Source organism: Mesoplodon mirus (genome assembly GCF_964341445.2).
Source record: "Mesoplodon mirus genome assembly, chromosome: 10".
NCBI lineage: Eukaryota > Metazoa > Chordata > Mammalia > Artiodactyla > Ziphiidae > Mesoplodon > Mesoplodon mirus.
In genome coordinates, this window is record NC_138986.1 from 23,761,242 (window position 1) to 23,833,330 (window position 72,089).

Here is a 72,089-nt window from a genome sequence, read left to right on the forward strand (position 1 = left end):
TTGAAGTTGTTTTTCTTTTTCTTTTTTTTTTTTTAATGTAGAGAGGTACATTTTGTTTTTCCAAAGGCCTTGGCCTTATAAATTGATTCTCAGTGAGTCTAGTACACAACAAACTTCATTTATATTGCCTTTCTCAGGCTTGAAAGATCCACAGTTTTTATGAGAAAATAGCTAAGATTTGTGGGGAAAAAAAGGTTACAGAATTTTCTGTAGGAATTCTGCAAATGGCAAGACATCACATATAAATTCTTCTTTAATATATATATGTTTTATGTTGGCTCCTACCAAAATAAAATAATGCTTTTGATAATTAAAAAAAAAAAAAAAACTAGAGTTACACTTTATGTCTGTGTATACCTGGCTACTCCGGGTAGTGGCAGAAGCCAGGAAGCTAAGGCCCGCAGATAACTTGACCACATCATACCTTGCCTAGGGCATGGCTATGAACCTGAACCTGAACCTGGCATCCTCCATCCCTCACACCCTTCCTTTATTCTGGACTATTCTCATCTCTGTGATTCTTACATTCACTATTTTCAAATTCCTGGTAACCAATATTTTCTCACTTCTTTTCTTTTTCCACAAATCACTCTTTTCTAAGATTTGATGTCATCTTATTTCCCTTTCTCCATTTTTTAAAATTTTAAAATATTTCCTGTGAAAACATGACTTAAATTACTAAAATAATATTTGGATAACAGCATATAAGTGGTAAATCGTTAATGAGTATTTCATATAAATATGTGTCCATGTTTGAGTTCTAATAGGTCAAGTCTCTCTCTCTCACACACACACACATACACACACATACTGAAAATCTCAACTGATTTGAAATGAAATGAAAAAATGCAAGCTGGGATGCTAGAAATATAGTTCCAAAACTTGCTGGTCTGTTTAGAGATGCTGAAGAAACAGAATTTGAAACTCTATTCTAAAATTGGAAAAAAAGATTGACTTAGCTTTTGCTTCTTTTGAAAAAACTGAGATAACACCACCTAACTGCCTCTATTTTTGGGTGGATTTAATGTAAAATCACTAAAAGCGTGTTAAAAACTTTTAAGTTGTAAAACTTTATGCAACTGAGACATTTTTTATTCCTCTTTTCAGGTAAAGAAAATAGTTTGTTATAAAGACATAGTTTTCATATTTACACATCAGTTATTTTCTAACTACTTTCTCTATTCATTATGAAAATTTCAAATATATTGAAATTTTAAAAATAGCATAATGAAAATCTACGTGGTCATCATTCAATATCTGCAGTTATCACTTTGTTGTCATTACTAGGATCAGAAAATCCCAACCATCAGAACGTGGTATCTGTAGATATTTTATTAGGTATTTTTTAAACATCTTTATTGCAGTATAATTGCTTTACAACGGTGTGTTAGTTTCTGATTTATAACAAAGTGAATCAGCTATACATATAAATATATCTCAATATCTCCTCCCTCTTGCATCTCCCTCGCACCCTCCCTATCCCACCCCTCTAGGTGGTCACAAAGTACCGAGCTAATCTCCCTGTGCTGTGTCTGCTTCCTACTAGCTATCTATTTTCCATTTGGTAGTGTATATATGTCCATACCACTCTCTAACTTCATCCCAGTTTACCCGACCCCCTCCCAGTGTCCTCAATTCCATTCTCTACATCTACGTCTTTATTCCTCTCCTGCCCCTAGGTTCTTCATAATCATTTTTTTTTAATTTCCATATATATGTGTTAGCAAATACTATTTGTTTTTCTCTTTATGACTTACTTCACTCTGTATAACAGGTCCATCCACCTCACTACAAATAACTCAGTTTCGTTTCTTTTTATGGCTGAATAACATTCCATTGTATATATGTGCCACATCTTCTTTATCCATTCATCTGTGATGGACACTTAGGTTGCTTCCATGTCCTGGCTATTGTAAATAGAGCTGCAATGAATATTGTGGCACATGACTCTTTTTGAATTATGGTTTTCTCAGGGTATATGCCCAGTAGTGGGATTGCTGGGCTGTATGGTAGTTCTATTTTTAGTTTTTTAAGGAACCTCCATACTGTTCTCCATAGTGGCTGTATCAATTTACATTCCCACCAACAGTGCAAGAAGGTGCCCTTTTCTCCACACCCTCTCCAGCATTTATTGTTTGTAGATATTTTGATGATGACCATTCTGACTGGTGTGAGGTGATACCTCACTGTAGTTTTGATTTGATTTTCTCTAATGATTAGTGATGTTGAGCATCCTCTCATGTGTCTGTTAGCAATTTGTATATTGTCTTTGGAGAAATGTCTATTTAGGTCATCTGCCCATTTTTGGATTGGGTTGTTTCTTTTTTTGATATTGACCTGCATGAGCTGCTTGTAAATTTTGGAGATTAATCCTTTGTCAGTTGCTTCATTTGCATATATTTTCTCCCATTCTGAGGGCTCTCCTTACGTCTTGTTTATGGTTTCCTTTGCTGTGCAAAAGCTTTTAAATTTCATTATATCGCATTTGTGTATTTTTGTTTCTATTTCCATTTCTCTAGGAAGCAGGTCAAAAAGGATCTTGCTGTGATTGATATCATAGAGTGTTCTGCTTATGTTTTCCTCTAAGAGTTTTATAGTGTCTGGTCTTACGTTTAGGTGTTTAATCCATTTTGAGTTTTTGTTTGTTTGTTTGTTTTTTCCACGGTACGTGGGCCTCTCACCGTCGCGGCCTCCCCTGTTGCAGAGCACTGGTTCCAGACACGCAGGCCCAGCAGTGACGGCCCACGGGTCCAGCTGCTCCGTGGCATGTGGGATCCTCCCGGACTGGGGCACGAACCCACATCCCCTGCAGCGGCAGGTGGACACCCAACCACTGTGCCACCAGGGAAACCCCCTTGAGTTTATTTATGTGTATGGTGTTAGGGAGTGTTCTAATTTCATTCTTTTACATGTAGCTGTCCAGCTTTCCCAGCACCACTTATTGAAGAGGCTGTCTTTTCTCCAATGGATATTCTAGCATCCTTTATCAAAGATAAAGTGACCATATGTGTGTGGGATTATCTTTGAGCTTTCTATCTTGTTCCATTGATCTATATTTGTTTTTGTGCCAGTACCACACTCTCTTGATGACTGTAGCTTTGTAGTATAGTCTGAAGTCCGGGAGCCAGATCCCTCCAGCTCCGATTCTCTTTCACAAGATTGCTTTGGCTATTCAGGGTCTTTTGTGTTTCCATACAAATTGTGAAGTTTTTGGTTCTTGTTCTGTGAAAAACGCCATTGGTAATTTGATAGTGATTGTATTGAATCTGTAGATTGCTTTAGGTAGTATAGTCATTTTCATAATGTTGATTCTTCCAATCCAAGAACGTGTTATTTCCCTCCATCTGTTTGTATCATCTTTCATTTTATTCATCAGTGTCTTATAGTTTTCTGTATATAGATCTTTTGTCTCCTTAGGTAGGTTTATTCCTAGGTATTTTATTCTTTTTGTTGCAGAGGTAAATGAAAGTATTTCCTTAATTTCTCTTTCAGATTTTTCATCACTAGTGTATAGGAATGCAAGATTGCTGTGTATTTATTCTGTATCCTGCTACTTTATCAAATTCATTGATTAGTTTTGGTAGTTTGCTGGTAACATCCTTAGGATTCTCTATGTATAGTACCATGTCTTCTGCAAACAGTGACAGCTTTACTTCCTCTTTTCTGATTTTGATTCCTTTTATTTCTTTTTCTTCTCTGGTTGCTGTGGCTAAAACTTCCAAAACTATGTTGAATAATAGTGGTGAGAGTAGACAGCCTTGTCTTGCTCCTCATCTTAGAGGAAGTGGTCTCAGTTTTCACCATTGAGAATGATGTTGGCTGTGGATTTGTCATATATGACCTTTATTATGTTGAGGTAATTTATCTCTATGCCTAACTTCTGGAAGGCTTTTGTCGTAAATGGGGTGTTGAATTTTATTGAAAGCTTTTTCTGCATCTACTGAGATGATCAAATGGGTTTTGTTCTTCAATTTGTTAATATGGTGTATCATATTGCTTGATTTGCATATATTGAAGAATCCTGCATTCCTGGGATAAACCCCACTTGATCATGGTGCATGATCCTTTTAATGAGCTGTTGGATTCTGTTTGCTAGTATTTTGTTGAGGATATTTGCATCTGTGTTCATCAGTGATATTGGCCTGCAGTTTTCATTTTTTGTGACATCTTTCTCTGCTTTTGGTATCATGGTGATGGTGGCCTTAGAATGATTTTTGGAGTATTCCTCCCTCTGCTGTATTTTGGAAGAGTTTGAGAAGGATAGGTGTTAGCTCTTCTCTAAATGTTTGATAGAATTCGCCTGTGAAGCCATCTGGTCCTGGACTTTTGTTTGTTGGAAGCTTTTTAATCACAGTCTCAATTTCAGTGTTTGTTATTGATCTGTTTATACTTTCTATTTCTTCCTGGTTCAGTCTCAGAAGGTTGTGCTTTTCTAAGAATATATCCATTTCTTCCAAGTTGTCCATTTTATTGACATATTGTTGCTTGTAGTAATCTCTGTTGATACTTTGTATTTCTGCAGGGTCAGTTTTTACTTCTCCTTTTTCATTTCTAATTGTACTGATTGGAGTCTTCTCCTTTTTTTTCTTGATGAGTCTGGCTAATGGTTTATCAATTTTGTTTATCTTCTCAAAGAACCTACTTTTAGTTTTATTAATCTTTGTTATTGTTTCCTTCATTTCTTTTTCATTTATTTCTGATCTGATCTTTATGATTTCTTTCCTTCTAACTTTGGGTTTTTCTTTTTTCTTCTTTCTCTAATTGCTTTAGGTTTAAGGTTAGGTTGTTTACTTGAGATGTTTCTTGTTTCTTGAGGTAGGATTGCATTGCTATAAACTTCCCTCTTAGAACTGCTTTTGCTGCATCGCATAGGTTTTGGGTTGTCATGTTTTCATTATCATTTGTTTCTAGGTATTTTTTTTTATTTCCTCTTTGATTTCTTCAGTGATCTCTTGGTTATTTAGTAGTGTATTGTTTAGCCTCCATGTGTTTGTATTTTTTACAGATTTTTTCCTGTAATTGATATCTAGTCTCATAGTGTTGTGGTCAGAAAAGATACTTGATATGATTTAAATTTTCTTAAATTTACCAAGACTTGATTTGTGACCCAGATATGATCTATCCTGCAGAATGTTCCATGAGTACTTGAGAAGAAAGTGTATTCTGTTGTTTTTGGGTGGAATGTCCTATAAATATCAATTAAGTCCATCTTTTTTAATGTATCATTTAAAGCTTATTTTTCTTTAGTTATTTTCATTTTGGATGATCTGTCCATTGGTGAAAGTGGGGTGTTAAAGTCCGCTACTATGATTGTGTTATTGTTGACTTCCCCTTTAATGGCTCTTAACATTTGCCCTATGTGTTCAGGTGCTTCTATGTTGGGTGCATAAATATTTACAATTGTTATATCTTCTTCTTGGATTGATCCCTTGATCATTATGTAGTGTCCTTCTTTTTCTCTTGTAATAGTCTTTATTTTAAAATCTATTTTGTATGATATGAGAATTGCTACTCCAGCTTTCTTTTGCTTTCCATTTGCAGGGAGTAACTTCTTCCATCCTCTCACTTTCAGTCTGTATGTGTCCCTAGGTCTGAAGTGGGTCTCTTGTAGACAGCATATATATGGGTCTTGTTTCTGGATCGATTAAGCCAGTGCATGTCTTTTGGTTGGAGCATTTAATCTATTTACATTTAAGGTAATTATCGATATGTATGTTCCTATTACTATTTTCTTAATTGTTTTGGGTTTGTTATTGTAGGTCTTTTCCTTCTCTTCTGTTTCCTGCCTAGAGAAGCTCCTTTAGTATTTGTTGTAAAGCTGGTTTGGTGGTGCTGAATTCTCTTAGCTTTTCCTTGTCTGTAAAGTTTTTAATTTCTCAGCTGAATCTGAATGAGATCCTTGCTGGGTAGAGTAATCTTGGTTGTAGGTTTTTCTCTTTCATCACTTTAGATATGTCCTGCTACTCCCTTCTGGCTTGCAGAGTTTCTGCTGAAAGTTTAGTTGTTAATCTTATGGGGATTCTCTTATATGTTATTTGTTGTTTTTCCCTTGCTGCTTTTAATATGTTTTCTTTGTATTTAATATTTGATAGTTTGAGTAATATGTGTCTTGGTGTGTTTCTCCTTGGATTTATCCTGTATGGGGCTCTCTGTGCTTCCTGGACTTGATTGACTATTTCCTTTCCCATATTAGCGAAGTTTTCATCTATAATCTGTTCAAACATTTTCTCATTCCCTTTCTTTTTCTCTTCTTGTTCTGGGACCCCTGTATTTCGAATGTTGGTCCATTTAATGTTGTCTCAGAGGTTTCTGAGACTGTCCTCAATTCTTTTCATTCTTTTTTCTTTATTCTGCTCTGCAGTAATTATTTCCATTATTTTATCTTCCAGGTCACTTATCTGTTCTTCTGCCTCAGTTATTCTGCTCTTGATTCCTTCTAGAGAATTTTTAATTTCATTTATTGTGTTGTTCATGGTTGTTTGTTTGCTCTTTAATTCTTGTAGGTCCTTGTTAAAAGTCTCTTGTATTTTCACAATTCTCTTTTCAAGATTTTGGATCATCTTTACTATCATTTTCTGAATTCTTTTTCAGGTACACTACCTATTTCCTCTTCATTTATTTGGTCTGGTGGTTATTGCCTTGCTACTGCATCTGCTGTGTGTTTCTCTGTCTTCTCATTTTGCTTAACTTACTGTGTTTGGTGTCTCCTTTTCACAGGCTGCAGTTTCATAGTTGCTGTTGTTTTTGGTGTCTGCCCCCAGTGGCTAAGGTTGGTTCACTGGCTGTGTAGGCTTCCTGATGGAGAGGACTAGTGCCCGTGTTCTGGTGGATGAGGCTGGATCTTGTCCTCTGGTGGCAGTACCACATCCGGTGGTGTGTTTTGGGGTATCTGTGATCTTATTATCATTTTAGGCAGCCTATGTGCTAATGGCTGAGGTTGTGTTCCTGTCTTGCTAGTTGTTTGGCATAGGGTGTCCAGCATTGTAGTTTGCTGGTCGTTGAGAGGACCTGGGTCTTAGCGTTGAGATGCAGATCTCTGGGAGAGCTTTTGCAGTTTGATATTGTGTGGAGCCAGGAGGTCTCTGGTGGACCAATGTCCTGAACTCATCTCTCCCACCTCAGAGGCATAGGCCTGACACCCAACCTGAGCACCTAGACCCTGTCAGCCACATGGCTCAGAAGAAATAGGAGAAAAAAAGAAAGGAATAAATTTAAAAATAAAAAATAAGAACATAAAATAAAGTTATTAAAATAAACACTTTTAATTGTTAAAAATAAAAAAAAATAAATAATAGAATAAATTTTAAAAAAGAAAGAAGAGAACAACCAAACCAAAAAACAAATCCATCAATGATAACAAGCAATAAAAACTATATTTAAAAAAAAGGACAGACAGAACTCTAGGACAAATGGTAAAAGCAATGTTATACGAAGTCACACAAAGAAGCATACCCAAACACACTCACAAAAGAGAAAAAGGAAAAATATATATATCTATATATAGGAAAAAAAGAAAGAGAGCAACCAAATCAATAAACAACTCTACCGGTGATAATAAACTCTAAATATTAGATTAAGATAAACATGAAACCAGAAACAAATTAGATGCAGAAAGCAAACCCCAAATCTATAGCTGCTCCCAACATCCACCACCTCCATATTGGTATGATTCATTGTCTATTCAGGTATTCCACAGATGTAGGGTACATCAAGTTGATTGTGGAGATTTAACCCACTGCTTCTGAGGCTGCTGGGAGAAATTTCCCTTTCTCTTCTTTGTTTTCACATCTCCTGGGGTTCAGCTTTGGATTTGGCCCCACCTCTGCATGTAGGTCGCCTGAGTGCATCTATTCTTTGCTCAGACGGGACGGGGTTAAAGTAGCAGCTGATTCGGGGACTCTGGCTCACTCAGGCCAGGGGGAGGGAGGGGTACGGATGTGGGGTGAACCTGTGGCAGCAGAGGCCAGCATGACGTTGCACCAGCCTGAGGCATGCCATGTGTTCTCCTGGGGAAGTTGTCCCTGGATCACGGGACCCTGGCAGTGGCAGGCTGCACAGACCCAGGAGGGGAGGTGTGGATAGTGACCTGTGCTTGCACACAGGCTTCTTGGTGGCTGCATCAGCTGCCATAGCGTCTCATTCCTGTCTCTGGGGTCTGCGCTGATAGCCGCAGCTTGAGCCTGTCTCCGGAGCTCGTTTTAGGTGGTGCCCTGAATGCCCTCTCCTCGTGCACTCTGAAACAATGGTCTCTGGCCTCTTAGGCAGTTCCAGACTTTTTCCAGGGCTCCCTCCCGGCTAGCTGTTGTGCACTAGCCCCCTTCAGGCTGTGTTCACGAAGCCAACCCCAGTCCTCTCCCTAGGATCCGACCTCCAAAGCCTGAGCCTCAGCTCCCAGGCCTCGCTCAGCCCGGTGGGGGAGCAGACAAGCCTTTCAGGCTGGTGAGAGCTGGTCGGCACCAATCCTCTGTGCGGGAATCTCTCTACTTTGCCCTCCACACCCCTGTTGCTGAGCTCTCCTCCGTGGCTCTGAAGCTTCCCCCCTGCCAACCCCTGTCTCCGCCAGTGAAGGGGCTTCCTAGTTTGTGGAAAATTTTCTTCCTTCACAGCTCCCTACCAGAGATGCAGGTCCCATCCCTATTCTTTTGTCTCTGTTTTTTTCTTTTTTCTTTTGCCCTACCCAGGTACATAGGGAGTTTCTGGTCTTTTGGAAAGTCTGAGGTTTTCTGTCAGCTTTCAGTAGGTGTTATGTAGGAGTTGTTCCACATCAGATATATTTCTGATGTATTTGTGGAGAGGAAGGCAATCTCCACATCTTACTCCTCTGCCATCTCAAAGGTCTTTTCTTTAGTAGGTATTTCTAAGAGACAAGAAAACTTTTTATAAAGATAACCTTTTAGTGTTATCATATCTAAATCAAATTAACAATAATTACTCTAATATCACCAAATATAAATTAATGTTCAATTTCCTCAGTTGAATCATAATTTTCTTTAGAGTTTGTTTTTTTGATCAGAATCCAAATAGTGTCCCTACAAAGAAACAGATGGATCTATCTCTTAGTCTCATCTCATCTTTAAATTCTCACTTCAACTTTATTTTTTATTTCAAGATTTGTGTTCTTGTTATTATTGGGGAAAAAAAGGTCATTTGATCTATTTCTCTACTTACATTTTATTTATTTGAGATTTATTTATAATATTTTATAGGAAGCTTTATTGGTTTAACAAATGTTAGATATATAAAGAATAGTTCTTGAAGGAGTTTAATATGTTGCCTGTCACATGGTAATGTCTCCATAATCATAAACAACTGTATATCCCTTATGACAAGTAAGCATGAATCTTGCTACTCTTATTCCAAAGGCAGATCCACAGATGACATCCTTGTCTGAAGTAGTTCCAGTCTTGTGGGTGGAATTGTTTCCCCAAAAATGATATGTTGAAATACTAACCTCTGGTACCTATGGATGTGACCTTTTTTGGAAACAGCATCTTTGAAGATATAAGCAAGTTTAGTTGAGTTTATATTCAATTAGGATGAGCCCTAATGAGATTCTGAAATTTCTATCCATATATAAAGTTTAAAATTGGAAACATTTTTAATTGATGCAGGAAAAAAAAAGAATTTGGTTAAGTTTTAGAAAATCCCTTTATTCTTCTTGTCTGATTAATTAACTAAGAATAGTAGTGTAAAAACAAGTGAAACTTTTATTATTATCTCATGAAGAAGTCTGAAGATAAGCAAACCAAAGTTGAGATAAGGCATCAACAGTGTTCAGAGTTGTGCTACTTCTGTCCTTCCCTTTCACGATTTTAACTTATGGTTATACCTTCTCATCACCTCAAGGGCCGTAATGGCTCAACATCAGCCATTACACTACAAATCAAGCTTAAAGAAAGAAAACTGGAAATGTAAAAAAGAACTTTCCACCTGAGTTACCAGTTATAAAGGCTTGCATTTTCAAATACATCTCATTGGACAGAATTTAGTCACTTGGTTACATCTAGCTAAACACTCATAAAATATGGGGAAAAAAACATCCAGAACTTCTTACTGATGTAGTGTCACACAGGACAAACTTATTTCTGAAGATAAATATTAGTAACCAAATTAAATTACTCAACATGTTGCTTAAAATCTAGTACTCAGGAGAACATTTGAAACTGTCCTATGACCAACTGGGTGAATTTGACTATGTCAGTTCTTTTTTCAAGTGTTCCTTGAACTATCCATTCTCCTCTCCTCAGCCCACTTTTGTATTAGCTTGAACATGATTTGCTTAGCATTTTTATAAATACACATCTTTTTTCTCTTCCCATCCCTCCCTTCCCTCTCCTACCAGTCCCACCACTCCCAGACACACCCCATTCCCCCCCCTCCCTCCTTCCCTTAGCATTTTGAAGATTTATTATTATTTCTTGCCCAAGATCTGGATTAGTTTGGTTCATAGTGGGAATTCAATAAATATTTGCTTAGTTAATGAGTTAATAATTTTAAAGGAAATATAAATATGCTCACATTCAAAGGGGAGCATATATTACATAGAGTCATCCCTCAGTTTCTGAGGGGAATTGGTTGCAGGACATGCAGCGGTAGCAAATTCCACAGATGCAGAAGTCTCATATAAAATGGCTAGTATTTACATATAACCTACACATATCCTCCCTACTTTAAATCATCTCTAGATTCCTTATAATACATAATACAGTGTAAATGCTATGTAAATAGTTGCAGGTGTACTGTAAATTCAAGTTTTGCTTTTTGAAACTTTATGGATTTTTTTCTGACATTTTCCATCAGTTGTTGGTTGAATCTGTTTCCACGATGCAGAACCCATGGATAGGAAGTGCCCGTTGTACTTCCACTTACAAAAATGTTGATATTATAAACACAATAATTCTTTCTGGTTCCATACTTAGTTGACATGCTTGGAGTTAAATTCTCTAAAAGGAAGCTTTTTTGTTCATTTGACTATAAAACAAAAAATAGACTTAATTGCTCTACACTTAAAGCAGAGCACTATAAGTCTCAGTTAGGTAGTCCCTGAAGGGCTACAAAAAAAATCCTCTCACAAGGAAAATGTCTACAATTAAATAGGGACTTCCTTCATCAAATCTTAAGTTAATTGTAAAAGTGAATGTAAAATATAAAATAGAATAGTACTTTACAAAACACACATATTGAATATAAATGGAAAAAAGGTGGTTCCTCCCACTCCCTTGTGAATTTATCTCTAAGGCTTATGCAAATCAATTCAACAACTTGAAAATATTTCAGCAAACTATTATGCTATTTTCTTCACTGAATTAGAGAGTGTGGTTAGTTCTAATTGTAGTCAGTTTTTCAAACAGAGAATCCTCATTCTAGAAATATCAGCTAAGGTTATAGCAGAATAAGGTTTTATTGGTAAACTGTTTGGTCTATTAACTAACATACTGAATAACAGAAATGGGCGTTATGTGAAATTAAAGATACTTGAGGTACATCGATTAGATAATATATTTTCAAGACACTACTAAAATTTAGATAAATAAGGTGTAAATCAAGAATCCATTCAGGCCTCCAAGTTTTACTCTTAGGAATGGTGGCCAAAGTTGTATTGCTAATAGTTCTATGTCCAAACATTGGGCAGGGGAACTTCTTCTTGCCTTATGTTGCCTAGAAGGATAATCTAAGCCAGTTTGTAGGATTTTGTCTTATCTCACTCAAGTGAACTTTTTGTGTAACTTGTTGTCAGAGCACAGGTAATTAGAGAGTTGGATTGTATCAAGATTAAAAAACAGGTTGTAGACTCTTTTACTGTGTTTTGTTAATATGTGATTATTAAATGATTATATCTGTGGTTGAAATAAGTCTGAGATTTGCTTATACTGGTAGTGAGATGAGTCTTAAGTGGTGTAGCTAATCTTCACCCCATCTTAGTGTATTATAATGTACTAAAAATAAACAATCAAACACTTAAGCATTGCACATAATCAAATTTTCTTGAGTCAGTTTGCAGTGTCAGTGCCCTTTTCTCTATATTATATAATCTTAAAGTGTAGCTTTTATATTTTTTGACATATGGTTCCAGGAAACTTGAATATTATTTAGACACGTGAAAAATCTATAAGCACTTCAAGAACATAGTTTTTCATTTGTTTATATTGAGTGTTATGGAACAATTATTTTCTTCTGAGACATATACAGGCACAACTTGTTTTATTGTGTTTCACTTCATTGTGTTTCACAGATATTGTACTTTTTACAAATTGAAGCTTTGTGGTAATCCTGCATCAAACAAATCTATTGGTGCCATTTTTTCAAACTGTACTTCTCACTTTGTGTCTCTGTGTCACATTTTGGTAATTCTCACAATATTTCAAACTTTCTTCATTCTTACAATCTTATGGTGATCTTTGATCAGTGAGCCTTGATTTGACTATTTTCATTGTTTTGGCATTATTTAGCAATAGGTATTTTTAAATAAGGTATGTACTTTTTTTAGACAGAATGCTGTTGTACATTTAATAGATTACAGTATAGTATAAACATAACTTCTGTATGCACTGGGAAAGAAAAAATTAGTGTGACTCATTTTATGACAATATTTGCTTCATTGTGGTGGTCTGGAACTGAACCTACAATATCTCAGAGGTATACCTGTATATGATATTCACTGAAACTTAGTCTCCTCATTTGAAAAGTGAACAGGCCAATATTTCATTTCAACATGATAAGGAGAATCACAAATTAGACTTCCTTCTCAACTGGTATACTCCATGCTTGAGGAACAAATTTGGGTAGAATTACTCAACCTCATTAGTAGTTGCTGTAGATTAAGCACAAGTACATATACACCAGAACAAATATGAAATGATGAGTAAGTTTTCTGAAATAAAGCCATCCCTTTGTTCAAATGTGTTCAGATATAAAGTCAAACTTGTTCACTTTTATTTATATAGCACATTTTGATGGAAATGAGTCTTTCTATTCACTGTGGTATCATGAAAATTTAAGAGACTCAACAATTTTGATGTCACCCTTTATTTAAGTCTACTTTTTCTTTATGTGCATTCTGCCCACTAACATTACTCATCAAGCCTTAGAGTAAGGGAAAAATAAGTAAATTTTGAGAATCTAATAATGGCTTTTGGAAGAAAACCATTTCATTTGGAAAATAAGAGTAATAAGTACAATTTTCAATATTTCATGTCTTTTATAAAAAGGGCAGTTGTATGAGCAAATAGAAAGAACATTCACCCATTCACATTCAGCAAATACATAGCATGTGCCTGGGACTGTGTTTAGGGTCTGGAAAAGAATACAATGGGTAGACACAGACCTTGACTTTCCACTGCTTATGATATTGTGATTAATATGTATAAATAATCAGGCAATACAACAGACACAAGTAATAATTGATTACCCAATGGGTTCTACAGAAACCTATGACAGAAGAGATAATGTAGCCTTTAAGGCATGGGTCCCCAACCCCCAGGGCCATGGGCTGGTACGGGTCCACGGCCTGTTAGAAACCAGGCCGCACAGCAGGAGGTGAGCAGCAGGTGAAGAGCGAAGCTCCTTCCGCATCTCCCAGTGGCTTCCCATCACTCGCATTACTGAACCACTGAACAACCAACCCCCCCATCCCTGGAAAAATTGTCTTCCACGAAACCAGTCCCTGGTGCCAAAAAGGTTGGGAACCGCTGCTTTAAGGGTCAAGGAAGGCTACTTAGAAAAAGTAACTTCTACACTGAATCATAGTGGTAGAAAAGGAGTTAGCCAGTTAAGGTGACATAATGGCTGGGAGAAGATGGATTAATTTAGATGGAGAGTAATGCATTTGTGAAAGTCCAGGCAAAAGAAGGAACAGGGTTCATTTTGGGAACTAAAATAAGGTCAGTATGACAGGAGTGTGAAACATAATGAGGGAAATGAAAAGAGATAACACTGGACAGATAAGCAGACCTGGGCCTGTTTAGGGTCTTAAAACTTATGTTAAGGAGATTTGCCTTTGTTCTGAGAGAAATGAGGAATTACTTAAGATTAGAAGCAAGTATATGATAGCATCATATTTTTATTTATAAATATCACTCTGGCAGCACATACGAAATAGAATGGTATGTGATTAATAGCATTAAATAAAAGTACATACATAAATCATAATATTGCTATAATTTTTATTTTCTCTGAGACAAAGGCTAGGGCAATTTTCTGAATGTTGTAATTTATTTCTATTGCTTTTGATTTCTTTTCAGCCAAGTTGTTTTCCTGTTTTAATAGCTTTATCTTATAAGTAAAATACTATTCCAAGGTCAAATAAATGGCTTCTTAACTAGTTGGTTAATATTTGATGTGAATTTCCATTGTTTGTACTTCAGGTTACAGTAAATATCAAGTAATTAAAAAGTTATTGGACTTCTCCTATGACTTAGGATGTAGAAAGACACAAGAGACACCATTAAAATGAAAGGGATAGCCTACAAAACATAATTTATTTTAAACCTTTCAGAGAGCTGAGGTCACAAGACCACCATGATAACTAAATTCCAAATGGTAACAAGTCTTTCCAAAGATGAATGAGATATGTTATCTCTTTTACTTTGGGCGAACATGGAAAAGGGAAAGAAAAAAAAGATGGCCTTCATAAAAATGGGTAAAATGAAATCAACTAAAATTAAAGCTAAATCTTAAAGGCTGAGTGTGGGCTAATATAATTAGAATAATTAGGAGCCCTGTACAAAAAGAGATTTTGCATGCACATTCAACCTTCTTTCAATGGGTTTCTTCTGCATGTGATGAGAAAGATCTGAGGCAGGGCTGCAGACTTGAAGGAACCCCTATTAGGGGCATGGGTATAAAGAAAGTGATTGTCTACCAGTAGGGTTCAGGTATAACACATTACCTGCTTTTTGGACCATTTGACATATAAAGCAAGATCCTCAAACCACAAGGTGGGAGGTAACAAAACTTCCTTGTTCTAGGTCTCAAACAAAGATATACTGCTTCTGGAGGAGATGTGGAAGCAAAATCCATCTGCCACTGTGGATGAGTAGGAAGAACTGCTGGACCCATTATCCTTCCCCAGTGCAAAACAGGAGTCTGCTATCACTGGGGAATAGTCAGAAAACTCTATCTTCTACAAAGCCCACTGGACATAGAAGTGATGTTTGGATGCCATAGTGGGAAAAGGCAATAATGCTAAGAAGGCCCACACTGAAGCTGGGACAGGATAACTGCCCCTATCATAAACCTAGCTATTCATAGCAAGCAACAGCAGGCTACTGATAAGTAGGGTAAGAGTGTGGAGAAAGATCCTGTCTGTGGCACAAAAGGTGGAGGAACTGCTGAAAGCTGAGATTGGAACACAAACAGTAAGAGAAACCCAGCCAGAAGTAATTTGAAGCCTATAGTATACCAAAGACAAAAATTGTCACCACAAATCACAAACTTATCTGAACCACATATTAGATTGCCAACTCCCCACACAAGTGGCTGTGCAGAAGAAATGAGGTGCCCATTATTGGATATAAATACTCTTTCTTTTTTTTGGTATAAATACTCTTGATCTCAGTTTCTATTGTCCTTCTACATTTTATGTCTAGCATGTAATAAAGTTATGAGATACACACACACACACGCACACACATGCACACACACACATAAGCCTTAATCAAAAAATAATGCAATCCATAGAATCAAACTCAGAGAAAACCCAAATATAGTATCTATTAGACTGAGTCTTGAAAATAACAATGATTAGTATGTTAAAAGATTTAATGGAAAAAGCAAAAAACATGTATAAACAGATTTAGAATTATAGAAATAGAATTATAGTGCTTTGTGGCCATTGATTAATATTAATTAGTGTAGCTCATAGAACTACATGCAAGATAAATACAAAGAGAAAAAAAAGAAGAAAAAAGACAAATAAAAGTCACTTAGACATAACAGCAAAATGGAAACCAAAGATAAAGTCTTGAAGGCAATCAAGAAAATAATAAAAATACAGCAGAATTCTCAACAGAAATGAAGACATCCAGAAGAAAATGGAGCAGTATTTTTCAAATACTAAATGAAAAAGTAAACTGTCATGTATTGATACCAAAGGGGAAAGGGGGGGGTGGGTGGAATGAATTGGGAGATTTGGGATTGACATATATACAGTACTATGTATAAAATAGATAAGTAATTAGAACCTACTCAGTGCTCTGTGGTGACTTAAATGAGAAGGAAATCCAAAAAAGAGGGGATATATGTATACATAGAGCTGATTCACTTTGCTGTACAGTAGAAACTAACACAGTATTGTAAAACAACTATATTCCAATAAAAAACCAAATGTCAACTGAAAATTCTATACCCAGTAATAATATCTTTCAAAAAATAAATCTTTAAATGTGAAATAAAGACTTTTTTTCAGATATTTTTAAAAAGCAGATGGAATTCATTGCCAGCAGACTTATAGTATAAGCAATATTTAAGTTAGATATTCAAGGGTAAGGAATATAATATCAAATGGAAATTTGTATCTATAAGAATGAATAAATAAAGAATGAATAAAGAGCACTAGAAATGGCAAACATAAGAATAAACATACTTTTTTTCTCTTATTTCAAATCACATTAAAATATAATTAACTGTCTCTATTAGTTTTCTAGCACTGCCATAACAAACTACTACAAACTGAGTGACCTATTATAAAGTACCAGAAATCTATTCTCTCACATTTCTGGGGCCAACAAGTCCAAAATCAAAGTGTAGGCAGGGCCATGTTTTCTCTGAAACTTCTAGCAGAGGACCCTTCCTTGACTCTTTTAGATTCTGATGGTGGCTGGCACTTCTCAGTGTTCTTGGCTTATACATGCATCACTCCAACCACTACCTCCATCTTCACATAGACTTCTTTCCTACATGTTATAATCAATTCAGAAAGTACCAAGTCTAACGTTCTAAAACATCAAAATCAGGTATGGGTGAGACTTTGTGTCTGGTCCACCCTGGGACAAAATTTCTCCCCATCTGTGTATCTGTGAAACCTAAGAAAGACGTTATCAGCTTCAAAAATGCAATGGTGGGGCAAGCATAAGGTAGGCATTCTCATTCTAAATGTGTTAAATTGGAAGAAAAATATGTCACAAGCAAGTCTAAAACCCAGAAAAGAAAATTCCATTAGATTTCAATGCCTGAGAATAATCTCTGTGATTATATGCTCTGTCTTCTGAGCTTAATATGGAAGTGGCTCCACTCTCTCATCCCATGGGGTCAGGGACCTCACCCTGTGAACCCCCAGAGTAGTGGTCTCATTGGCTTTCATACCAAAGAGTGGAGGAAGGGAAATGGGGAGCAATTGTTGATGGATACATGGTTTCTTTTTGAGGTGATGAAAATTTTCTATAATTAAGTAGTGGTGATGATTGCACAAAATTATGAATTGAATTATATCACTTTAAAATTGAGATTTTCATGATATGTGAATTATATTTCAATTGAAAGAAAAGGAAAGCTAGAGAACTCATGCTAGCTTATTTTAAAACTTAATTTTAAGTAACACTAATTAAAACAGTGGGGATTTTGTGTAACAATAAACATATAGAACAATAGAACAGAATGTGTTTCTGGAAAGGGACCCACAAATATGTGATTGATTGATTTTCAACAAACTTGCCAAAGTAACTTAATGGAAAAATACAATTTTTTCAACAAATGTTACTGGAACATTTGAATACCCAAAATCAAAACTAAATTAAAAAATGAAGAAACATTACCCTTAATCCAAACCATATTAAAATTAGTTGAAATTGATTCAAAATCACAATATAATTCTAAAATTATAAAAATTCTAGTAGAACACATAAAAGAAAATCTTTGGCAATTTTTTAGACAGGACACAGAAACAAAAAACATAAAAGACAAATTTTAATAAATTTGACTTCATCAAAATTAAAATATTTTCCTCTTTGAAGAACACAATAAAAGAAATAGAAAATAACCATAACTTGGAAATATATTCACAAAAGGTATATATGATAAGCGATTTAGTACAGAAAGTAAAAAGAACTCTTACAACTCAATAATAAGAGGACAAACAGCACAATAAAAAATGAGTGAAAAATTTTCAAAGACACTTCTTTGCAACAGGGAAAATGCAACTGACAAATAAACACATGAAATAATGTCCAACATTATTAGTCATTGGGGAAATTTAAATTAGAGCCATAGTTAGACACCAGAACAAATCTACTAATGTGGCAAAAATTATCAAATAAACAAAACACGGACTATATAAATTGCTGTTGAAAATGCAAAACAATTAACACATCCATATTTGCTGTTGAGTATGCCAAGTGGCAGAACAATTTTAGAAAACAGTATGGTGGTTTCTTATAAAATGATATATACACTTACCATATAACTGAGGGACCTAACCGAAAAGGATTAATAAAACTGAACATTTCCACATAATGACCTATATAAAAATATTTAGAAAGCTTTATTTAGAATATCCAAAAACCTGGAAACAATCAAAACGTCCACTAATAAATGAATGGATAAACAAATTGTGGTACATCTGTGCAATAGAATACTGATTAGCAATAGAAATGAATGATCTACTGATTCATGCAGCTATATGGATGATTCCCTAAAACGTTATGCTTAGTGAAAGAAGCTAGATACTAATGACTATATATGTATAATTTTATTTTCATGACAAATGTATAGGACGGAAAACAAATCAGTGGTTGCCAGGCACTGGCATTATAGGAAGGGTTGACTTCCAAAACTGTCACAAAAATATTTTAGAGTGATGAAACTATTTTATATCTTTATTGTGGTGGTGAATACATTTGCACATACCTAAAACTATTTCATTTTACTTTATGTAAATTATACCTCAATAAATTGGTAATGGGTTGAATTGTGTCCCTCCAAAAATCATATGTTGAAGTCTGAATTCCTGGTATCTCATATAGTGACCTTATTTGGAGATAAGGTTTTTACAAGAGGCTGTCAAGTTAAAATGAGATCATTAAGATGGAGCCTAATCCAATATGACTGGTGTTCTTATAAAAAGGGGAAATTTGTACACAAGGACACACATATAGGGAAGATGATGTGAAGAGACATATGGAGGAGGTGACCTTCTGTAAGCCAAGGAGAGAGGCATAGAACAGATCCTTCCTTCACAACCCTCAGAAGGGACCAACACTGCCAACACCTTGATTTTGGATTTCTAGTCTCCAGAACTGAGACAATACATTTATCTTGTTTATGTGATACTTTGTGATGGCAGCCCAAGAAAACTGACACACTTGACTCTCAAAAAATAAATTTATTTGTATTCCCACAATTCAAAAATTAAAATAATGACCATAATAATACCATCATTTCAATGAGGGCACAGAACTTAGGCTATTTGTTTAAATATTTTTTATATCTACTTCACCAGTTTCAATAATTTGAATACACTGTTTCTAGAGTACCATAAAAATTTCCTTTAGTAATATGTTCTCCAGGTCTACCTTTGTTGTTTTGTTCAAAGCTCTGTATTTATGTATTACCTAAATTATTAAATTTTACTTTTACAGTTAATGCTCTGAGTCTATTATGCAAATATCCAAATATATCTCATCTTACATTTTCTCTATGAAGAGATCAGCTATACCACATGTGTAGTATTCCACAATGGTTTCAAATCCTCTTATAAGAAAGATTCTGGAAATGTATAGGAAGGAGATTGTGACAGCAAGGGTCATGGATCATATGCATGTACATACTTGCAAGGTAGGTCCTTTGATATGCAGTTTCCTAGTGAAGAGAAGGGTGTCCTCAAACCTAGTGTGTGAATGAACTTTAAATGAAAAAATGGCACACCACATTCTTAATTTGGCAATTGACCATTATACATGGGGATGACTCTCAAAAAGAATGTTGATTACTTGATGTGGTGAAATATATGTTGCACAAATATGGAAGTCAAAATTCACTGTAATTTTAAAAAGCACTAAATTATGCCCTTGTCCTCGTATAGCTTTAGGATATAAAGCCAGTTAGGATACACTCAGGAAAAAAAATTTTCTTCCTCTCACAATTGAGAAGTTCAAACACATCAGTCATGAATCTACATCTTGGAGTCAGGCCCAGGGGAGGAGGTTGGTGAATAGTGAAGATTAGTTATCCATCAACAGAGCAACCTTTAAATGAATGTCTGCAGACTTGTTAAAGAAGTGTGTTGTGTGTCCAGTGCTTATAATAATAAATGCACCAGAGGTTTTTATTTATTTATACTAATGTAACCTTATTCAACTATAATCCTCTACATTGCTGTTGCCGTCTAATCTCTTTAATGAATGGTATTTCATTAAGTACCTTCTTTATCAATTTTATATTAAGTATATCTGAAGGTTAGGTGCTATAACATTTAATATTTAACTTCATTTTTGAAAGTATATTACATCAATAATCTAAATAAAACTGATTTTCACATATCCTAGTACAATTTCATAAATAAGTATATAAAGAAACTTGGATGGCTTAGCAGATTGGTACTACAGTATACAGGTTTCTGCTTTTAGGTCTCAAGTTCAAAACCAACCTCATATTATGAATTAAGAAAAAGAAATAAATAGCTGTGGTAATGAAATTTCATGTGGTGAATCAATGCTTTTGTTTACATGGGTCTTCTAAAAGAATTAAACACAGTAGAAAGAAGTACAAAACCTGTTCAACTCTTAGAAATATTTCCCCCAAAGCAGTATTTTAGTTGCAATCCTGGATGAAAGAGGAGGAAGAGGAAGGAGGCGAGGGAGAGGGAGAAAGAGAAATTTACATCCACTTCCATGTAGAAATGCTCTTATATTAATAAACTTGCATATGTTTGCCTTTTGGGATAATACAAACATGAAGTAGAAAAAACCCTCAATATTTCTTTTTTTTCCCCTATATATCCCTCCTAAGCTTATTTAACATTCCTTCTGATGTGTCCCTTTTGCACACACCAAACATACTTCCTTACAATCCTTTGTGACCCCCAGACTCCACTCCTACTTTTGTATAGAATGAGTTATGGGGGTAACAGAGGACTGTCTTCTCTTCAGGCACATTTTTAAATTAAAACCAGGGTATCAGTCAAAAGGTATATATTCTCCTCTCTTTTATTTCCAGGAAAATCTGATGCTAAATTCCCCTTAGCTATTTACAAAATAGGTACTCACTATGTGCCCATCCTGGGCTCACATAAATCTTGTGTTTAAGAAGTTTATATTCTAGGAAAATTAGGAAAGGATTTAAGTTAAACAATTGGTGTCGCCAATGCCAATAATTCAGACAGGATCTCAATGCTGTTTTGGTCACATGATGGGCCCAGAAAACAGTTAAGTACTAAAAAAAAGTTGCTATATGACAACGTGGAATAGGGCAAATAATCCTATCAAATGTTGGAAGAAGAAAGCGTTCTGGGAGACACTGGAGTGAGCTTGAATCAATATTAATACCTGGGAAATGACAGCGGCAGATGAGCTACTCTAGTGTGAAACAATTAAGGTTGACAGGGCTCAGTTCGAACAATGTGTTTCACTGGTCGTAAAGCTTAGAGACAGATCTGCAAACAATGACAAGTCCTGTATACAGTAACTGCCATCATCATGGACTCAGTGGTCAGGACGTTTAATTGATGACCTTAGAATCACTAATTGGGCATTAATCTTTCAATCAACTATGTTTGCTTAAAGAAATGACTCTTTGGTAAGTTTCTTTTTTTCTTTTCCTTTTTTTTTTTTTTTCAGAAAGCCAGGTCAGCTTTGACTTTTACATTAGAAGACAAGCCTACTTAAACAGCTGATTGGGCTTTCCAGGGGACAAAGCCACTGATTCCACAATTAGAAAGATGGCTTAAAATGTCAAGAACCCTGGTAAAGTAATATCTTTCCATAAATTGACAGTGAAGGAGGAACAAGTGAGACTGAACCCTTTGTTGAGAACAGATTTAATTGGCAGGGGTCAGGGAATTTCACAAAGATGGAATTCCTTAAGGATGCAAAGAAAAGTACCATGAAGAGGAGGGGAAAACTGCCTAAAGTAGGTCTGGTGATGTCAAGGCCAATTTTTTCCTTCACAATCTTGCCTGGGGCTTGTTCTGCCAAGACTAAAGAAATGATGACATCTGCATGGCATATTTGTAGTACTGTAGCATTTCATTTTACACCTTGGGAAAAAAATAAAGAAATTTTGGGAAATTGAGGGAAGAACTAAATTATGTGTTAGTTTTTCTAATATGCATATTACTCTATATTCAGTAGGTACAAATAAATGCTCATTAACTGAAATCCATTCTGAATTTTATTACTAATTCTCATCTGTTGAAAAATAAATGTGGGTTCAGACCCAGTTAGCAAAGTTCCAATAGTTCTTTAAATAGACTAAATTATTTTTGCTCTTAATAGCAGATAGTGCTAAATTTTAGTAAACAGCTTTACTTGGATGAAAAAAGATTTCAATTCCTGTGTCAGGGAGGGATGTGTTGATTTATATGCATATTTCAAGTTCTCTCATTAACAAATATTTCTAAATTTCTACTCTGTATTATGAACTGTGTCATGTGTGAATTGTTTTAAGAATGCTTGCAAATGCAAATTAAAATAAAATGTTCTAATCTGGACAAAATAACTGCCTTGAAACCGACTCCAGTCTACAATATTATACATGTAGCTAGTAAACATGATGTTTGGTATAATCGTATTTTCCATCTTGACTTGAATCAGCTGCAATTATCTTAATAGACTCAACATTGGAAAAATGGGAAGACTCCAACTTAAAGTACTTTGTTATTTGGCAAAGACACTTAGTTCTTTCATATCACCTATACTAAAAATCCCATGGTATACTATTATCAAATACGATTTTCAATTTTCTATTCCAACTGATAAGTCAATTAGCAATTATCGATATTTCACTTATAATGAAAGCCAGGAATTTGAAACCAAAGACGTGCTCAGATTTGTTTTTCAGGCTTTTTTGTCTTTTGGCTATCCAGTCTTTTGTGTCATTTGTTTACTTAATTTCTGTAAAGCAGTTCAAAAAAAGTTTTATTGAGAGTTTGTTTGTTGCTAAGATTCATTCATGTTATGGCACATTGTTATAGTTTATTTATTTTGACTACTGTAGTATATGTCAATGTGTGAATAACACATGGTTTATTCATCCAGTCTGCCATGGTGGGTGTTTGGATTATTTCCAGTTTTTTGCTGTTATGATATTCTCACACAGGTCTCTGGCATTCCTGGGCAAGGTTGTCTCTTGGGAGCATACCTAGGAATAAAATTCTGAAACATAGGGCATATGAATGTTCAAATTTAGAAGGACATAGACAGTGCCAAAATTCTTCTTAGGTGATTTCATCATGTTAAATCCCTACTTTCCTAAACATATCAAATCACCATTTAATTAAGCCTATTATTCTTTTGCCTTATAAATACTTTGATTAACCTAAGATTCTCAGAACTGGTTGATTGGGAGCACAAATACTATAACATCTTTAACGATGCAATCTGATGAAATATTTTTATTTTTTCATGTGCTTTAAACTTTTTGTTTGTTTGTTTTGCCAAACTTAAGAGTTTCCAGATTTAGTTCATTTCAGGGACTTGTCTTTGATATTATAACTTTAGAAATAATGTTTGTTCTTACTGGCATACCAATTAGTCAAACCAGACACTTCGTATGAGAAAAAGTTTCACTTTATATTTTCCAATTCAAATGCATCTGTTAATATACATTTGAGGAATATCAAAAAAAGAGACAGAGGGGCTTCCCTGGTGGAGCAGTGCTTGAGAGTCTGCCTGCCGATGCAGGGGACACGGGTTTGTGCCCCGGTCTGGGAAGATCCCATATCCATGGCTGGGCCCATGAGCCATGGCCGCTGAGCCTGTGCGTCCAGAGCCTGTGCTCCGCAATGGGAAAGGCCACAACAGTGAGAGGTCCGTGTACCGCAAAAAAAAAAAAAAAAAAAAGAGAGAGAGAGAGAGAGAAACAAAGTCCAGAGAGTATCTTGTAAGATAAATGATAAAAATAGTGAAATAAAATTAAAATATGAATTTAATCTAAGTAATTTAAGTTGGATAAATTTTATGCTATATCTCATTACTTAACTTACAATAATTTAGTGTAATGAAAAGCAAAAATTATAGATTATTTAAACAACAGTGGATTAATAAATACATTATGTTCTTTCAGAAAATATGTTCATTCATGGGTTCAACTCTGACATTCAGCTTCTGGGAAAAATTAACTGAGAATAACTGCATTATTTTAATTAGGCATCACAATTAAAATTTTTCTGTGTATTTAATGGAGGAAACAGAATATGCTACTGAAGAATAATCAGTCCAACATTAGCATTATAATTTTATTTGTTAGTAGAAAGTAGAAAATATTTTAACATGTAATAATTAAAATGAGGTAAGATGATTTACTATAACTAATAAATATTTCATGATAGTATTTGATAAGATTTAACTACATTATTGAATAAGGCAAATCCACCTAAAATAAATAATTCTTTATCTGCAAATTGTACCCATTAAAACTGAAAAAATAAGGTGTACTCCACAGCACTCTGGTTACATTTAAAGATATTAGAGTGAGTAATCTGTATTACATTGGATATTTCTAGATTCTTTTCTTTACACCTAATGATGCATTTTAGGAATAGGGATTGCAAATAACTTTTAAAATTTGCTTACATTAAATATGTGAATGAAAGCTATTTTAAAGAGTTTATTATTTCCTACTGAAGCTCACTGCTTTACTCTAACCATATATTTTCTCAAGAGCAATACCTTCTTTGAAGATAGTAGGGTTTTGGCAGAGATGAGGCCACTAAATGCAAATTGTCATCAATCGCACCACCAATAATCTACCATATATCTAATTTAAGAACATTCTACAGTGACGGAAGTGTACCATTTTGATTCCCTATTTCTGTCTTAACAGAAATATGCATAAGATGGGGAAAAACAAAAGCTTACATAATGGGATCAAGGTGCCTTATTGAAGGCATCCATGACAGCAATAGTAATTTACAATATCTGAAGGGATCAATGAGTGCAAAAATTTCTCTTTTTCTGTGTATAGTTTTTAAATTAAGAAAAGGAATTAAAAAAAAATAAAAAACCTATGCCATGCTAGGAAAGAGTAGGTGAAGAGCTACTTCATTAAAACTGTATACATGATTATTCTTTGAAAGAATCCCAATTTGAAGACCACTATTCAATGATACCTTGGGGAGGGGTGGGAGGGGGAAATAATCTTAACTTCTATCAAAAGAGAAATGAGCACTCAACACTTCCAGTCAAGCTCTAATCAAGGCTTTATATAAACATTAGAAAGGCAAAAGTTAGGAAACCAACTAGGAATCAACTGGGAGGAAGGCAGAGTTGTTCACTGGATCATTTCTTCACTCCAGGGTGGCCTGATGCTTTGCTTTGGTTTCTTGATGAAAGTCTGTTATGCCTATGGTCCCAGCATCCTGCCCAGTTTTCCTTCCTTCCTTCTTTCATTCCTTCCTTCCCTCTTTCATTCCTTCCTTCCTTCCTTTCTCTTTCTTTCTTTCTCTGTTTTTCTCTCCTTCTCCTCCTCCTCCTCCCCCCTTCTCCTCCTCCTTCTTCCTCCCCTTCTTCTTCTTCTTCTTCTTCTTCTTCTTCTTCTTCTTCTTCTTCTTCTTTTTCTTCTTCTTCCTCCTTCTCTTCTGTCCCCATCCCCTTCTGCTTCCCCTACACCTCTTTCCTCCTCCTCTTTTTTTTTGTAGATAAAACGGTCCAAATCTAGATGATAAATTCTATAATCACTCTACTGCTACCCCAACTCCCTCTAGCTCATATGACTGTTTCAGAAAATGTAAGTAAAGGTCAAACAAAAGTTATGTGGAAATGGCCAGAGTCACATAGTTCTAATGTAAGGGGAGGGTGTTCTTACCACTAACATCAAACACCCAGAGGCTGAAGTGGTCTACTTTTTAACTGAAGTTTTATGCCCAGGTCTAAATAATGAGATAACCAACCTGGGACCATTTTTCAATGAGGAAAAACATGGGGAAATTTCATAAAACTGGGTGTTGAATTTACAGTGTTAAAGCTGATGATTAGCTTCATAGAAAGATGAGCTGTGTATTGAATTCTTACATTGTTGCTTCTTGAGGGCATAAGATAGAGTGAAAATGTCTGAACAATTTATGTCTCAGTTTAACACAGAGTATATGAGTTTGTTACACTTATTTTCATTCAATATTCATGCTATAATCATTTATTAATTGTTTACAGGTGTTCTGATACCTGTTTTCAAGGAGTTCTAAATTAAGTAAGACTATCAGACAAGCAAAGAAAGAAATGCAGTGTAAGATGGTAGGTGCTGCCAAGTGGGAAAACTAAAGGAAAATTCTGGCCATGTCAAAATGTTTTAGGAAAAATGTTTGATCCTTTTTGACTTTAGAGCAGTAAATAAAGGTCTATACTTTTGGTTCATGAATGGGACTTTCTTAATTCTAACAAAGGGGAGACATGAGTCCCCATTCTCCTCCCCCCAAAGTTTGAATCTTAAAGCTAAATGTAATTGGCATCTATTTTTGATCTTTTATAACTATTTGTGGAGAAAAGTTTTGCTTCTTGATGTAAAGCCATGGGCAACTGCAATTCAACTGCTCTCCCTGTTGCCTGAATTCTTTTAATAAGGCATTGTGTGAAATTCCAACCTCATTAAATCTGTTGTTTAGCTGTGCTCTGTACAGCCACTGCGAATCTGCTCTGGGTCAACCCTCCTGCCTGTGAAACCATTTAAGGCAAACAAGATGCCTGAACCGTGAGGTGTAACATAATACCAAAGTCAGACAGCCACATTCTTTACTACTTAAGTAAATTTCTACATTCTTTGCTGATCAAACTAAATTCTTTTTCCATTTTTATTTGGTAGAATCATTCAGACAAAATGTTGCTTCCTTCAAATAATAAATAGCATTGAAGGACCATACAGTAAAAGAACAAAGAAACTTACTTCAGTTCACTATAGCCTACAAAGTGGTAAAAATCAGAGTTTAGATTTCCCCTGGTCAAGTGCACCACTTTAATTCTGGAAGAGAAATTTCCTGATGATACTGCTTGGACAAATTAAGCACAATATTTTCTGTTCTGCCTTACAATTTCAGAGTGGAAGAATCACCCCAGAATAATTTTATAATTTTATTCTGCTCTGAAGCATGAAGTGTCTCTGTATGTGTATGTGTGTATGTTGAGCCTTGCATATATGAATGTATGTTAGATAGGTAAATGGAAAATAATGTCTACTAGAATTGAGACAGTATTCTTATTTCACATTATTCGACATTTCTTAAATGGCAGCAATCATTGTTTTTCTGCCTACCTTCGTGACAGTCTCAATTCAATCAGTGACCTAGATGGAAACGATTTTATAGCCCATTACCCAAGCCTTCAGTCGTGCCACTTGTGTTGTGACCGAACTAGTTTTTAACTCCAAAAATAGACTCTGTTACTGAAGGTATGAGATTTTCCAAACAGAGACAAGAGTATGGTCATTTTGTATCTGATCTGCAGATTTTTCACAGTTATTTATAACTTTATTTATTCATAATGTTTCAAATATGTACACATTTTAAGTTTAAAGTTATATATCTGAACTATGTTACTAGGATGTATTTATAAACCACATGAAAGCAAATCAAGATTTCTCAGAAAATACATTTTTAAATACCTTAAATTACATAATTTTTTTAATATTAGGTTTTTTAAGATTTTATTTTTTTATACAGCAGGTTCTTACTAGTCATCAATTTTATACACATCAGTGTATACATGTCAATCCCAATCGCCAAATTCATCACACCACCATCCCCACCCCAACCACCCCCCACAGCTTTCACCCCTTGGTGTCCATACATTTGTTTTCTACATCTGTGTCTCAACTTCTGCCCTGCAAACGAGTTCATCTGTACCATTTTTCTAGGTTCCACATACATGCGTTAATATACGATATTTGTTTTTCTCTTTCTGACTTACTTCACTCTGTATGAAAGTCTCTAGATCCATCCACGTCTCAACAAATGACCCAATTTTGTTCCTTTTTATGGCTGAGTAATATTCCATTGTATATATGTACCATGATTTCTTTATCCATTCATCTGTCGATGGGCATTTAAGTTGCTTCCATGACCTGGCTATTGTAAATAGTGCTGCAATGAATATTGGGATGCATGCATCTTTTTGAATTATGGTTTTCTTGGGTATATGCCCAGCAGTGGGATTGCTGGGTCATACGGTAACTCTATGTTTACTTTTTTAAGGAACAGCCATACTGTTCTCCATAGTGGCTGTATCAATTTACATCCCCACCAACAGTGCAAGAGGGTTCTGTTTTCTCCACACCCTCTCCAGCATTTGTCGTTTGTAGATTTTCTGATGATGCCCATTCTAACTGCTGTGAGGTGATACCTCATTGTAGTTTTGATTTGCATTTCTCTAATAGTTAGTGATGTTGAGCAGCTTTTCATGTGCTTCTTGGCCATCTGTATGTCTTCTTTGGAGAAATGTCTATTTAGGTCTTCTTTCCATTTTTGGATTGGGTTGTTTGTTTATTTAATATTCAGCTGCATGAGCTGTTTATATATTTTGGAGATTAATCCTTTGTCCATAGATTCGTTTGAAAATATTTTCTCCCATTCTGTGGGTTGTCTTGTTTATGGTTTCCTTTGCTGTGCAAAAGCTTTTCTGTTTCATTAGGTCCCAATTGTTTATTTTTGTTCTTATTTCCATTACTCTAAGGGTGGATCAAAAAAGATCTTGCTGTGATTTGTGTCAAACAGTGTTCTTCCTATGTTTTCCTCTAAGAGTTTTATAGTGTCCAATCTTACATTTAGGTATCTAATCTATTTTGAGTTTATTTTTGTGTATGGTGTTAGGGAGTGTTCTAATTTCATTCTTTTACATGTAGCTGTCCAGTTTTTCCATCACCACTTATTGAAGAGACTGCCTTTCCTCCATTGTATATCCTTGCCTCCTTTGTCATAGATTAGTTGACCATAGGTGCGTGGGTTTATCTCTGGGCTTTCTATCTTGTTTCATTGACCTATGCTTCTGTTTTTGTGCCAGTACCATATTGTCTTGATTACTGTAGATTTGTAGTATAGTCTGAAGTCAGGGAGTCTGATTCCTCAGTCTAAAATCCTGTTTAGATTTTTAAAAAGCTAATATTGGCAATGTTTGAGATGGTTTAGTGGAATAACTGGAATAACAGCTATGTATGTTTTTGCTTATTTATATTTTCACATAAAAGCTGTGGTAAATTTGGATGTGTCAAATGAAGAAAGGAGCAAATAAATTCAATATGTCCACGCACACACCCATTTGAATGCATTATAAAATATGTCATTATAAAATATGTCATTTAATAAGACACTATAAAATATACAAGATATGTTAATTTGAAAAAACAGAAGAAACATGATTAGAAAACTAATAAAAATTGAAAGGTTACTTAATTTTATCTAGATTTAGAATGAGGAAATAATTTCCACACATTTTTATCTTTAATAAGTTCTTATTTAATTTGTATTCTTTATTTTTATATGGTAAAATGTGAATTTTAGAAAATTTGACACTTTAAATAATAATAGAAAGCTAATAAATATTACATATAGAAAATTTTATATTTTAATATATGTGAATTTGGTTTTCTGAGTGATGAAGATATCTTCACACAACTTAGAATGCATGAACTGAGATAGATATTAATGAACTTCAGAGAAATACAAATAACACCCTTATGAATAAATATCAGTTACTGAGAAGATATTTGCAAAATGTTATATTTTGGTTCATGTTGAATGAGATCTACATGGCATTGTTTTAATTATATGATGAATTTTTCTACCTTCAAATTATACCTTTGCATTAAGAAGTTTCAAGGAATTGCATTCTTTCTTTATCATTTCATGAAAATATGAACACTAGACAGCCAATGTTTTATTTAAAAAACCAAGTAGAAAAGATTTGGATTTTTTTTTATTACATTTGTCTTATAGTTAAAACCAGATAGACTAATCATACAGGCACAAACAATATTCAACAAACATTGATTTAATGTCTATTCCATCTGTACCACTATTCCATGTACTAGAGTTAATAGATCATTAACTCTGTCATTGTCTACCAGTAGCTCATGATCCAGTTTGGGGTTTTTATAAACAAACCAGTAATCATTATTCAAATGAGTAACTGCAGAATAGAGTTCTACTGGGTGTAATTGTTGTAAATAAAATAAAGAGATCAACTTTGTGCAGCAGAAACAAAAAATGACTTTAAAAAGAGGTTCCTGAGAAAATAAAATTCTAAACACTTCAGAAAAGGCTGTGTAGAGATGTCAACACTGGTATTTTAGCATAAGTAGCGATGAGAGTTAGATAATTATTTTATTCCATTTTTTTCTGGTTCAAACTCATAAATATCAACTTCATAATACCTAAGGTGACAAGATTCAAAGATACAATTCTAACTTCTAGATACAATTCTAACATCTTTAAAGATACAATTCTAACATCTTTAAAAAAAATCACAGATTGTAGACATCTTCATAAGACTTGTAAAACATGCATTGATAATAGCTTTGGTTTACTTCCGCAAGTTATGATATCTCAGAAAAAAGTGGATGGATAATAGATTGATAGATCAATGGATGGATCAATAGATATATGCATGCATGAAACATGGATAGGTAGCTTACATTGCAGCTCTGAGTTCATAAGTTTTAAGCAGCCTCTACAGGGGTTAAGGTAAAAGCCACGGTGACCACATTCTATAAACAAAGAGAGCTAATAAAGGGTTGGCTTTAGCATGAAGGTTCTCCTGCCATTGAGTAATTTTCCTATGCCATATACTTAGCCCTTGTTATGATCTAATTATGCATAATTATTTTGGAATAGGATCATTACAACTATGCTATTACAAGCTCAGCAACCATTTAAAGATTTGGCCAAAGACATACATGGGGCAAAGCAGGAACATGGAGTCTGCATCCAATTTGATATCTACAGAGAAAAATAAGAATGGAAACATCTTTTGAAAACAATATTTTGGTTTACCCTAGGCTGAACCAAGATTGATACAAACACTGCACTTTTCAGATATTTAAAGAAAAAACAATTAGTTGACTTTAAAGGCATGATGCCCAGAAATTATAAGAGCTAATACAACACAAAGAATCATTCAAGAGAGAGTCAGTTTTATTGGATCCTTAGCTCTATCAAATATACCTCAAGAAATGGAAGAGACAAAGAGCCTCCCCCACATGGGTCTGGAGGACTATCTGGCAACTCAGCAGTGAAAGAATCCTATTATGAGAGTTTACAACACATTTGAAAAGTAAGCACATGTTGAAGATTGCCTATTCTAGTATCTTTGTTTCTAGTATACTTTGTTATACTATGATAGTGTAACTAGGTCAATATGTAGGGAAAAAAAGCTGAATAGAAGGGGAAAACTATTCAACAACTACAGCATATGAACTTTAATCCCACTCAGCCATTTAACAAGTGAGGGCAGTTGAACATTAGTGGGACATCTCATTAAATGCCATAAGTTTAGTTTGTCTATCACTAAAGATTGAAGAGTGAATGAATGAATGATGCTTTCATTATTTATTTTATTTTACAGATAAGACCCTCATATACAAGTGTCTAACCTGTCAGCCAATATACTAATTTCTATTAATGCAAAGCCATTGGCACTTGTAAAAAGATATGATTTTCTGTATTGTGCTTGTTAATTTCATTTATTTTGTTTCCATTTCTGATTTAATTTTGGCAATTGTAATGAATGGTAGAGGTTAATGTTAACAGCTGAAGATTTGGGGCTAAGACTTAAGACACCGTAATGTTTGAGAAATCTACACATTTGATTCCCTTGACTCATGAATATATATTAAAATGTTATAAAGGAAAAATAAATGTGTGTTTTAATTAAGAGTGCAACTGAGCACTAGGATAATTTTCCACATCATTAGATTCAAACAAGTTTTTGCACAGACTCCACAACTTAGTAGTTTAAAAAAAATTGGCAAAGGGACCTTCTTTTCAATAAAAATATAAATATAAAGTAAATATTTTATTAGATATGTTTATTTTATATGATCAAATTATAATGGTTTCATTTTCTAAGTCAATTAATAGAACTTTCAGTTGAAGGTGTGCCAGAACTTTTGAATTTATGTCCTTTCCTTCCACAAACCCAATAAAATGGTCAGAAAGAAAATTTTCTAAAGGCTTCAACAATTGGGGAGATAATAAGTACAAAATTTGTAAGTAGAGAATATCAAGTAAAAAGACAAATTATAACTGATTTATCAGACCTATGAAAGCATTATCAATACTAGAGAAATCACATAACTCAGTTTGAGCCATAAAACCTTCAAAATACTAAGAAATTGGCAACACCAGTTACCACTGAATGTAAAGATATGGTTGAAGATCGAAAGTGGTCTGATTGAAAAACTGTGTAAAAAGTTTTGTATATTGGTTGGCTAGAGCTGTTGTAACTAAATACAGCAAACTTGGTGGCTTCCACAACAGAAGTGTATTGTCTCTAGCTCTGGAGGCTGTAAGTCTAAGACCAAGGCATAGGCAGGGTAAGTTCCTTCTGCTGTCTTGAGGGAGAATCTTTTCCATTACTCTCTCCTAGCTTCTGGTGATTTGCTGACCATCTTAAGTGTTCCTTGGCTTGTAGATGTATCACCCTGATCTCTGCCTTGATATTCATATGACATCTTTCCTGTGTGCATGATTATCTCCAAATTCCCCCTTTTTCTGTGGACATAATTAATACTGGATTAGGGACTTGTCCTAATGATATCATCTTAACTTGATTATAACTGTAAAGACACTGTCTCCAAATCGGGTCATATTCTGAGGTGGTAGGGGTTAGATTTCAACCTAGAAATTTTGTGGGGACACAATTCAACACATAACATTGTGTATTCCATATTTCCTCCCCCCCTCCATGCAGCTGGGATGCCATCTCTCCCACCTCATCAAAAGAGAGCAGTCTGATACTCTGGATAATATCACAATTCATCAATCTAATGAACTGTTCTTATTAGACATATTTTGAGGCTGTGTGCAGCAGTTTTGGTTCTATGAGCTTTCACCTCACCAGGTAACTTATTAAAAGGTACTCTCTTTTTCTGAGAGTGTGGTGGTATAATAGTCATAAAACTGGACTCAGACATGTCAGTTGCGATGATGTCTTGAGTTGCAATCTTAGAATAATTTTCAATGCGTGATGACTTAAGAAATTTTATTAATCAGCACACAGTAATGTGTTGATTGATGCAAATTATTAAAATTTGGTATGCAACACATTTGTGTGTCAATTTTGTGTTATTTCAGCTTTTGAGTTAAAAATAACTATCCAAAGTGAAATTCAAAGAAAACCACTAAATCAGCCTCTCAGTAAAACCATAAGTCTACAAGAATTTGAAAACCCCTTCTACATAAATTTAGAAGCACTTGTTTGTTTGTTTCTATTGAGATTCTTCATTAGTGCCTAAAAAATTTATTACCCAAAAGCCTGTTTTTGGTTCACAGACCTATTTCAGAATCTTGTGGTCCATCTCTCTAGGAAAATACAATTATGCTTTTTATCTAAGATTCTCAAGTTTTTGCATACAGTGTTTTTAAATTGGAGGACAGAAATAATTGAATTCCCTAAATTTTTTGATTGAAAATAGAGCTGAGTTTGCACCAGTATTCTGCCCTTAAATGATAGTCATATATGCCACTTAAATGATATGATAGCTTAACTTTCAGTTTTCTATATCTATAAAGCTAGAAAGGTAATTATGCCTGTAATACCTAAATGATGATACCTAAATGATGCAGTATACATAAATATTGGAAACAGTATTTTCTGTCTCTATATTTCTTTCAGGTGTACCTGGAATTTGGGTTTCTTTTAACATTGTAGTCAACTCTGGGATAACCCAAATACATATTTCTGGACATATCATGATCAATTATTTCTCCAACATTCCTCATATTGTAGGATATTCCATTTTTTGTGTCATAGATTACCTCTCTTAAATATTATATAACCTTGCTTGTCAATGTATTTCTTATATAATAGTTCACTAAAGAGATATTGCAGATGAGTACTAATCAGTGAAAATTCTAGAAACTAAGTTAGTTTCTTTGGAAATTAAATTAATTAATTAAACTAAATTAGCTCATTTGGAAAGTTTCAGCCAACAAAATTATATTTTCTATTTCTATTGAGTTTACTGTCCACTAGAAACTGGTAGGCATTCTCAGAAACTCACTGATCAGTCATATTCAGAGAAACTGATAAGTTTCAATAAAGATAACCTCAAGAAACTATAGAATTTTATAATAGATATTTTCTTTTAAAAATAATAAAATTGTCCTCATCTGATCCTCCCCAACTCAACCATACTTCAGTAACAGCATGCTTTTACAAGATGGTTCCCTTAATGGTAGTGATTCCATCTGTCCATGAATGGAGTTAACTCATTTTGTAGGCAACACCAGCAAAGCAATAAAACTGCTTTTTCTTTAATGCTATTGAGAAACTTCAACAGAGTTATTGTTTGAAAAGCAATTCAATACCTTCTGATACTCATTTTCTATGGTAAAGCTTGCAAATATTATGCCTGTGTACCAAATGACTTTCAAAAGAAATATGTGTAAATTTGAGTCAACAGAGTAAGATGGATTATATTACAAATTGACCAACAGCTTTACAATAAAAACAACTGAATGAAAACAGAAGTCATAAAGAATAAAACACTTACATTAAAATTATCTCAAAAAAATTAAATTTCAACCAAAGTTTGGATAGCCTTTTGTAAATTAAATTATCATCTGATAGGAATGATATACAAATGGGTTAAAAAAGAGTTTGCTTTCCTTTTTAACAAAGAGAAGAAAGCACATGAAAGAATTTGAAATATTTCTTAAATTTTGAAAATTTTTACCGTTCAAATTGAGTCAAGAAGAACTTGCACTGTATTTGACATACTATAAAAATGTTTCCCACCCCCAATTTATTTTAAGTGGAAACAATTGGATCAATGTCTACATCTTCAAATTACATTAGTGCTTGTTGTTATAGGTGGAATTGTGTCCATGCAAAAGGATACCTTGAAGTCCTAACCCCCCAGTGCCACAAATTGTTACCTTATTTGGAAATCGGGTCTTTACAGACAGAGCTAATCAACTTAAAATAAGGATAATATAGTGGACCCTAAGCCAATGTAACTGGCGTCCTTATAAAAAGGGGAATTTTTTAAATAAAATAAGTAAGTCATGGGGTTATAATGTACAAAATCTGTAACTATGTGTGGTGAAGGATGTTAACTAGATATTTTGTGGTGATCATTTCAAAATATGTACAAATATCAAATCATTATGTTGTATACCTAAAACTAATATAATGTTGTATGTCAATTATACCTCAATTTTTTTTAAAAAGGGTGGGGAAATTTGGATATAGAGACAGACATACACAGAGAGCAGCCAAGTGAAGACACAGGGAGAAGGCCCTTTGAAGGCAGAGGGACAGCTGTAAACCAAATAATGCTAAGGATTGCCCATGACCACCAGAAACTAGGAAGAGTGAAGAACAGAGGGACAGCTGTAAACCAAGGAATGCTAAGGATTTCCCATGACCACCAGAAACTAGGAAGAGGCAAGGACAGTTCTACCTAGAGGGAGCATGTCTCTGCCCTATGGATACCAGAACTTCTAGCCTCTAGAACTGTGAGATAGTAAACTTCTATCATTTTAAGCCAACTAGTTTGTGGTACTTTGTTTCAGAAGCCCTAGAAAACAAATACGCCTATATTATAAAATAACATTTAGCAATGAGTGAAGTTATAGTATGCCTTCCATCTCTAAAATTGAATCATACAATCCTACAATTAATTCTATCAGTAACAGAAATGAAAATTAACCACTGGACAAAATATATTGATAATTAATTGTAGTGTGTGGTGTAAAAGGAATAGATTGTCCAAAACATAATCTTTTGTCCTAGGAGAGTACTAATAAATATTGGTCATTTGGGAGCATTTTTAATAAAAACGAATTTTATCCAGTCAGTAATACAAAGCCACATGGCATTAAACTTACTCATTTTATTTATTTTATTTGGTAGAGTAAATATCATTTTACTGCAAATTGGAAGCTGAATGAAAATTAACTAGTACTTTTTTGGAGATGAAACCACAATATTATGTATAAATAAGACTTGTGGTGCAATGGTTTATATAATTCATAACCAATATTTTTTGAATTAAAGATTCTTAATGTATGCTGTGCTAAAAGGGTCTGCAGAACATTTACAAAAGAATAGAAAGGTCCCTTTTAAGAGTTCTTTGATGTAGATAATATCAGACTCCCTGTTTTTTGGAGAAAGTTGTTTGCTTGCATATAATACTTCCCAACTAATTTGCACCCTTTAGGATGACCCCAAGGCTATGACAAAAGCTGCATATTTCAAAGTTTTCAGAGATATTGGCCCCTTTTAATCTTTCATCTTAAAATAGAGCCATTTCAACCTTAGAACTCTATGATTTATTATTCTCACTCATATTTACCAGCAATCAATGACACCTGAGCTTTGTAACAGAGTTCATCACAACCATGGCAGGGAATATAAGAGGAGATGGGAGAGGCATTGTGGAATAAGTCATATCCATTCCAGCTTGTCAGTCACACATAAACTCCTGTACCCATGATCACAATGACAATAAGAAGAGATTCATATTAATTTAAGGTTCATTGTTCATTTCTCACTGAGATCATTTTAGCACTGAAGCAAAATTTATTATCTAATTCTTGTTCATTTCAATATAGCATCCACTTGCACACACAAATATATGTCAAGTGCTTTTATCCTTCTTTAAAGTTGTTTCCATAATAGCAAAAAGATAATACTCTAGCTATACCATACAAAAAATAACAGTTAACATTTACTTAAACTTTATTATGTGTCAGGCACTGTTCTAAGCTCTTCACATGTATTAAATCAGTTAATCTTCATAATAATCCTGAGGGCATATCGAATACAGAGCAGGAAAAAAACAGCCATCTCATCTCTCATTGGTGTGCTTCTTTATAGCTAAGCATATTTCATATTCATGTGCTGATCAAGCATTTCAGACAAAAGCACAGACACATAGAAAATGTGTAATTCCTTATCTGTGGGGAAATCTGCAGCTGGAGATATTTTCTACCATTGCCAATGAAAAGCTGCATCAAGTTTGAAATGAAGTGAATGTCTCAATGTGATCAAATGCTCTGTATTGCTTTCTACAAAAATGTTGAAGATGAACATGCAATGGCTTGGGTCCTGCATATCTGAATTTTGATACTGAGTCTCTCTAGTTATATGGTTGCCTAATGGAAAAGTCACAACACCTAGGACAGACCTCCATTTCCCCACTTTACAAGTGAGGAGAAAAGTTAAAATTTCTTTCATTTCTAAAATGTAATAAATTCACACATTTCATATTGATTGTGTATGAACTGTGATAAATGTTTCAGATACAAAGATGAATGAGATATTTTCATGATGCTCATATGCTAATTTTCAACTCAATATCATAAGTGCTATGAGAGAGTGAGGTCATGCTACTGTAGGAGGCAAAAAAAGAACTTTTAAGAAAGACTAAGTGAATTATGATAGTCTTTCTGAAGATGACAACAATTTGAGTCTTGAAATCACCTAGGGCTTAACTATGTTATTGATAGAACGATATTTCAGACAGAAAAATCACTTGTATCGTAAGGTATGGAGGAAAGAGATAACTAAGTTGATTTGAAGAACACATGTAATCAAATGTGGTTTACATATGGGGAATAACCCAGAAATAGAGAAAACAAAGATTGAGAAAATTAGTAGAAATGAGACCATAAAGAAGTCGATAAGCCATGCCAAATAATTTTGCACATAAATGAGTATTTCCAAATATGCAGGTTCTAGAAGCAACTTGAGAAATGGTACACAATATGCTACATTTTTAGAGAGAAAATACAAATTACTATATTAAAGGCTTACAAAAATTCTGAAACATATTAAATTTTGACACATTTCTCAAAAGTAATTCTCAAATGCATTAAATGATGAAAATAGTCTGAATAAATTTTTATTGCAAAATATCATGCCCACAAAGAATTTCACAATTGAAAATCGAATACCTTGATGAATTGTATAACCCAATAAAGGGAAAAGAAGAAAAAGCAGGCGAAAAAGAGGCTAAAAACACCTTCTGCCCCCTCCTAATGACTACCCTACCATACTCCCAAAAGATTACTCCTATTCTGATTTCAAATGTCATATTAGTTTTTCCAGTTTTAAAACTTTATATAAATGAAGTTTTGCAATTGATTTGGTTGTGGCCAGTTTCCTTTGGTTCAAAATTATATTTAGCATTTAATTCATTCTCTTATGGATAGAGATAATTCATTTTTATTACTGTATAGTATTCATTTTATAAAACTATCAAAATTCATCTGTTCAACTCTTGCTGCCAGTCTGGGGCTATTAGAAATAATTCTATTCATATTTTTCCAAATGTGTTGTGTTGGACACGTGTACAAAATTTTGTTTGGTATTAACTTTGGAGTCTAATTGCTACATCAAATAGTATGAAATGTCCAATATTAGTAGGTACCAGATTATTTTCCCAAGTAGTTTTCCAATTTATGCTCCCACCAGGAATAAGTTAGAGGGGATATTGCTGCACATTTGTGCCAACAATTGATATTCTTCATCTTTTTAATCTAAACCATTGTTGTCGTTGTTTTGTGGTAACTCAAAGTGTTTAATTTTCATTTCCCTGACTTGAGAATCATTTTACATAATTTGGCCATTTTGATATTTTCCTTGGCAAATGCATGTTTATATCTCTTGTCCATTTTATTATTGGGTTGGAGATTTGTTTTTTTGGTAGAGTAATTGTTTATTTCCTCACCTTTCTTATTGATTTGTAGGAGTTCTTTAAATATTCTGAAGACTTGTACTTTGTCATATTAATAATATTTTTGCCCAGTATATGATTTAGCATTATATTTTCTTAATGTTATCATTTTAAAACTAGAAATCTCCATGTTAATAGAGGATGAGGTAGGAGTCAAGATATTTCTAAATAGATAAATTCAACAAATGCAACATTATTTTATTGAAAAGGTTATTTTCTTTCTTTGCTGTAGTACATTTTTGTTGGAAATGGACAGTCCATGTATGTACGTCTCTGTTCTATTAGTCGATTTTTCCATCTCTATGCCAATACCACACTGTTTTAATCTCTGTATTAAAAACAAAATGCTAGGTATATTAAATTTGTATTTATTTATAAAGCCAATAAAAATTAAGGTGAACATAATTTCGAAATTGGTTCAAATTTATTTGATTTCTTACAGGAAACTACAAAGTTACATTTTAGAGAATTATTTGAATGGTAATAATCTTCTACAAAAGTAGTTAAACCATCTAGTAGGCCAGAGCATCAAAGTTCTGTCACTAATGCAAATTTGAGTTACACAAAGCAACACATTTTCTATGTGAATGCCTCAGTGAGGTGCCATTTTGAGATAAGACCAGAGGCAGAAGAAGTCTAAAATAACTCCCAATATCCATAAAAATAAGTCTTTCCACTCTGCTCCTTTTCAAGATCAGCTAGGCTATGTGTGGCCCTTTGCATTATGCATACACAAACACACACACAAACACATACACCTGCACATCCTGCATAAAATCTTGCTGGAATCTGATTAAGATGGTAATTAATGTAGAAAATAGTTTGAGACAAATGTACATCTTTACAATATCAGGTCCTCAAATTCATAACTATACTGTATTCTTTCATTTTTTTCTATTGATTACATTTATAGATTGGTTTGTAGAGGTCTTGAATCTCTTTTGTTAGATTTATCCTATGTATTTGAGGTACTTGATACCATATTAATTTATATATTGTAAATATCTCTTTTTATTAAATTTTGTTGCTAGTATATAGAGCCATAATTGCTTTTGCATATTGATCTTGTAGCCAGTGACTTTGTTAAATGCATTAACTAATTTTTACAATGTATATGTTGGTTCTTTTGGGTTTTCTACATCAGAATCATATAATCTGTGAGCAAGAATATTTTTATGTATTCTTTTTAATTCTTATATATTTTTTCTATCACCTTAAAGAATTAGATAAGGCCTTTTATAAAGTATTTTTTTGTATACCTTAGTGTTAACTCTTGGTGTTGTACATTACATGGGTTTTGATAAATGTATAATGACATATATCCATTATGACAGTCCCACACAGGGTACTTTCACAGCCTTAAAAATTCTCTGTGCTCCATCTATTCATCTTTCCTCCCACCCCTCAACCTCTGGAAACCACAATTGGTTTTCTATAGTTCTGGCCTTTCCAGAATGTCATACAGTTGGAATTATATAGTACATAACATTTTCAGATTGGCTTCTTTCATTTATTATGTTATTAATACTAATACTTATTAATATTATTAATATTTAAGTTTCCTCCATGTCTTTTCATTATCTGCTAGCGTATTTCTTTTCAGTGCTGAATAACATCCCATTGTCTGGATGTACCACAAAAATATACTTTGGTTTATTGTTCAATAACTTATATGGATAAAAATATGTGGAATAACATTATTTTATGCCTTATGTAGCCTGTAAGAACTAATAATGATAATTTAATTCACATTTTAAATGAAAATGAGCTCTAACAGAAAAATGTGAATATAACCTTAAATTCTTATTCCTCAAGAATAAAAATTTTGATATCCTAAAGACTAACTCACTAAAATAATAAATACCTGGAATTGGATTATAATTAATTAAAACTAAAAAGGATGAAAAGTAACTGAGATATTATAACTAACCTTTTTAGCCATTACGTATTTTTTGCTTATCGACAATTTTATTCACTTGGTGTTTAAGTTTTGTGTTAAGTAAGTAGCAGGTCACATCAGAAGACAGAAAAAAAATAATGTTTAACAAAAATGTCTACTTCTTTTTGTATACTTGAGATCATTATTTCGCTATGACCTGTGTTTTTGTAACAATTTAGGGAGTCTTTTTTATACTAAAATATATGTAAGGTGCATGCTAATTTTAAAGCTAAGAATAGAAATTGAAGATGTCTTTTCCTAATGGCTGAAAATTGCATAAAGTTAATTTGACTGATGTGAGTATACCCTAATAATAATTCATCAATTCATGTGACTAATGCTTCTAAATAATTTACATTAACTTTATTCTTATCTATAAATAACTGATCCTACTTACCAAATCTATTATTTTTATTAGCACAATATATGTTACACATTTGTTGCAGATAAGTTTGCTTGGTGATGTAGGACTGGAGACATTTAAGAAAAATATCACGCCCTCAAGAAATTATCATAATATATAATTATCATATAAGTTGTAAGGAAACAATGTGGATAGAGGGGAAACCTGAAAATTAAAAGACATTTAACATTAAAAAGTGAAGGGAACAACTAAACTAACAAGTCTAGGGATACTCACTTGCCTAATAAACCTATAAAGAAATGCATGTTAGTGCTTTAAATACATAAATACAGAATCTAATATTTTTCTACACCACGAGAGATGATCAAAAGCACATTCTGAATGTGAACACCCCACACAAATATTCTTGGTGAGTTCCCCTTAGTGCCAACAGCCATATCCAGGAAATCTTCATCTCTAATGGGACACACTGCCCAGAATTTACAACCTGCCAACTCTCCTCTCTTAAAACTTATTATTGACATATTCTCATCTTACACTACATACAAACTGTGTTTATCCAAAAAGTCCCTAAGGACTCAGAAGAATTGTCATAGGACTTGGTTCAGATACTTAGAAAGACCCTGAACATGTCTGCCTGTCCTACCATCTTGAAATAGCTGTCATACCATTTGTCATCTGATTCTGGGGTGATCCCAGAATATCTTATTCAGAATGTGACAATCTCATTTTTCCTTCATTCTCAATCGAACACACAAGAATGGTTTAATTATTTTAGTGATTTAACTTAAAGGTATATCTAAGTTTTAAAAAGTAATGAATTTATTTTGAGTAAGACATTTAAAATCATTCATAGCTGGGACCCATTCTACCATCCCAGCCTCCAGTGTCATTCTCCTCTTATCCCATGGAGCCAGAATTGTAGTCACATTTGGTCTCTCAACAGTTCCTAAATATTCCATATATTTTTATGTCTCCACATCTTTAAATGTACGTATTCATTACATAAAATGTTTTTTTCTCACCCTCAAATCTCTGCCAGGCAAATGTCTCTTTAAACAAAGTCAACACAAATATCATCGCTACTCTAGAGCTACTATCTCAGATCCATTTCTTTCCACCTACCCAACAGAACTTATCACATTTATATCCACTGTCTGATGGCACTTTGTATCCTCTTGTCTTTGAGATGGTGCTTTAACACATTGAGTAAGAGCACTGGCTCCAGAGTCAGACGCCCTTGACTTTGAGTCACGACTTCATCATTGATGAGCTGTGCAACCTTGAGCAAGTTCCTCAAATCTCCATGTCTCAGTTTCCTATTTTTAAAAATGGATATGAGAATATGTTATGGACTGTTGTAAGTATTATACAAGGTAACATGAATAAAACTTAGAATTGTGCCTAGCACATCCTCAGTAATTTACCTGTTATCTTAGTTATTTGTAAATATGCTTGACTCTTCTTTCTAAAAACTTCTGGGAAAAGGAATGTTTTAAATCTTTCTATCACAAATGATTATTGCCTAGGTAAGAGAAGAACATCAGTACAGGGTGATTTTAATTGTTCTGTGTATCAGTCTGTGTTCTGTCAGAAAGATAGAAGCCACTTCAGGTATCGAAAGCACAAGCCAATTTAATGTAGTGAGTTGAATCATAAATCCAGTGGGATGGCCAGAGGAGCTGAAGTCAGAGCAGGTTTCTCTTAGGTTTCAGATCTACTACTGTAGATATGGCCCAGGTAGTCAGGAACATGCTGCTGCTGCCCAGGTCAGAAGCTTCCAGGAATGGTCAAGCTGCCATACAGGATCAAGGTGAGAGGCTGTCAGGAGTATGCCCATGGAAGTACCCTCATCTACCTGTCTCTTCTGTCAATATGTTCCAAAATGCATATGAGTGCAATGCAGGGGAGACAAGGGGTTTTGGTGAGTGTTAATTGCCTATTTACATGTGTTATTTTGAATTATAGAATTTTACCTTTTAAATACATAAAAATGGTTGAATATCAACAATTTCATACAGTTCAACCATCAACATATGCCCAAATAAGTAGAGACAGTAAATTTTTTAAAATTATTAATTATGGTAATAACTGCTAGGCCCTTTTTGCTCCATTGCCACCAAAATGGTAACAATCATCAACCAAATTTAAGACTGGTCCTGACTATTTTTAAATCCTATAAGAACACAATTTCCCAAAGTCGATGGCTAAGTGTCAAAAGGACATGGGAGTCGTAGGTACATGTGAGAGCATTTTTGTTTTCATATTTTCATCATCATGGTCTTAATTTGTTTAGTGGAGTCCTCACTCTAGAGTCTTGATATCAGAATTCACTGTCCATCCCTCCCCACCATGGGATCACCAGCTGACAACCCGCAGTTCTACCTTTACACAATTTTCAAGTCTCTATTTTGCCTGAGGTTGGAACTTACTTCAGATATCAACTTTGGATCTGTTGGTTAGTACAACCATAAAATCTACTATAAAATCTGAAATCAAGCAGAATTCTTGAGGTTTCTGACTTTCCTTCACATTGGACCTCTAGGATATTGACAGTTGCTTATATATGTTTTCTGCTCTCTATCTCAAATGCATGTACTTGTTAATGTAAAAAAGACAAAAACTATTATCAGTATGTGAGAATTTACACACCGCTTTGTTAGAGTAAATTGAGTTATAAGTGAAGAGGAGAATAGAAAGCATATTAGAAAGTTTAGACTAATTTACCTCAAAAGACAGAGGGAGAGCTATAAAAATAAACACAAGAGAAGGGAAAATGACCAATGTGGGTAAGATAGTTTAGGAATAGAAAAGGAGAAAAGAAACTGAATGCCAAGAACAGAAGCCGTGCCGTGCTGTGTAAGACTGAGGACGTGCCTATCTAGAGGAGTTTTCATATAGAGGTTGTAAGTATCATGGCATCCCATCTCACCCTTTCAGGAGTTTCATTAATGATTTTAATTGATTTTCAGTTTTTTCAGTGTTAATGTTCACTTGAATGTGGAATGTTGCTGAGACAGTATAAAATGGCTTACTTTTATAACATTTACATTAGATTTTTATCTGACATACCTATCAACATTACCAGATCAGGCCAGTAAATCTGCCTCTTTTAGTTTCCCTCAGTCCTCTTTGCTCTGGGAATGGTTTGCTGCATGTCATGCCACTGAAGTTCCCTTAGCTATGGAGCCAAATCTGTACCATTTATATCAGTGATTGGCTGCTCATATTGTAATTGTAACACAGTCTTTTCATGGATATATTATGCAGAATGTTGATCAATACAGGCATTTTGAGCATCTTCTCATCTTCAAGCAAGTATTACTATGTATATATTAGATTATGCATGATAATCATCCATCTATCTCTGTATATCTGTTCATCTAGCTATCATCTATTATCTATCTAATGAGTATCTAAGATATAAAGATCTATTTAAGTCTATATAGAGATACAAGTTTTGTTGCTTACAACCACAGAAGAGACAGAGTTTGGTCTAAAGAAAGTGAAAGGATGCTTTCTATAATCCTTCCTGAACTCCTTCATGAACGAAGGTAAAACTCCTCAAATTCCCGGAACCATTATTTGGCATCATAACAAGCAAAGCATAATTTGAAGTCATTCCCAGCAGGATACATGCTTGAAACATATTCGCAAGAGAAAATATCTTTATTTAAGCGTGTTTTCTATAACTATTAAAGATTATGTGATGAAAATAAAGGGAAAGCTTTCAGCAGCTATCTAGACAAGAAGCATTTACATTTATAGAATTGAAAGGGATGAAAATAGGCTCTTTATAATAAACTTATAGAATCTGAGGCTTAGAAAGTTTGTCATCTTCTCTAGGTCATGAATAGATTTGGGGACTAGAAACCAGGACAAGTGAACTCCTATTTAGTGACCTTTCACTACTTAATATTTGGTCTAAAGTAGTGATATATATTGAGTCAAAAATATCAAAATATTAAAAATATTGGTATTTTTTTGTTCTAAGTGATGTAGTTTAATATCTAGATTCTCTATTTTTTAAGTATAGAATTATGTTTAATTTGACAGTCTTTGGAGAAGGGTTACTAAAACAGCAAATAGCATGATTCATTTCATCAGTATTATAAGAACATACTTAATTTGATTTAATTTAATTTAGTGTGTTTTTGAATTCTTAATCTAAAAGAACCTTTAAAAATAAACTGAAAGTATATTAGTTGTATCTTAAGTTCAAACTGTTCAACTTGGAACTTCACTAATTTATTTAGTTTTTTTCTTTTTTTCAAAAACTGGGAAATCCTACTGCAATTGCAAGCAATATCCACTCACAGAAAATCATTGTATAATATACAATATGACTTTTTAAGTTGTCATAATCCAAAAAATAAAGGATTTATACTTATGAGTCATTAATATGTTTAAAGAAAAATTAATACCCATAATTTTGGAACTACATGCAAACGAATTATTAATGTAGATGGTTAATTATGAACATTTTACCCAGGCTTTCTTTTGTCATAAGTCACAGGATATCAAAGCTCTTAAGTAAAATATTTCATATTTGACATTTTGATGAACACTTTTGTTAAGACTGTTATGTATAATCCAATATTGAATGATAGAGTTTACTGAGATCTCACAAAAATGTTTTTGCTTATTAAAGGGGTCAACTGTATCAATAAAGAGCTCAAAACTCAAACAAACAGCTCTATGATGTAATTTCATATACTGGAAGTCATTGACATTTTTTTCTAGTCAGGGCAGATGCTAGGCTAATTGTGTGTAATTTTACATTTATGACTCCATTTCCCCTTTTGTATCCCATACTGCCCTACCAAGATCACCACATCAGCCACCCCATCTCTTTCTGTTTACCCTGTTTCCACTAAAAACCTGAATATGTCTTCCCTCCTCTGTGACTTGCTGCTCTCTTAAGCTATATGGGTTCTCGATAAGGATTTGTTCAGTATGAAAAGGAATAGGAAAAGAAATGAAGACTCAATTATTTCTACTTTTCAACAATCCCCCATACCTGACCTGTATCATGCCACATTTTTTTGAATTTTATTTAATTTATTTTTTTATATAACAGGTTCATATTAGTTATCTATTTTATACATATTAGTGTATATACATCCATCCCAATCTCCCATTTTTATCAGTAAATAGTCTTCAATCAAAATGATATGAGAAAACACAAAGCTGATAAAAGTGGAACAGCTGGTGTTAATATAGGTAAGAGGTCTAAGGTTAGCAATTGATCTCTCCCTTGCCCACAATGTCCCTGTGCCACCTCAAGAGCTCTGTAGAATATGGTTTGAAAAATCACTCAGCTATAAAATTTCAAAAATAATGCACAATTGGAAGTAAATTTTAAATGTCCTGCTCTCAAGCCACAACAGGGCTATAATAGTAACCTTCTCAAAAAATCAGCCTCATGTTTTTTGACAATCATATGTTGAAGGGTAGAAGAGGCAGACCAGAGGGAGCAACTTTGAGGATATCCTTGTAAATGACTATCTGGAAAATGCCTGTTTAACCTCTTGTCATATATAGCTATGTTCTTGCTGAATGAAAATAAATGAGGAGCTTTGGGTGAATTCTCGATTCTCCTACCTAGTTATATGTCCCCCAGTCCATGAAGTATCATATTCCACTGCACCAGAAGAGAACACAGGATTTCTTTTTATCAAATTCATCCAGATAAGATCTGTTATTTTCTACTTTCCCAGCCTCAAGTAGGAAATAGCATTTTCTATGACCCAGTGACCAATGAGTACCAGTGAGTACATGTAAATGCTAGCAATCTTGTCCCTGTCCTTCCCAACACCACCCTCCATTCTAAAAATAGACAAGAATAATACAAAAATAAGTTTTATTTTACAGTGAAAGGGTTGACAATAGTCTGAATAGCTCAACCAGGATTATAAGTGAATTAAGAAGGTAGTTAATTTTGTGCATTGATTTGTATTTTGGAGAAGACAGCCTTGGCTGTTACTTCTTTTTGACCTGTCCAGACCCTCTCAGTTCAATGGCATTTTTCACTAATTACAGTTTACAGCAGGGGTCAGATTCCTAAAACAGTGCTGTGTACAGCATAGTCTGACAAGAAAAGAAAAAATAACAACTCTGTGTAGTTATAACTTGGGTTGTTTCTGCACATTCCCACTTATCACAGGAGTAATATCTCAGCCTTCTTTCATCCCTTTACGAACGTCAAACATGTAATCAACTCAACACTGAGATATTGATTTAAGGGCAGAGCAACTTCATTTCAGGTGAAATCAAAAGATTGAACACACAGATATACTTTCTTGTCTTGCGGGCTACTGTTACATTGAGGAAGAATACAGAATAAAGCTATTACCAAGAGAGCTAGCTAAAACAATTCCATCCTATTTATTTCTTTAAGTAAAATTCATTCAATATCAACAAACATTTTCTAGTCCAGAAAATTCTGAAGACTGAATTTAGGATTTGGAGACCTTATCAGTGGTTCATTTTGAAATCATTCTTACTGTTTGGAAAGATGGGCATATTTTTTTTCTAGAAGAATAATGCCACATATCTGATAAAGTGTCAACCTTTCCATTTCTGCTTTGCTTAAAGTTTATGTACTGTAGTTCTTTCAAATGTACAGATACAATAAAATTCAGTGACTTTGGTTCTGGCCCCAGAGTAGGAAGAAAATATCTAAAGACAATGGTGAATAATAAACTGAGGATCATAGAGATTGACAATGTAATTATACCATGAACATCCAACACCAAGAGTATAGCAATTAGACACCACAAAATAAACTTCTCATGTTCTGTCCTAATCCAATAACAAAATATTGAAATAATTGGCTTCACCAATTTATTTAAATGTATTTCAATGCATTCCATATATTATCTATTTGTGACAGTACAATAATATGAAAATATTGCCAATATAGCTTAATGGTATTGTGTTCTATTAAGACAGCGGATTTCCAAGGCTGTTACATAATCATTCATGTGGTAGAAAATATGTTTACCCATTGACTGAAGCATATTCATGACTTTGAAAAGTATACTGATGAACAATATTATTCAGAATAACATTGACTTGAAAATAGGAAAAGAGTCTGATATTCATAATGAATAGTGCAAACAGAATAGCCTTACAATGAACATAAACCATAGGTTAACATAGAATGTATTCTCAGTCATTACTGCTTCACTCAGTAATATGAAAAGAAATAAAAAATTCTGAATGAAATAAGCAACAAAAACGTTTAACTTGTACTCATGTGAATAAATGGCTTAGACAAATAACACAAATTTCCCAGACATAGCTACATGTGTAGAATATGAAATTCATTAAATATACATTTCTGAATTTCTTTCATGTGCCTAACACATTCATTGGTGCAGTAGGGCTCAAAAGAAATATTAGTTATGGTCACTTATCAGATTGATTTGTGAGAATAAAGTAAACACATCATGAAATAATGAGTAAATTAATGTATATGTATGCACACATATACATTATATTCAGCATTTATTGTGAGCATAAGTTCCTACTAACACAGAATATTAAGAATTAGACTAGCATATTAAGAGGATGATTCATTAAGGTAATACTTTTATTTCCATTCCATAGGCCTTTGTTTTTAGACTCAGAAAAAATGTTTAGAAACAATTTATAATTTTTTAGAAACGTTTTGCATGATCTTCTTAAACCTTCACTTTCATAAATGTACCAAGATATAAAAATGTTATATAACATTACTTGAAAATGTTGTAGGACAGAAAGAAAGAAAATATAAAAGACACACAGAACATATGATTTCAAATATTTTTAATGTTGACATAATGATAAGTTAAAACAGAATTAGAGATTGGCTCAAAAATGGCTCAAAACTAACTCTAGAATATTCAGTTACTAAATCTATTACTTAGTTTTCCTCTTTGCTAACTGGAAGGATATTTTTAGCAAGCTATAGATTTCATCATATGTATTCTTTTATCTCAGATAAGCGTCAATGACAACCAAAATTATTGTAATAAATTCCATTTTGCCCTCCTACAGTCCATTCTTAATACATAGAGTGATCTTTTAAAAATACCACTCAGATTCATCCCAGCTTCTATTCAATACACCAATGTTTTCCCATTTTTTTTAGCTTAAAAGTCAAACTCCTTTATGGATCTACAAACTGCATTTTAAGATCCTACTTTCTACTACATCATTTGTATCATCCAACTCCTTACCTATGATAGTCCACCACACTGACCTTATTTCTATTTCTGAAATATTTGAAGATTGTTTTACTTAGGAACTTTTGGGTTTGCTATTTCCTCTGCTTGGAATGTCCTTCCTCACTAACTCAATATTTAGATTTCACCTCAAAAATTATGACTTCAGAGAGGACTTTCTTGACCATGTTGTCTAATGTTGTCTGGAAATTCCCAACCCAGTCACTTGGTCACTTCCTGCATTACCCTGTTTTACATTACCCCTGTTTTACATTATTCATATCACTTAACATAATTTAATTTACTTTTTTATTTTAATTTTTCTAGTGAGTTTAAAATCTTCCTGTCTTCCACCAGTATCCTCAGAAACTAAGACAGTAATTAGCATAATAGTCACAAAATAACTATTTATTAAATGAAAAATAAGAATTATTCATTGCTCAGCTTCCAGATTCCAGAATTATGCCTTAATGGACCAAAAATCTTCTGGGAGATATCTATACAGATATACATCATATCTCTATGTAGATATCTAGAGATATATTTGTATATATATTCATATATATGTTCGCATCTAAACAGAGCTAAGGATAGTATTAGATCATTGAAATTGGAAATCTATACTTCTTTTCTTTCTTCTTGTAATCAATTTCTAATTTAAGGAAATCACAGATATAGAGGCGCTCATTAGCTCTCAAGTCCTGAGCCAAGTTTGCCCTCCTTGCCTGCATTGTACTTCATTACATATTTATTTCATCAACCTATTTGTACCTCTTGTAAAAGTGGGAAGACTGATAAGTGCATTAAATGCTTTCTGAAATGATTTGCTATACAATGTTTTGACCAAGATGTCCTTCCTTGATAAAAAATACTCAATTTCAAGTACTTGTATTTAGAGCATAAAACTACCATCCAGTATATTTCAAATATATATGACCCTACATAAATGCTGAAAATTTAATTACCATGAGATGTAATAGTGTTCGAAGCTCTAGTTTTTTACCTGCATTGATTTTGTTTTATTTATATTGAAGAACAATTTATATAGTGTCAAATGCACAGATTTTAAGTGTATACCTCAATGAGTTAAAAAATGTGTAATCCATGCCACCACCACATGAAGCAGAGTCTAAAACACTTCCATCAAAACAGAAAGTGTCCTCAGGGCCCCTTCCAGTCACTCCCACTCCACATCATTCTTATTTCCATCACTGAAGACAGATCTTGCCTATTCCTAATGTTTATGTTAATTAAATTATTCAATATCTACACTTTTGGTCTCACTTCTGCTCAACATAATGTTTAGATTTTCATTCATATTGGTCTGTGTATCTGTAATATATTATGTTTTATTAAAAATATTATTCTATGCTAAGAATATATCTTATGCATTGTTTCTCTATTGAGAACATTTGCTTTGTTTCCAGCCTTTATCTAATACGAGGAAACCATTATAAAACATCCTTAACAATTCTTTTGTGGATATTTCTCTTGAATAAAAACACAGAAATTGAACTACTTGGTCAGATAGGTATAGATAAAGATATAGAGTAATTACAGATATATTTCTACATATAGATATATAGTAAAAATATATTTCCCAAAGTGATTGTGGTATATTACACATCCAATAGCACTGTGTAAGTGTTTACAGTGGTCTGAATCCTCTACATTTGGTGTTGTCATACTTTCTAATTTTAGGCATCCAAGTGACCCAAAAGGTTATTAAATTATACTTCAAAAACAAACTTATAGAAAAAAGATCATATTTGTGATTATCAGAGGCAGAGGATGCAAAGAGGGGGGAATTAGAAGAAGGCAGGCAGAAGGTACACACTTCCAGTTATAAGATAAATAATTTCCAACTGTTGGAAATATAAAATGGCACAACCACTTTGGGAAACAGTCTGACAGTTTTTTTAATAAGTTAAATATACATTTAACATATCTTCCAGTCATTCTGCTCCTGGGCATTTGCTCAAGAGAAAGGGAAGCATGTATTTATACAAAGTGTTGTACTTGAAATATTTATAGCAGTCTTATTTAGTAGCCTCCAAACTGGAAACAACACAAATAGCGATGGAAAGCTAAATGAATAAGACAATCGTGGATTATTTACACAATAGAAAACTACTTAGAAATAAAAAGCATTGAACTGTTGATATATGCTACTATATCAATGATTCTCAAAATAATTTTGCTGACAAAAAACAGACAAAATAGGGGTATCTACTACATGATTTCATTTAGAGAAAATCCTAGAAAATATCAGTATACTAATAAAAAGCAGATCTGTGGTTGCCTATAGATGGGATAGGCAAAGTGCTGTGGAAAGGAAAAGCAAACAAAGTAGCATGAACAAAGTTTGGATTTGGGGAGTGATTGTTCATTATCTTGTGATGACAATTTTGTGATGATGGTTTTATGGACGCATACATATGTCAAAACTCATCAAAATGTATACTTTAAATGTGTGCTGTTTATTACATGTCGATTATCCTTCATTAACACTGTTAAATAAAATCCTAGTGTTTTAAAGCAACAATCACTTACTTTCACACATACATGGCTTTGAGAGGCTCAGCTGATTTAAGCAGGGATCAACTGGGTGGGTATGTGTCACATGCAGTGGCTAAAGCCGATATGCTTCTTACTAAAGATCTATGAGTAACACTGGGTGACTCTGCTTCATAGGTCTCTCATCCACTTTTGACTAACAGTCTAATCAGCACAGGGTTCTACGCATGACAATGGCATAAGTGAAAAACAAACAAATGAAAAAACAAGCAAGACATCTTAAATCCTTGATTTGGAAGGAAATGACATGCAGTCACTCCTGACTCTATTTGTTAAAGCAAGTCACATAATCAATTCCAAAGTTAAGAGTAGGAAATACACTTCCCCTGTTATGAGGCCAGAAGTAAGGGTATGGCTGCAGGGACGGTTGTAGAATCGGGCCAGTCAGGCAATGTAATACACACAAAAGATATAGGATTTTGTTCAAAAGAAGCAATAAATTCTGAAAAGTACTTCAAAGAAACAGGAAATCAGATGGCTCTTTACCTCAATAACTCAATATTGTAAGCTCTTATCTCCTAAAACTTTGTATGTCAACCCTAATCATGAGCCTTCAATACTAAAGTGATAGTTAAGTATGTCAAATAAATTGTTACAAAATTAATTCCTGAGCATATTATTTAAAAATAACAAAGTTCTCAATTCTATGAAAAACAAAAATAAAAAATATACCCTCCCACTACCTCAATTAGCTCTACAGTCATATTGAATTAGCCCTCAGCTATTATTGTTGAAATGTAAAACTGTTGAGACATTGAACTATATTTGTATATATATGTATAGTTTATTTATATATGTAAATTTATATATATTTATATATATAATAAATTTTTCAACTAACAGCTTTTCCAGCTTGAAATCCCCACGTAGTTCATTATATTACTTTTGTTTTATAAATTTATTTATTGAGTTTTGGCTGTTGGGTCTTCCTTGCTGTGCACAGGCTTTCTCTGGTTGTAGCAAGCGGGGGCTTCTCTTGTTGAGGGGCATGGGCTCTAGGCACACGGGCTTCAGTAGTTGCAGCACGTGGGCTCAGTAGCTGTGGCTTGTGGGCAATAGAGCACAGGCTCAGGAGTTGTGGCACACGGGCTTAATTGCTCCGCAGCATGTGGGATCTTCTCAGACTAGGGCTTGAACCCGTGTCCCCTGCATTAGGAGTCAGATTCTTAACCACTGTGCCACCAGGGAAGTCCCCATTATATTATTTTTAAACTGCTTGGAACTAATTCTTGTTCTAAATATTCTTCATGTTTTCAGATTTTACCCATTTCTCTAAAAAAAAAATAAAATCTAAGAGAACTTTAAGGCAATTCGTGTGTACATAGGTTTTGGAAAATGTTAAGAGCTATCACTCATCCCCATGGATCGGTAATTCTGATGACTAACATAGCTGCCCACACAGCCTTCTAGTTAGTATAAGAGGAAGTTAGAATCTTGAACATCTCTTGGCCAGATGTATTCTAAACTATAAACAAGTAATTCTGAGGGGAGCACTTACATTTGTTAAAGTGAGTCAATAATAGTTGTATTATCTACATATAAGTATTTCTCCAAGGTGAAACCCATGGGGCCTAAGGAGAATTTCAGGTGAAATAAAATTCCTATTTTAATCTGACTGTAAAACATTGTAACAGTCTTCCTTATAAGCCATAACATTCAAACTGAAAAGACAAGACTCTCTCAGGACATTTTCTTGCTGTCAGAGCTGACATTTATAGTAAGTGTTTATTCACAGCAAGCGAAGGAGAGAGCTGAGAAACAAAAGGTTTAACTATATCTTTTTAAAAATGTGTTTATTTTCTGTATTAACTGTTCTTTAAAACTGGCTATCTCAAGAATAATTGTTGTATACAAAATAAATCTGTATATATACTACCAGGAACCCACTGTCAAAACAATATTTGTTTTTCTGGCCTTTAATGCTGTAGAAAAGTGGAGAGGGAAGGGAGAAGGAAACTATGAGTATTTAGGAGACATTTATTACTTGTACCACAGGCACAACTAAAAAGAAGGTAAACGTAAAATAATAATAGATCTAACCTTGGAGACCGAACTACAGTGGAGGCGACAGGCTCTGAGTACCCCACGTCTACGCTTTTGAACTTGTTATTATGTGACACAGAAGGAGAGGGAAGTCCTGCTGCTAGGGAAAAACAGATCATGAGTGGAAAGGTAAATGTCAAGGAGAAAATAAGATTAAAATATAAAACCATAACCAAGGGTAACAATGTTGGTTTGCATGGAATGCCAGCTTAAAAAAAAATTCATAGCTGGAATAAGAGGGAAACAGGAGGAAAGAAAATGAAAGGTTTTAAGGTCATTTCTCTAAAGTACACAGAAGTGCCAACTTGGCAGTCCCTGACTTCTCAGTTGAAAGATGTTGTTAGGAAAAAATGTATCACATGCATGGATTCATGTTTTTCATAAGAATTAAGTGGGTACTTAGCGGTTTTCTTCTTTGTTGTTTTTAATTGAATCCACTGGACTGTACTTGTATATTGGCTCATTTTTCACAAGATCTTTTTCCCATTGATATCCCCATAGAAAAGATTTTCACACAGATATTTCTGTAACTATCACTTGTCAAAATAGTGAGGTCTGAACAGGGAAGTTCAGAAATAACTGAACACCAGAAACACAAATAAACTCCTAGTTCAGGACAACAATAGCAACATAAGTTAAACCTTTCTAAATCCTCTGCCTCCCAGAGGTGACTATATTAGAAGAAATGCTTGTTTGCAGACCACATTGTTTGTTTTTGGGTTTTTTTTTATCCATTTCTATGTTTAATTAATAACAGTGACAAATCAGAATGGTTCAATTATCAAACAGTATACAGATAGAGATTATTGGCCCTGACATTTGCTGAATAATCATTGCTGGTTCTGACAGTTCAAAATGATCCTAATGATATATGTGGTATTTTAATAATAGTCAAGCACATATTGTAGGCTGTGAAAGGTAGTTTTCCCTTGTATCCTTGAAGGTAAATTCCAAACAAACTAGGAACCTGGAGAGTGAAGGCATAGCAAGGCATCTACATGTAATTCTTATTTATCTGCATGTGTTGAAAACCTTGAGTTCATATTGATGTCCAATTCCAATCTAATATCACAGATCTTATTCTAGTTTTCTCCCTTTCCATAGTTGTAACTCTCTTCTCTGACAGTAAGTAACTTGGTCACTATAATCCCCATTATATTTACTTATTGAATCAATCACCCTAAGTACAATTATTCTTTTGTGCTGTCACCACCCCTCCATGTGGAGGTCCATCTCACTCTACTGGGGCTTCAGTATGCCACCTCATCATCCTTCTGTCACTGTCCTGAATGGAAACGCTTTTTTTCCCCCATTCAGACCCAGACTCTCTGCACCAAGCACTATCGTGCCTCCCTTCTCTGTGCCAGGTATGTATGCTATTTTGCTTGTCACTACATTAATGGTTTTTTGATTGAATCATTGAGAAAAGAAGAAGAACAAAGGAAGGAAGGAAGGAAAGATGGGAGGAAAGAAAGGATCCTTATTAACTTTTAAACATTTTTTGTGTGCTAAGAATATTAACTAACAATAAAGGTATTTTTAAACATGTCTTGGAGGAAGGGCAAATACAAATCTACTAACTCAAATCACAAAATTTCTAAAAAAATTTGGCATAAAAACATACATATCAATATCTATGAACTATAATAGCATACATTTAAAGTAGTGATCAGAGGAGAATTCATATCTTTAAATATTATATCAGTAAATGTGAAGAAATAATAGTAAGTGAAATAAATTCCAACTCAATGAGAAAACAAGCATAAAGTGAGTCCAAGGTAAGCACCAGGAAAGAAATAATAAAGACAAAATCAGCAATTCAAGAGGTTAAACACAGAAAAAAATAGCAAAATTAATTAGTAAATAAAAATGCTTTTCTTCCAAAAAAAACTAAACTAGGTAACATATTTTTTTAAAAATACTGAACATAAATGTGCAAATTCAGAAATACCTATAGGAGATTGTTAAAACAAAACCATAATAAAAATTATAAAGAATATTTTGAAAAATTTCATACATATAAATTTTAAAGCCTAGATAAAATACATGATTTTTGAGGAAAAATTTATCAAAATTGACTCCAGTAGAGGTATAAATCTTAAACAGATAAATTTCTATGGAAGTAGAGAAATATACCAAAGAACTAACCACAAAAAAGACAAGGTTCAGGTAATTTTATAAGGAAATTCTTTTACCCCTCAAAGATTAAATCATTTCAGTGTCATTCTTTTTTTTAACAATGCAAAATCTGACTGTGGTAAGCAGAATTCTAAGACAGTCCCAAGAGTTTCACTTTCTAGTGTAAATGCACTGTAAAATTTCCTTCCTTTTGTGTGAGTATAACCTGTGAATAAGATATCACTGCAGTGATCTTGTCATGTTTTACAGCAGAAGGGGATTATCCTGGGTAGGCCTGACCTAATCAAGTGAGTGCTTTAAAAAAAGAGTTTTCTCTGGCTAGTTGGTGATGGAGGACATAGAGGAATGTGCTCTTGTGTGTCTGGGTGAGAAAGAAGCAGCTCCCATGTCCTGAATCTCCCATGGAGGTCATATGATGAGGAGCTGTGGGCAGCCTGGAAGAGCCGAGAGTGATCTCTGGCTAACAGAAAGAAAATGTGGACAGAGGTCATACAGCTGCAAGAAAATGAATTCTGCCAACAGGTTGAGGGAGCTTGGAAGCAGCTCTTTCCTTAGTCAAGCCTCCAGATGCAGCTGGCTGACACCTTGATTTCAGTTTGTGAGTTCCAGCATAGAGAATCTAGCTACTGTGGGCTGGACTTCTGATCCTCGGAAACTATAAGACAATAAATTTGTGTTAAGTAATCTGCTAAATTTATGGTGATTTATTACATAGCAGTCGAAAACCAATACACTACTCAAACACAATACCAAATTGGGATAAACTGGCCTTCTGTGTGTCCAAGTGTGAATCCCTGAAAAAGACAATGCAACATCACCTAAACAGTATCCCTGTCGAAACTTTTCTAACCTGAGTCTATGTATGAGCAAATAACCAGACAAATCCAAATTGATAGACACACCCCAAAACAACTCATCTGGTTTTCTCAGAAAAGTCTCTCTCATGAAAACAAAAAGTAGAAAAGTGTTCTATTTTAAAAGTTTAAAAGAGACTAAAGTGACATTTCAATTATACACAATGTGCAATCCAAGCAAGGCCAAGAAAAGAAGTCTATCAAAGGCATAAATAATATCGATATAGCATAACATAAATAACACAACATAAATGTTAGTGACATAAATGAGAAAATTTAAATACGGGCCCTATAGTAGATAACGCTACTTTGTTAGCATTCAATTTTTTGAGGCTGACCATTGTACTATGGTTATGTAAGAGAATGCTGTCATCTTAGACAACATGTCATAAAGTTTTTAGGAGTGAATTAGTATTCTATCTGTAAAATGCCTTTCCGATGGTTGAAAGAGAGAGAGGAGAAACTAAGGTAGTAAAATGTTCAAAGATGGTGAGTTCAGAAGTATGTATGAACGTTCATTGCAGTACCCTTTCAATTTTAATAACTTTTTCTGTGCATCTGCATTTTAAAAAATAGTGAATAAGGAACAATATTTGCTGGTAGCTTTAGGTACATGCATTTTAATTAAAAAATACTTCCATTATTCATTTGGCTCACTGTAAGTTTTTTTCCAATAAGAAATGAGGACTGAATTTAATAAATTTTGGTATCCTCAAGATAATCAATTAAGCAATTCTTTTTTAAAACTGGTAATGAATGAAACACATAAATAAATTTTCTAATTGTAAAACATCAATGTATTCTTTGAGTAAATTATTCTCGGCCATGGGAGATTAATCTGGTGGATTGATTTGCTATTGTGTTTTTTCTTTTGAGTCTTCTTCACAAATGAGATTGCCTTCTAATTTTTTCCCTCCTATCTTTATTCATTGTTTAAAATCAGAATATGAAAACCAAATAGAAGTTATTAAAAAGCTTTCCAGAATTTCTTTTCTTTTTGTTGCCTGTGCCCACCAATAGATCACAACACATTAAGAACAATGACTCTTCTTCATTACTTTTTGATCCTATTAATGGCAGGTTCACATACTGTTTTTAATAAAATTATATTGGAAAAAAGAGAATGAGGACAGGTATGTGGGATGGGATATAGAGATTGGAAGGCCTGTTATGAGATAATTTTAATAGTAAAGGAAAATGCCTAAACTGACAGAGAAAAAGGAAGGGCCGGCGGCAATGTTTAGTTCCCTCTGGTGATTTGATTGATACAATGTGGAGGAGTAGTTGAGAATGATTCCAAGGTTATTTCTGATGTTCCATTTTCAGACACTAACAACAAATGTTGTACTTCTACCTAGTTATATTTTGACATATATTCTTTAGCTCTAAATTTATTCTAACGGACAGATTTATATTTTACTTGATAATTCATGTAAAAAAATCATAATTTCCTGCGATTCCTCCAACATCCCTATGAAGTAAACAAGGCTGAAGTTGTTAGCTCCATTTTGTAGATTATAAAATCGAGACAAGGAAATTAAGGTATTTGACAAAGGCAGAGCAGACAGTGAAGAACCAAATTTAAAGACAGGCCTCTAGATTTTTGGAATTTTTATTTCTTTCTGCCGTGTTGTTATGGGATGAACTGTGTCCCTCTCATTCCCACATTCATATATCGAAGTCCTAAGCCCCATACCTCGAAATAGGGCCTCATTTGGAAATAAGGTGATTATGGATGTAATTGATTAAGATTAATTCATATGGAGTAAGATAAGCATCTGATATAACTGGTGTCTTTATAAAAAGGGAAAATTTGGACAGAGACACACCCATAGGGAGAGCTCATGAAAAGATGAATGTGGAGATCAGTGTGATTCTTCTTCAAGCCAAGACTTGCCAAAGACAGCCAGAAGCTAGGGACATGGCACAAAATCTCCCTCACAGCCCTCAGCAGGTACCAACTCTGCCAAAACCCTGATAATGGATTTCTATTCTCTAGAACTAAGAGACAATACATTTTTGTCATTTAAACCACTCAGTTTGTGGTACTTTGTAACAGCAGCCCTAGTAAACTGATACATATATCTTGCTATACTTTCAGGTAGGAAATTATGATCAAAATTAAATACATACATTTTATATTTTCTACTTCACTAAAATTCCATATATGTTATGATTATTTAAATCTAATCCCATATGCTGGAATGATGTAAATAGCATAGAAAAGCAATTTAATTTAAACTTTATCTCTGATCCAGATAGACAAAATTTAAATTTACTGAGGAAAAAATCATAATTGATCATGTCTTTTATGCAGCTATACTTTTACCAAACAGATTTCTTCTTCATATATAATTATAACAGATCATGAATCCTCAAAGTTTCCATTTATCATTCAGGTTTTCAAAATTAAAATATAATGATAATTTTATTTCTATCCATGTAAAGGCACAATTAATATTCTGTAAATGATTCAGCCTAAGTAGGTCACATGAAATATTTGGGAAATACTTATATTAAACAACGATTCTTTGTTTATTTAAATTTAACCATATTTCCCTTATTTAGTTTGGTACCCCTAGAGTGTCTCAGCTAATAATTTTTGGCTACAAGTGCATAAAACCAGAAGAATCAACAGAACCATAATGAACCCTCCAGAAATGCCACCGTGTTGGTACCAGATGGTAGGGAGAGCTTAGTAAGTAATACAATTGGCAAAACAATACATTTTAATGTCTCAAAAGTTGCATTGATATCAAGTTCATCCACGGTTGTGAATCAACTGATTCAAATGAAGCAATTTTATATCTATCTAGGATAGATATGATCTGTTGACCACCTTCAACCATTATAAGATAAAAACCAATACAGATAAATTAAGTATTCAAATTTATACTGAAAAATAGAATATTCCAATATCTCACAGTAAGCAGTAATAATCATCAGAAGAATTTATTACTTTATAAATAATAATAAGGGTCCATTTGCTTTTGATAGGTTAAACATTTACTTTCAATTTTAAGGGCATTTTTAGGATATCCTACTGCACTTCATAAAACAGAATACCTGAATTTCAAACACAGTTCCTTGCTTGTGTTTGTTCTTGCTATTCTTTGTGGTTAGCATAGTCTTCTCCCAGATTTTTAGATGACTAGCTCTTTCATGTTGCTCTATCACTTCACACATCACCTTCTCAAAGAAGCTTTCACTGGCCAGTTTCTAAAATAGACCCAGGCATATTCACACTATCTATCATATTACCTTGTTGTATTTTCTTCTTACTGATTAACAGTACTTGAGCTTGTATTTTCATTCTACTTTTTGTATATTTCTGATGTACTTTTATTTACTTAAAAAATATATACTACCCTACTAATATCTAAATTCCACAATGTCCAATGTCTTGTCTATGCAACTCACAGTGGGATTCTCTGAGTTGGGAACAATGCTTGCTAAAATTTTAATGTGGTGGCTTACATAGACAATGACAACATTTTGGAGTTTGGCCACATCTGTATTGTTGACCCAGAAGTGACCAGCTTAAGAGCTTCAGGGAACACAGACCATGCTTGGTCAGTCCTACCACTGAGGTATCACTATCTTGACACTCTTGTAATTCATTCAAATCTATCATTCAGCCAAAGAAGGGGTTTAGGAAGCACTTTGAATAGTCTTTTGAGTCCCCTGGACCTAGACTGAAATTCCTGTTTTGCTATATATAAAATGGCAGATGTTGTGCTTCAGATTCTTGGCCAGTAGAGAGGAGTGATGAGAGTACTGATAACATAGGAGGATGGTGAGGAACGAATGAAGTAAAGCATGTGCCATATATCACAGAAGATTGAGGGGTTTCTTTTATGATTTTAATATCCACTCTCAAATCATTGGTATTTTATAAAAGGGGAATTAAGAGATTTTTCTTAAAATAGTGTGGGGAACTTAATACGAATTGACCTTAAGTGATCAAACTAGCAGAGGCTAAGAAAGCCATCAATGAGTGTAGTTTCTATAAGAAAATATAAAATATTCACAGTATAAATATTAAGAATGAGAACATTTGCTAGAGCTTGGTATACAGGATCAGATTGTCTAGATTTTCCTATTTTAAACAATTGAAGGCAATTTCTTCATATCAAACCCTAGAGGAAAAATGAGTAATTACTTGTTATCTTTGAGAAAAAAAAAGAGTAGAAACTAGAAATCAAAGTTCATTTTAAGATTTTGTTTATTTTATAATTGGTATATTTAATTAAATAGGAGGGAAACTTTGGGACAAGATGGGAATCAGTTATTGAATTTCACTTAGTAAATGCTACTTTTTCATCTCAAGTTTTGCCTACTATTCAAATAGTAGTTCATATTCAGTAAAATCCCCTCCTTTTGTTTGAAGATTTTTGCTATTAATGGTTTTATTAGGACATTGATGAAAAACTATTGTAAGAAACATTTTATTATTCCTTACTAAATTCATTTTGATTATTTACACCTATTTTGTTGAATACTCCCCTTTGACCTGTACTGCATTGCACTAATTCTTTTGCTGCAAACAACATGAATATGTTTTTCATATTCCCTCAGCAAATGTAAAGGTTAATAGTACATCTATGAGGAAAATGTCAATATAAGAAGTTCACATTAAGTACAGTGCTAAGCATGGTAAGGAATACCATATTTAATTAATAAGTAATATTATCTATCTTTAATGATTTGAATATTAAACAGAAATGGAACATTACAGTATATTTATAGACAAAAAACAGCCAAATATCCAGTCACTAAACTTGCATGGGGTTAGAGGAAAGATACCAAACTTATCTACTCAATCAGTATGCCATTAAGTTCTGTAGGCTATATTCTGTGCCTAAATATTTTTATAATATATATATAGCTAAACTCCCTTTTTATGCATCAAAATGCCCTAGAATATTTCCTGCTTTCTTTTGTTTTACAGTTGCCTGTATATAAAGTGCTCTTCCTTCAAATTCAAGCCTCAGTCTTTCTTAATATCTCCAGATGTTCTGCAGTAGGCAGGATTCTAAGATAAACCCCAAATGAGTCAGCTTCTTGTATTATTCCTTCCCCTTGACTGTGGGCAGAGCGTGTGACTTGTTTCTAGCCAATAAAATATGACTAAGGTAATGGGATGCCATTCTCATGATTAGCAGCCTAGAGCAAGAGATTCTCCTTCAGGCTTTGAAGAAGTCAGCTGCCATGTTGTAAGAGAGGCTCTGTGAGAAGGCCACAAAACAAGGAATTGTGGGCCCCTAGGGGCCAAGAGCCCTAGTTGATAGTCAACAGAAAACAGAGAACTCAGTCCTACAACTGAAAGTAAATGAATTCTTCCAACAACCAAGTGTGTTTGGAAGAGGTCCTTGAGCTCTAGAAAGGAATGCAGCCCAGGTAAGACTTGCATTGAAGCCTTGTGGGACCCTAAGTAGGGGTCTCAGCTGAATGATGCCTGGACTCCTGACCCACAGAAACAGTGGGAAAATAAATATATGTTGTTTTAAGTCACCAGTTTTTGGTAATTAGAAAACTAATGCATACTACCTCACGTACAAAATGTCTACCTTTTTTCACATTGCTTCTTCTACTGCAATGACTCCATAGCCTATCCCCCTCTTCTGCCTACTGACTTTTACTTACCCTCTGGATTCACACCATGTATCACGTCTCAGAAGACTACTGTGACTTCCACTGCAGAATAAATTAGGTTACATGCCTATCTCTTCCCATGATAATTGTATGCACTTTCTTACATTTTATTTTAATGGGTTTCCATATGAGGCTCTTAAATGAAAGAATTATTCTTTATTCTTATTTCATTACATTTCTCAGTTAACATGTTTCATCATGTTTTATACTTTGTGCCAGGATCATGTTGAAACAACTGTCTTACATAATAAGACATAAGATTGGATGGGTGGAAAAAATTTTTTTAATCTGAAATAAACTCAAAATAATAAATTTTAATTATGCTTTTTGGTCACAAATATTGAACCAAATCTATAAATTTTAGCTGAAAAGTTCTGGAAACACCTGTAATAGTAACTTTAGTATAAATGACTTTTTTTGTCATAGGACTAGCTCAGATCTAATGAACATTATTTTGTCATTTTTGTATTTCAGGTCATGAGATATGTCAAAGAGATGTGTAAGTAACTTGATCAATAACTTCACTGCTCTCTTTAGTGTCATTTTATTTGATTATATTTTGGGGTTTAACTCCATATAATCATATTACAGGTAGGACATTTAAAGAAAATATGTGTCTCCCAAAATATACATATAACACAGGATATTTAAATGTCTAATTTATTCTACTCTGATATTTATATCACACAAAACTATCTCACATTAGATACTAATTAAAGACCTTTATTGATCTTTTAGAGAGCAATTATGGATGATCATGAGCAGATGTAAAATGAACTATCTTTAATCTTATAGTGATTGCATTGGTCAGCATAAAGTACTTTGTAGCCATCAATTCAGTAGAACTGGGTCTCATAACAGAGTCATTTCATTTGGCAAATTATAAGATGGTATGCTATTAATGTTGACTAGATTTCAACCAAATGACTATGTAGATGTGAAAAATTCTTAATATACTATTAGCAACCCCATGATTCATCTAGTCCCCCGGGCTTTTTCTAATCATAGCTTCTAAAATTAAATGTAATATTGGAATGTTGGAATGTACATATAAAAAATTTAACAAATTGAATCTTGAATGGTTGAAATATATACTAGGTAAAAGCTCTCTTGCAGATGATAATTTATTTTATTTTCATGTACCTATGAAATCCATTTATTACATTCAGCTTAAAAATGTACACACCTATTTTGTAGCTGACAAATCTGCCGGTGAACAATTATGTTTGCCAATAAAGTATGTTATATGAGAATAAACATAAATAAGCTTGTAAAAAGTACAATCTATTAGTTAAGTGTGTCTTAAAGGATTAGTATTCATCTATATTACATCTAAATGTTGATTCTTATTACAGAGGAGATTATTCAAGTATGATAACCAAGAGGATAGGGGAGTGAAAATAAATTATAAAGGGTTTCCATCCTAGCAAAGGCATAGCATTATGAATATAATGGTGGAAATATCTCTATTAATATTTGAAAAATATGAATTAAATTTTTGAAGAATCATTCAGAATAGTCTTAAAATAAAAACAGTATTGAACAGTGGTCACATGCCTTAAAAAATTCTTACCAATAGATTCAGACACTTCAAATAAAATCTGAGAACCATAATAATATAACATTCTTCTGTTCATCTTTATCCACTCACAGTCAAGCTTGCTAAATGTGAAACATAATAAGGAATATAGAAACGATAATTAATATAAGCTTTTATCTTATGCTAAGATAAAATACCCCAGTTTGACAAAGACAGTGGTGGTATAAAATTATGTATTTTAGTAACAGACTTTATATTTATTTGTTCCCTCTAACACCTGGAAATTAAAATAATTTATTATAAATATGTCTAATTCTATGGTCTTACTATTGAGACTTAAAGGAAAATATTTTTTTAAAAGAAGAATATATAATAATTCATAAGAAACTATTTGCTAAATCATGATTGATTTATATTCCATAAAATCAGTTTATCTTAACTATTACAGATTTTATCTATGTTGTCTTCTCCCCTACAAATTTTGTTGAAATATTTATGTGGCTCATACTACCAAGTCTTTGTGTATAAAATATACTTTTGAAATTACAGCAATCAGAAAAATGGAAATCTAGAAACTGTTACTTTAAAAAGAAGCAATGTAGTTCCATTTATTTGAGGGAAATAGTAAATAAGTTGTCAATGTGTATAGATGGGTACACTAGTATGTAGGAAGGCTCACAGTTAGAAATGAGGATGACCCATGGGTTATATATTGTGGGAGAGTAGACTTTGATTTATGTAGGTTACCATCAATATCAAATAATCTCTGAGCATAAATATTGAATAGTAGTGATAAAAGGAAGTAACAGAATATTTAATAGTTGTATATAGTTTCATGAATATCTTTTTAATAGCATCTGATTGGTTTAATCATAAAGGTTATATGGGAAAATTAAACATGGGTATGGTAAAATAAGGATTGTAAACTCCTGGACAAGTAGGATGTGATTTTCAGTACTTACTAAGGTCAAAAGTGTTATTCTAAATGGACACACTTTTGAAATTACAGTGAATACCATACTTACCTTAGCCAGAAGTTATTGGTTGAAAGACATATGTTCTTTAATAAAATGACCCCCATGGCCAATTTAAAATGTTCCACAAAATTAATTTCCATTACATTAGTGATTTTCAGTGATTCTAAGGAACTTGAATATTTAAACAAGTGCAGCCTTCATATACATATGAAGCCTTCATATATATATATATATATATATATATATATATATATATATATATATATATATATATATATAGAGAGAGAGAGAGAGAGAGAGAGAGAGAGAGAGAGAATTTTTTTCAGAATTCAAGTAATGCAAATTATTTTTGACACCCACTTTAAAAAGTGGAGTTTTCTCCCCCTTATAGTGATAATACTTGATCACTAAAGTATGGTATAGAAAAATGGTATCAATGATCTTATTTGCAAAGCAGAAACAGAGACACAGATATAGAGAGCAAACGTATGGATACCAAGGGGGAAAGGGATGGGGTGGGATGAATCAGGAGATTGGGATTGACATATATACACTATTGATACTAAGTGTAAAATAGATAACTAAAGAGAACTTACTGTATAGCTCAGGGAACTCTACTCAATTCTCTGTGGTGACCTATATAGGAAGGAAATCCAAAAAAGAGGGGATATATACCTTATTCACTTTGATGTACAGTAGAAACTAACACAACTTTGCAAAGCAACTATACTCCAATAAAAATTAATTTTAAAAAACCTAAAAAAAAGTATGTTGATCAAATCATTAACTGAGTGAAAACCTATAGTATCCTAACTGCCAATTGTGAAAGAGATTTTAAAGTTTAGTTTTGTTTACGATTTTATAAATTCTACTTGTTCTATGAAGCTTCTATGGAACAAATAAGATTTCCCATTTATAAATTACATTGTTTATTGCTTAAATCTTTTTTTTGATCAGTTAAGTATAAAATGGCTCCGTCAGTATACAAAACTGCTTCAGAGAAACAGAAATGCTAATGTGGGTATATTACAAGGAGAAGCAAAATTAAAGAATAACATACAGTATTTAAAGTGTAATATGTAGGAGTTATGATTCACCAGCCATCATTCTATGTGGATAAAGTTCTGTAGTAATGATAGCTACAAGCACGCTTTTCTAATTGGAGTCTGATATTACTCCTAGCACTTTCCAGAAATAATATGTTCAGTTGAAATTCTGTGTGACTTTTTTATTTCTTCTAGTCTCTTAAACTTTCTTCGTATATTCTTTAAATTTCCTCTTTGTTTTCTGGGTATGTTTTAGAAATGGATCCAGGTATAGATAAATGAAAACCCACCTCACTTTCATGCTCTTGAAATTTTTTAGCAAAGCATGTGCTTGGCATATTGCAGTTCAACAAACTAAGAATGTGTCATATCATATATTAAGCAAACTGTGAAGAATTTCTCACAGAACTGATATGTTTATGAAAATCACCAGTGAAACCTTTAAAAAGTCAGATACTGAACAAGTCTATTGAATTGGAATTTTGTGTGAGGGACCTGAACACTTTTGTTTAAAAAAACTGAAAAGTCTCTGAAGAAGATTATAATGTATGGACAGAATTGAGAAAGTCTACCATGACTGACAAGGTCAATATTGCTTCGTTTGTGGATTTATTACAGTCAAAACTATTGAGGAATTATAAAGAGTTTTATTTCAATAGTGCAACAGTGAGCCAGTCTTGCCATTAGTACTCTCATTAGCCACCACATCTCATTGATATCACCACTCTATTTTCTGCTAACCAGTCACTTACTAAGATAATCACTCGCTACTTAAATAGTAAATCTATTCCTTTTAGGGAAAATCAGATAGATTCAGATTTTTTCTTCATATCCTAATGACCAATTTCCTTAGAAAACATACTGTCATAAAGGATATAGATGTCATAAGATGTCATAAAATGTCACAAAACCTTTAGATCAAACAACATCATGTCAATAATGAGAGGACATTTCCAAAGGAAAAGAATGTCAGTGGCTCTTCTCCCATAGTGAAGCCCCTGATTTCCAACCTGTCCTGGATATTCTACTTGGACAACTAGTCACATCCTTCAAAAGATCTGACATATTATATGACTTATCTACCTGGAAAGGAGTCAGAAGTCCCTCTTATGATTTATGGCAGTAGAGTCTGCAAATTCCATTTCAGACAATTATATAAAAAGAGTTTAAATAGATATTGGCTTATTCATTTTTGTTTCTAATCCTCACAAAAACATTACCTATGGGATTACATAAACATCAATAAAGTGGCTAAAACTGGATTTCAATTGTTATCAAAGCATGACAGAATTTTATGATAATTCACTTCTTTTATCTAATTTAATCTAGAAATAATACTGTTTATCCTAAATAATCACAAAGGTCTCACTTTGAAGGAAATAATTTCGATACCAGTCAGTGTAGACTAGGTTATGCCATGGCAGTAGTCATCACCCAAACCTCAGGAACTTAATACAGCAAAGGTTTATTTCTAGCTTACAGAAAGTCTGATGTGGATCCAGTCTAGTCTGTAAGGCATTTGACATTTATATTTTCAGCATCTTTGTGATAAAGTCAACTCAGGCTGATAAAGTCCCCAACATTTTGGACGTGTACCATCTAAAAAATTCAGCCTCTTGTATTTGATGTGATGCAGGAAGAGCACTTGAAAGTCTTATATTAGAAATTACATGTTCTCTGTCATGAGTGACATCATTCTTATAGTAATTGGGCTCTTGGCAGTAGTCAAATCTCCTGAAATGAATAAGGTAAAAAGCCATGGTTACCAGCTTTAGCAAATAAATATACTGCATGGGATATACCTATACTAAAAATTATTTGTTATTTTTCTGAAATTTAAATTTATATGGCATCTTGTATTTAATCTGGAAATTCTACAGAGAGCCAAATAATATAGAATGTAGATAGCATTTTTTGTTATCTTCTTATTGTAATAATGTGAGAGGTAAAAAACCCACAGCATATTTTACTATGACCTTTTCTCCTACTATGAACTCTTCTAATTGAGTTTTGCATTTAGTTTTTCAAGGCCAGACAAAATATTATGTTATTTTAATAAATTTAGAAGTAGAGAACCCAACAGTGGATATAGTTTGTGGTACAAGTACTTGTTTTGTTCAATAATGTGATTTCAGGAAAATTTCCAAATTCCAGTAAAGGAACTCTCTATATTAGCAAGTGAAATTTCCATTTTTTTTCATGTGCTGTAACAGTTTTAAGTAAAATACAAGAGCAATCAGATAATTATTCAGGTTATAACGATGTAATTTTTAAGGCAGATTTGCTTCTATTTCATAAAAACTGAGGTAAACTAAAATGAGAAAAAGTGTTCTTTTTTAAGTATTTATCAGGAAGTGACTCAGGCTCTGTAAGGAACTTGACTCATTAATCAACAGGACAGAGTCCAGGCTCACAGATGAACAGGATTCAAAGGGAAAGTATCTGGTCAGATTGCCTTGAGGTGGTTCAGTTACTTTCCTTCACATAAACACTCATGTATTTTTTTCTCATCACCTGAAAGAAAGCAAATGATTAAACACACACAAAAGGAGTAGAGAAGATATTTATTCCAGTTGATTATTCTGTTAGTATCACAGTCCAATACTGCCACCACCACCACCAGTGTAATATATAGACATATGAACCCTAGAGCACAGCAACTCACAATGTGAGCTGTGGACCTGAGTCATATAAAGTATAACTATTTCATGGTAAGATAAATATAGAAATTAAGAATAAATGCTTAGAAAAATTTTAAGAATCTTTAATAACCAAAATACATGCAATATTATTGCATCTAATATTTTTAAATGAATCTTATATTTTTGTCTTTTTAAAAATAATTTTATTTTTCAGTATTTTACATGGTAGTGAGCCACAATGAATTAGACATAAAGATAAATATTAATTTTTTAAAACGTTTCCTTCACTACATGGTTTGAGAATCACTATGATATGGTCTTGGACAATGGCTTATCCACATCATTTGTTGAGTGCATGAATGAAAAATAATTTTTAAAGGATAAATATTTCACAAGAAATGATATATTAATAGAAATTTTAGTGGTGAGTGATAACCTAAGTTTGTAGAAGTAATGTGGAGTGGTGGGGTGGGTAATAAAATGAGCACATTAAATTCTTCTTTTGGAATAAGGAATGTTGGCAAGTTATTATAGTAAAATTAAATTTGATGAGTAAAAAACTGAAAATACAAAACAGTGATTAATCATTGATTATGCAAGCAAGTATATAAAATATATAAAATGTGGCCAGAATTATTCTCACAAAAAATATCTATAGCCTTAAATGCATTTATTAGATTACAAAAATCAAGATCTAAGAAATACTACAACAATCATCCTTCTATCAATCAACTACAAGAAGAAATTGGACAAGATATAAAACAATTATTTTAGTACTTGGACAACAGGCAACCCATGTCTTTGTTCCTGAAAAGGAAGAAAACCTGGTAAACCAAATGATTGCTTCAGTTTGCTATCTAGACAAATTTTCCAGACCACATTTCAGGAAAGGAGAAAACAAAGAGATGAAAGCTCTCACTGAGTTGAAGAAACAGAGCTTAGAGTTTGAGGAGACCACCATGGACAGGATTTGTGAAGTATACCAGAAATGAGGGAGCTGCCAAGTATAAAAGAGACAGAGATTTTTCAGAAGGATTCTGTCAAATGTTTGTCCAAATATAGATCTGTGCGTGCATGGGGTGAGGTGAGAAAAATCATCACCAGAAACCTGCTGGTTGAATAATTTCTAGAGTTCAGTGAATAGATTATATATCCTCCAGCTAAGGTGGGAAGAGTTTCTAACACATGGAAAATTAAGTAGAATTTTCAGAGAGAATATAATTACTAGTGAATCTAAATTACCATAGAATAAACAGTGCCCTAAGAAAGTTTAAAACAAGAAAAATATGCTCAAGTAATTTAACTATGATCCATAAATTATCCAAAATTATTTTCAAAATATAACAAAATCCAGAACCCAACCATGTAAAATTCTTATGTTAGGAATCCAGTGAAAAACTAATAAGAAATCTTCATGTAAAAAAGGAGAAAAATCAATGAATAGAAATAGACCAAGGAATTTCAGGGATGATGACATTCACAGTCAAGTGCTAATATTACTATTATAAATATGCTCATTATTTGCTAGAATAAATAGAAGAATCATGTTATGGAGAGAAATGGAGGATATGAAAAAGATCTTAATTAAACTTCTAAAGATGAAAATTGGAATACCTTAACTGAAAAATAAACTGAATGAGATAAAGTGTAGATTGTATCTGGAGTAGAAAAATTCGATGAAGTTGAACACATCACAATAGAAATTTTCTAGAATAAAGCAAAGAGAGAGATTTTTTTTTAAAGGATTTTTAAAAGTGAAAAGAGCCTCAGTGACCCATGGAACAATATACAGTTGTCCAAAACTCAGGTAATTTGATTCCTAAGGGGAGAAAATAGAGAGGAGGGGAAAAAACATTTGAAAAATTATGGTCATAGATTTTTCAAATGTGTTGAATTCTATAAACTATCAGTTTTAAAATTCATAAAGCACATTTTAACATAATTACTTAAAAAATAGAAAAATGAGACACAATCAGAGATAAAAAGACATTATATATGCAGGAAAAAGAAAAGAATGTCAGGAGACATCTTGTCTGAACCTTTGAATTCAAAGACAATGGAGCAGCCTCTTTATAGTCTGGGGGTGCAGGGGAATCATTCACCTTAGAATAATATATCCAAGAAAACTACATTTTAAAAGTAAGAAGTAATTTTTTTCAGGAGCAACCAAAGCAAATATTATTCACTGTAATCATGCCTGCATTATGAAAATATTTATAAAAGTCTTTTAGGCAGAATCAAAGTGATCCCAGATGGAAAACTTAATCCACAGAAAAAAATAGTAACTATCTGTGTGTATATAAAATATATTTTTACTTATTCTTTTCATTAAAATAATATTGAATATTCAATGCAAAATATGTTATTATGGAGTTTGAAACACATGGAATTAAAATATATAGAAACAATAAATCAAAGGATAAGAGGAGAAAATTAAACTATATTATTATGCTTCTTACGTTACATGTGAAAGTGTATGATTTTGAAGATTGCTCAAAATTTTTACATGCATGTAAACTCTAGAAAACCATAAAAAGTAAAATAAACAGGCATAATTAATGAGGCTTAATGAAACTGAAACTTTAAAATATTCAGTAAATCCAAAAGAAAGTAGAAAAAGAGGAAATTGGATCATATAACAGAATAAACGAATAGAACACAAACAGAAAAATTTAATTCCAAAAATATCAACTTAACAATTACATTAAATGTAAAGGTTGTAAATACTCGAAATGATAGGTAGACATCAAACTGAATAAAATGCATGACACAATTGTCTGATCTAATTCTAATTTAAATATGATATAGATACATTAAAGTGAAAGGATTAAAAATATATGTTGCAAGCAATAATCAAAAGAATGCTAAAATAGCTATTCTAACACCAGACAAACTATATTTTAAGAAATGAAATATTGCCAGGGAGGAAAATGAGTGAAAATTCATAATAATAAAAAAGGAGGAAATTCATCAAGAAAACATAACAGGGCTTCCCTGGTGGTGCAGTGGTTGAGAGTCCGCCTGCCGATGCAGGGGACATGGGTTCGTGCCCCGATCCAGGAAGATCCCA